This window comes from Tasmannia lanceolata, unplaced genomic scaffold (assembly GCF_043159265.1).
Source record: "Tasmannia lanceolata isolate RefF3 unplaced genomic scaffold, GAP_Taslan_0.1 ptg000006l, whole genome shotgun sequence".
Lineage (NCBI taxonomy): Eukaryota > Viridiplantae > Streptophyta > Magnoliopsida > Canellales > Winteraceae > Tasmannia > Tasmannia lanceolata.
In genome coordinates this window covers 10,881,121-10,952,585 of record NW_027518683.1, presented here as the reverse complement: position 1 = coordinate 10,952,585, position 71,465 = coordinate 10,881,121, and the positions used below count along the sequence as shown (strand labels likewise).

Here is a 71,465-nt window from a genome sequence, read left to right as displayed (position 1 = left end):
CATAGCAAATCTTGCTCTATCTCAAATTTTATAGTGGCCAGATTATGACCTGGCCATGATAGAAAGTGGCACAGACTTTGGATATTGTAGAGCTCAAATATCACACCAATCATATAACTTTAGATATTGCAATTCTACCATCAAATAATGTGCATTTTTTTTTTTTAAGTTGCGGTTCCATTTCTTTTGACATAAAATTTACGTAGTACAAAATTTACGCCCATTTTCCACTTAAATATGGGTCTAAAATTTGCTTTACCTCAGTCAAAATAAGCAAGGCTTGAATGTAAATTGTTGATTGACCATTCTCGTTGGCCAAAAAATACACATTATGGGCGTTTGGTGTGATTTTGGGGTCAAGAGATGCAAATCAAGGCCTATCCGATGGGTGGCTCAGATCAATCATATGTGGGACCCTCTAAACCGTAGCTTCACAAGCTCCTTGTATAACAATGTGGTCGTGACCAAGGTTTTAAATTTCGACCGAAATCCGAAATTTAGAAAATTTGGGTAATTTCACCGAAATTTGAGAAAAAAATTAATTTTTTAAACCTTTACCGAAATTTCGGCCCAAATTTTTGAAATTTCGACCCTCTTTACGAAATTTCGGCTGAAATTTCGGTTTCGGTGGGGTCCGAAATTAACCCCAAAACCGAAATTTAAAACCTCGGTCGTGACTCGTGCCCCCTAGAAAGGCATTCCTCCTGCTAACAGTTTTCAGAAAGCTGAAATCTAGATATAATGGGAAAAACTTTGGGTGTCCCCATGGTTATTTAAAACCTTATAAATATGAAGTTTCTGTTAAAGTTAAAAAACCTCATTAACGTAAATATCTAATTAGCCCATAAATACATAGGTTTCTTTATAGCTGTTAAATACCTTGCATTTCTAAGTTCTACCTCTATTTTTACCTCATAAAATTTAAGTCAATAGGATTGCATTTTTCGTATGAGTAGCGTTCGTGCATATCGCATGCTCTTGGCTGTGATCTAATATTTTGCAGAAACCAAAAACAAAATAGTAAGACTGAAAATGAGAAGAAAATAAAAACTCGCGTCTTTACAAGCATCTTTGCAAGTAGAAAATAAAAATTGAAAGAAAAAATAGCAGAAGATCGAGGAAATTAGATGCTAATCTTAGTTGAATCGACAGAGAGAATGAGTTTCTGGGTTTGATTTAGATTGCAATAAAATCTGCTGCAGTTATACTTTTTGTTTTCAGTTTAGATTGATTTTTTAGTATTTGTACATTCCTGTTTATTGGGGTTGTAAATCGCTTCTATTGCAACATCACAAGTCTATATGGCTGATATTGAACTTTGTCATTGTGGCCTAGTTTGTTTTTTTTTCTCCTGTTGTGTGTTGCTTTTGGGGCATGCTAGAAAATTATTTTAGATGCATTCCTCTGGTTGTCGGGCAACTTTTCTCTCTGCTACAAATGTCTTTCAAGGCCACCATAGAAGGGCTCTCTAAGTGTACGAATATAAGAAGTGGGCGTCTCTTTCCAAATCTCTCTGACGATACATTGGAAGGGGCTCTCTTGGTGTTTGAATATAAGAAGTGGGTGTCTTTTTTCAAATCTCTCTGTGACGAAACATTGGAAGAGGAAGGATTTTTCGATGTTGACCTAGTGCTGGACGTATTCCCACTGCTGACCTAGTGCTGGAAGTATTCCCACAGCTCTATCTCATGATTTAAGAAAAAGAAAAGGCTTTTAAGATTAACCACGAGAAAGAGAATGATTTCTCCTGTTTTGGTGTTTGTGTATGAAAGGTCATCGTCAACACTCAACACTCGCGTTTGACGTGAGAATGCATTTCGTTTTTTTCAAACAGTATATACTAGGAAAGGAAACAAATGGACCAGTCCAAAACAGGAGATATGCAAGATCTATAACTACACTGATGTGCCTTAAACTGATATGCACACCCACCGCATACATCTATGATCAAATCAACAACCAACGATCTCATCCATCTAAATATATTGGACCCCACATTGAATGTGCGCTAGAACAATTGTCTCTAGGGGAATGAGGTGAACGGATCCAGTTTGGATCGAATCCACCTTATGTTTTAGTCACTTACTCACTATCCATTCAAATCCCTTATCAGTTGGATCAAATTTGGAGTATTCTCGAATCTTACTTCCCATGTGTCAAGTTCCATTTCAAATCGAACCATCCATCGGAGTGTCCTAGTAGATCCTACTTGCGTTGTATAACAGTTAAAATTCTCAAAAGAGGGTGAGGGCAAGTGCAAGCACAAGCCCGAATGGCGGTGACAAGGGCATGTGGGCTAAGTACGAGGTTACATTGGCTAGGTACTTAGGGTCAATGGTTAGAGAAGGAAGACATAAGGGTACCTCGAGACTTTAGATGGACGACTCACAAAATACTAATATTAGGAATATATGGTTCAATAGAAGTGCTTATGACTTATTTTTTTATTGAAATATCTCTGAAATAATATTTAAAGTTATAAAAGAATTGTGAGGTATTTTTGTAAAATAGTGTAATAAAATTAAAATTATCTTTTTGTGTTTTAAAAAACATAAAATTACAAAAGCTTCTATGAAATGATGCCAGATCGATGATCAAAGCATTGCAAATCTATATAAAAATCAATAAATCCGTTGGTAGGCTCAAAAGTTAGAGCCACGTTAGCATCTGACAACGAGTCACACAATATCCTTAAAACGTTGCGGATAGTATGCTAAAACCATGGTTTTAAATCTGAAATTTTGGATTTCGGTCGGGACCGAAACCGAAATTGGGGGAATTTCAATAATTTCAGTTTTAAATCTGAAATTTTGGATTTCGGTCGGGGCCGAAACCGAAATTGGGGGAATTTCAATAATTTCAGCTGAAATTTCGAGAAATAAAAAAAAAGAAATATTATGAAATTTTGGAATTTCAGTCCGAAATTAATTAAATAATAGTTTTAAATTATTACCGAATTTCGGCCCAGACCGAAATTGATTCCGAAACCGAAATTTAAAACCTTGGCTAAAACTAAGGGAAATGATATATCCGCCCCTTTTGATCACCAAGAGCACCCCCTGTCAGTATATCAATGACTAAAGAGGGATTGTTGTACTTATGTTAGAAGAATTTAATGCCCTGATCGCCACAAACACTGACAGGAGGTGTTCTTGGTGATCAAAAGGGGCGGATATATCACTTTCCTAAAACTAAACAATGCACATGTTATTCTAAACCAAGGTTTTAAATTTCAGTTTCGGAACCTATTTCGACCTGAAATTTGGTATTTAGCTTCGAAATTTAGGACCGAAATTCTGAAACTTCGGCCAAAATTTTGTAACATTTTTTTGTTTTTTAAATGCCATTTTCTCAAAATTTCAGCCTAAATTTGGTATTTCGCGAAATATCAAATTTCAGGAAATTTTGGTTTCGGTCAATTTCAGTCCTAAACTAGATTACTTGGCAGCTTGCTACTTTGCCTCATTAGGTAAAAAATTATGGCCCTGAGGCCAGACTTACTATGAGTCTATGATGTAGGGACCCAGATACAACTCAACCTTAAAAGCTAGCCGTTAAGGGAGGGTGCCCATTCCTTTTTAAGCCCATCCGCATCCATTCATTCCTCCGGGATCTTTTCTTTCACGTGGAACCCCACCATATAATAACAAAAAAATTAGGGGGATTTGCTAGGCAATTATGCAGAAAGACATTTCTCCGTTCCCTTTTGCAGGAAATAACTGCCACTTAGATGAATTAAAGTAATGAGACAAAATCTGCTAGAAAGTAGCCCGTGCAGCTGTTCTCTCCTGCAAAAGTAAGCCCCAAAATGGCTTTCTGAGAAATTGGTTAGCAAATCCAATTTTAAGGAGTCCCTTCCAAAACCCCGCTTGAAGTTCGCCCTTCAGTTTAGCATTTAATTACTACTGAAAATATATAAACATCCCCCCCCCCCCCCCCCCCCCCCCAGGCCGCTTTTTCAGTGTTTATACACAAATACAACATTCCGTTTGGGTGACGATATTTTCACCCTCGCCTGCAGTACTTGCACACGCCCCCTTGTAAAGTGATTTTCACGTCAAATCATGTTATCAGGCGGGTGTGCACGTAATTGAGGGGGGGCGGGGGGGTGGTGAAAATATCATCTCCCTACCGTTTTCTTATAAAACGCTCACCTGTCACCATTTAATATCCGTAAGAGCACTTCAAATAGCCCGCAAACATGGCCATAAATAACAAATTTGCCCAAAATTTGCTTTCGATTTCTTTACTTTGCCAAAAAGGCCCGCAGAAATTCTCCGAAATAACAAATTTACCCACAAATTTCTTCTGATTTCTAGAGCTTTGCCAAAAAAAGACTCGAGTATGTTTGGAACTTGAGCAATCTATACAGATGCCACGAATACGGTAAAGTGAATTAAAAGCGGTTCTAAAGAAAAGACCTATAGATTAAGTGATAATTACGGTATTACTCAGCTACGCGCTCCCGCGCCGCCGCATACCGTGCTAAGGAAGCTACAATGTACACCTGTCTTTCCGACTCATTTTGTCAAATAGATATCCGACGCGTGGCACTCATTTTAATTCCTTACTGGCTCTCTTCTCTTGCTTTCACCCCAAGAAAAAAACATAGGACTTTCTCTTTCCTTCCTTCTCTGGTTTTTCACTGCAGTGAAGTAAGTAAAATTATACAGAAAACAAAGGCTGCTACTTTCTTAGTTTTCAAGAGAAAACTGAGGGGAAAAAAAGGGTTGGGTTTCCCATGAATTAGTTGCAGACATGAAACTAGAAAAGAAGAGAAAGAACTTCGTGCTTCACGAAAGCTGAAAAAATCATGATTAAAGTTGTTAAAGAAAACCATTCAAAAAAAAAAAGTGGTTAAAGAAAAAGAGAAATCTCTAATTTTTCATGTCACCCTTCTCTAACCCTCTCATCAAGAACACAGCTCAAGTTCGTTAAAAATATAAGAAAGTAAATTAGAACATCTCAAGTGCATAAAGATAAGAAAATAAATTAAAAAAAGGTCACTTCCATTACATCTCAACAAAAATTTACATCTCTCGACACAAGAAAAAAAACAAAGAAAAAATAATAGAAAAAGAGAAACCCATTTCATCAGTGCAAACAGACCTCGTATATCCAGACACCAAAGCCAAAACCTGAAATACGAGCTCTGAAAAGCAAAAGAGAAAAACACCCTCAAAACCCAAAAACAAATAAACAAACAGGCTCACTGATCCTGACTTGGATTTTGAACTTGAGTCTCCTGATTTTCCACTTCTTTTTCCTTTCTTTCTCCCTTGTCTTTATCTTTGTTATCTCCAAATGAAGAGTTCCTGCTAGAAATTGGGGTGGCAAGGTACGTGGGTTTCTCATCACCGGCCATAATTACAACTACTTTGGCTTCTAAAATAGGAGAGATTTTGAGAGAGTCTATAGGCTTTTCATCACTGTTTTCAAGATCTCTACTTGAATCCTCACCGTTGTCCCAATACCCAGAAAGCTTCCAATAAGAACAAGCGAGAATTAGAAGAGCAAAAGCTATAAGCCCGAGCATGGCAGCCAAACCCCCGAACAGGTAAGGAACCGGCGAATGCCACGGTGAGTGTTGCCCAACTCCTGGCAACGGTCCGGCTGCTGCCGGTTCATTCAAGTTACCACTGAACCCGGTTCTCATTTTCCTTAAATTAAAGAGAGAGAGAGAGGGGAGGTAAGAGAGTTATGTATTAGGAAGAGGAGAGTTTGAAAGATGGAGAAGTAAGAAATGTGGAGATGGGTATTTATAGGGAGAAAGAAGACAAAGAGGTGGTTTTTGTTATCACTATTTGAAGGTGATTTTTTATTCGGTGATAAATGTCACCATTTGGAGAAGATTTCTTTTTGAGAGATGGGTTTTCTGCTTTAAAAAAAAAAGTTCTTTTTTCCACTATGGTTTTTTTTTTGGTTTGTTAATACAAGCTGATATTAGTGTGGGTTGAGTAATTTGATCCTAGTTGGATGTGAAACTTATCAGAAATGGGGCCCACTCTTCTCCCTTCTCATCTAATTGTACAGTGAAACGCACTGAGAGAAGTGTTTGATTGTACTGCAATGATTTGGGAATGGAATTTTGAGTGGAAAGAGAGGGATTTAATTTATTTTTTTCATCATTTGGCTTCTTATTTGTTTGTAGTGATGTAAGCACCAAAGATACCCCTCTCATAATCATTCCTACATTAAAAACCGACAAAACTAGAAGTAATCCTTTACAACTTATCTTCATTGATCAAGCAAAAATGGCAGTGGGTCCTAAGCTCCTAGCCACATACATTGGCATGTACATGCATTTGTAAGTTGTAAGCTCCCACTTAGAGTTAGAAGCTTTGCCCATTACAATTCTTTGATTTTATCTCTGATTTGATGACCTACTTAGTGGAGGATAAGCTAATCTGTTCACTTCTTTCAAACAAAGTTCTCCCAATGGGTAAAGCTTTGCCCATTATATTGCCTGATAACATAATTCTGGCCAATGTATGCCTTCGCTAGCAAGGGTATTTGCTAGCCTCGTGCAATAGATACGACTACATGATTTGTTTTAACAATCCAAGATCTCTTCAAATGGTGTTGGTTGAACCTGGTTATTTTTCTGTCCAGGTTCTATATTAAAAAAGAAAAGCAATCCAATGTTCTAATCGATAATTAGCCATTTACACTGGTGATTATTCCTATATAAAGATTCTCTCGTACATTATTGAAGAAAGCAAAGCATTACTTGATAAAGTGGCAAGGTATAATAAAGCAAAGCATTTAAAACTAGAATTTGTTAAGCATCTCGCTTTTATGGGTGAATTAGGCCTTGGAATTTTTATATCGTGCAAGTGGTACGCCTGGATACTTGATCCACCAGCAGCCCACTTTTTAAGAGGCTGCTATTGGATCAAATATCAAGGGTGGTACTTTGGACGTACCTCATGCATAGGACTCCATGATTGGGCCCCGTATAATTTCTATAGACAATGTTATAAGCTTTTGATGCATGAGAACTGAACCAAACCTATCCGAAACGTGTTTGGGTTGCTTTTGCTAAATCCATCATAATTTTAATATGCTCGAGACATTTTCTACTTTTTAATGTGAGACTAAACTTTTAAAGAGGAAGGTGGAAAATATAAAATTTTAAATTGGTGACATAATACTTACTAAAAAAATTAAAAATAAATTTTATATTTACATTTGTATTAAAATATTAATATTTTCAGAATGATTGAAAGAAAATTGCTATGCTAGAATTTATTGCAAATCATTGCTAAATTAGGATCGAGTCCGAAATTTCAAAAAATAAGTGAATTAGTGTTGAAGAACACCATTTCTCATTTTTTTTTTTCATTTTTCGCAACATAAGAAACATGAATGATTTCAGCACAAACATGTTTTGATACATGCGCTCACCTAACTTGTCGTTTAGTATTTAAAGAGATGTAAAAAGGTTATTACGATTTCCAAAAAGCACTTACCAGCAAATTAAATACTAAACGACAAGCTAGGAGCGCGCATGTATCAAAACATGTTTCTGCGGAAATAATTTTCCAATAAAAAAACATAGAAGTGCTGCCAAGAAATGGGTGTAATTTCTGCTGGGTCAGATTGAGCTTTTTTTTTAAATAAATAAAGGAAAACTCTTCGAAAACGGGATTCCGTTCGGAAATTAAAAAGGGACTAAAATGACCCTTGATTCAACCATTTTAAATGTGTATTTATTGCTTTTAATGGGATTTGAGCTCCCTCCACTTGTCTTTTAGTGGACGTTGCTCAAATGATTGTGAACAGGGGTGCAAGTTTGGCCCTGTCAGCCCTAATCCGCCCTGAGCCCGAACAGGGTCAGGGCTGGATTTTCCAACCTTGAGGGCGGGTTAGGGTTCATTTTTTAGACCCTGACCCAGGTCGGGTCGGGTTCTGGGTTAATGCCTCGGGTCACCCTGACCCGGCCCGGCCCGACCCTATGTTTCTTTTGCTAATGTTTTTATTATCTTGGATTGATGTTTCTTTAGATTATTATTATTAATTGTCTCTGCTGCCTATCATGTTGTTAAATTCATATTGTCTTGGGCCGAGATAATAGGATCCAGGGTTGGGCTAGGATTTTGAAAAACCAGACCCAACCCGACCCTGTTGCAGCCCTAATTGTGAAGCCCCTTTTTTTCCCAAAACGGAATCCCGTTTTCCTAGCAATGCTAAAAAATAAAATAGAGTCATCCGAAACCCAAACCCGACCCAATTTAATAGTAAAATCTCGACCTAATTTCCCAAAAATCGACCCCACCAATGGTCGAAGGGTAGATGGGGTGTTTGTAGTTAAATGCTAGGGGTATTCTGGGAATAGAATGTGAGCCACTTTTTAGCAGTGAGTGGGGCAGTTTTGGCGAGGTGGGTCCCAGTGAGTTGGACGTGGCACGTAGCTTAGAGTGGGAGCGGTTTTCCTGACGTGTTCTTTGGTTGCCTCCACGCAGTTCGCATTTCTCTTACTCTATCATGAAATCTGAGCTGTCTCCCCTTTGCTCCGCTCCAAAACTTACGTCTATTCCGGCTTTCACATTTTTAAATAAATTCCATAACACTGGCTTCCTTCTGTAATTCACAGCGTAATGCGTACGCCCAGTGGGAAATTGGGTTTCTTTTGTTTCCCACTCAAAACCTTTTTCTTTACTACTTATAATATAAAATGATAGTGTATCCAACTTTAGGGCTAAGATTGCGAAGTTTCCCAAAAGTATGTTGATATAAAGTTCAATAGATAGGGGTGCCAATATCACTTTTTATGGGGCCGTTTTTTGATACGCGAATTTTAGAATCTTGGATTTCCTAAAAATCATAGATGATAGACAAGAGAAGAAGTAGACGGTTCATTTCGCTTCTCTTTAGGATCCTAGATTTTAAGTAAGAAATACAGGTTTTAGAAATATCTCCCCATCATGAAATTTCTAAAACTTGGAAACATGAGATGATCTCCTACTCTCTTGCTGACAGAAAGAAGAGCGAGAAATCAGAAAACGATGGCAGGTCTCCATCTTCTCAGATCTGCCATCTACAATTTTGAGAAAATCCAAGATTCTAAAATCCGTGTATCAAGGGCCCCCTACTAGAAGAATTTAACTAGCGTGATTGGAGAGTTAAGATGGTCTAAAAGGTGGGCCATGGCCTATCCCTCCACAGATGAACTGTTCCGATTAGCACAGCGGTACGGTGAAGATTTATGAATGACAGCACTGTAAAGTGCTGACTTTGTGAGAGCAGTTTCGCAAGAGGAGGTTTTTTCACGTGAAACAACCGCTCTCCAGTAACACAACCAACCAACTTCTAGCCCCTCGGATGTATTGTAGTGCACGTGATCATCCTCAATCCCTCATACGAAAACAAAGAGAAAAAGGACAAGAGGGAGTGGCTCGGCTCAGCTGGTTCAATCATGACTCAGCGGCGGGACCCGCGAAAACGGACATTCCGTTGGACCCTCTACTTTATTCTTTGCCTGCCATGCTCAAGGGATTTCAGATGGGTAGGGCCCATCTCTAACGTACACCTTCAGGACAACTATATACGTCCCCACCAAACACATCTCAAACCAAATGGGCCTAGGACTACATGATGACACTGAAAAGGGGACTCATATCCACACCACCCGATTCTGATAATGGCACTACTCACTTTGTTTAACGCTTTTCAAAGGGGAGCTATATTCACATTATTTTCTTCCCCAGGCCAGGTGGCCCAGGAAAGAAAGGCGGCAAAAATAGCATTTCTTCTTTTCAAATTAACTTTTCATTCCTGTTACAATAATCTAGATCAATCACATGTGTAAAAATAAAGTGAGTAGTGTATACCATTATCAGAATATGATAGTGCAGACATCACTTCCATATAAAAACTCTCTACATAAAATGCTTCCCTAGCCCATACTTTATTTAACTTTTTCTCTTCACCACCTTTTGCTCACAATGGTTTCGGTTCCAAAATGCTAATTTGCTTTTCCGCGTGCACCGTTTGGATGCCAGAATAATTTTGGTTCTTGGGACTTTTGTGGAACAAAAAACTTCCTGGGAGATTGGTGGGAAAAAAAACTCCCTGGAAGTATCCCGGTAAAATAAAAAATCCTATGTTTGGTTGACCGGACTATGGTGGGAAAAAAAATCCCGGTAAAATAAAAATCCTATGCTTTGTTTGGTTGCTTGAACTGTTGGGAAGAAAAAAGTTATTCTTTTGGTTATTTTGGTTCCTCGGATTTCGTGCGGGATTATTTTGGTTCGTGGGATTTTTTTTTTCTAGCTTTGGGTTTCGTGCGGGGTTATTTTGGTTTGTGGGATTCTTTTTTTGCCCACTATATAACTAGCAACCAAACGTGCCGAAATTCCACAAAAGTCCCAAGAACCAAAATAATTCTGGCATTCCACAGAAGTTTCTACCCATAATGCGTTTGTGACGTGACCTTACTTTTTCATCAGTTAACGTCAACTGCATAAGAGATTTTTAATATTATCAACTTCAATTATTATTTTTAAAGTTTTTTGTTAATCAGTAGAAGCACGAGAACTGTGGATGCTGCTCCACCCACCTAACTCTCTCAAAAAATAAGATCGTTTTAAGAAGCATATCTGGAGTTATTTAATAAGAGTGCATCTGAAGAAAAATGATCCTGCTGATGGAATGTGCCAAACACACTCATTTATTTAATCACGATTAGGTCTGCTAATATACCAAAAAGGAGAGCCATATCGAGATAAGTTAGAATCTTTCATCACATAAACAAGAGGTTGGAGCACTTGTTCCCCTCACGGGTGGACATGCTATTGGTTTGCTTTGATTAAGCAAGTAAGCACTTAGCTATCGTGCGTATCGATTGGGAAAAGCATTTCATTTTCCTTGAAAATATGGACAAAAGTGAAATATCATTGGGTCATTTCAAGTTTGTTCCTCTGGTAGTTAAGGATAAGTGCAATGAAAGTTGCACCCTGTCTGCTCTTGTTCGCATCTATTGTTTAGCATGAGGCCGCGATTCAATTGGTGCCCGTAAAAATCTCAGCTGTCACTGCGTATCTTATTATTGTGACAGTACTCCCAGAGCCAAGAATCTAGAAGCCACTAAAAGGCCATGTTTGGCAGCCATGAAAGTTTTTTCCATGGAATATCAGTTTTTCTAGTGGCTGGAGAGGGACAAGGAGGATGGGAGAGGGAGAGAATTCAGAGGGCATGACTGAAGAGAGGGTGACAAGTGGCTGACTGAAGAGGGTGACAAGTGGCTGAAAACAGGAGAAACAAAACAATATATTCATGTTGCTGCTAAAATCTGGCCCAGCGTACGAACGGGTCTTGGTCCCGTTCCGATTACAAGCTAAGAGGGGTGAGGGTGGCTTGTGATATGCACTCACAGATAAAAGGCTAAGCGAATCCGGAGTTGGAACTCCGGGAACCCTTCGACACTCAAGTCAGATGGAATGCGAACCAAACACGAAGAGAATGGTTCACAGGTGTGCGCACCTAGGTGTGTAGTGTTAGTTGAGCATTTGGGCATTCTAACCTTTGAAATGAAGTGGAAGGTTCCCTTTTATAGTTGGAGGTTCAGTGAGACAGTGACGTCACATCAACGCAATGTTAGTACGATCACTGGTCGGGATGTTGGAATTGGTGTGGCACTGCTTGGCAGATAATCTGTCTCATTGATCTGACACAGTATGGAACAGGCGCAGTTCTAGTATGACATTTTGGCAGTTGGCAGATGGGACATTACACTGCCCTCGATGGAGCCAATCCGGCGGTTGTTAGACAATGGGATCTGGTGCGGCCCCTGGTAGTAGTGAACCAGCAAGATGGGAGGTGACGTGGCACCATACGATCGTCGAGTGCTCTTACTTGGTCAGGGACGCTGAGGTCTTGGTTGGGTCCCGATTTTGTGGGCCACCGCATGGGGGTGCTCGGTTGTAAGCTGTTGAATGTAGGTCGGCCAAGGGCCTTAGTGGGCGATGACAGTGCCGTGAGGCGGCTCTCCGATAGGGCTCAGGCGGTCTTATGGTAGTCATTTCTTTGTTGAGATTGGATGAGCATGATAGGATTGTCCTGGACAAGACGTCCATCATTGGTCTTAAAGAAGCGGAGTACCATTTTGCTTAGCAGGTCACGCAGCCGAACAAGATTTTTGAGATTTTTTTGGCTTTCGTCATTCTCCACCCCTAGAAAAGGGGAAAATCCCGTAAAAGAATAGTTGCCAGCATAAAAAAGATTTTGGAGAAAAAGTTCAGATGGCTGCTTTTCCTGTGTTGGGATTTTTTTCTACCGAGCTAAAGAAAGACATATGGAGTCCGGCCACTAAAATATGATCACAAAACAACAAATAGTAGGCCCTGTACCAAAAGGGGAAATGTAATGAAGGCGTTCAGAGAACTAGGCATATAAAGTCATAGACGGGATCAATGGTAAAGATCAATTTATGAGTCCCAACAGGGGTGTAAGCGTAATCAATACCGCTGTCTTGTGGAAAATCATGAGGCGTCCTAGGTGGCTAGGTCTTGGGTCCATGCCGAAGGGATGACCCATACTAAAGATAGCCGACAACTAAAATGAACAGGTTAATCTTTTGTTCAATTAAAGCCAAACAAGGTTTGGTGGATCAAAGGTCTAAAAACATCCGATCATGTTGGTCTCAAAGGCAATTGGCCAAAATTGTGGTCACTGGCCAGATTAATGGATCGACATACATCCACTTGGCACATGTGGGGCCCAAACCCAGCTTGATACTGATCAGTGTTAAAAACTCAACACCAACAGAATACTGAACATGCCTTAACCCAGGTTAAAAGTCAGATCAAAGACAGCTCAGATTTCTCTTAAAACCAAAGGAACCATGATTGAGTACTAAGAGATCTTGATGGAGAAAATAATCACTGAACTCAGAAAGTCATTACAAGCCAATCAAAACCCACAAATAAACAGATTGCACAAGTTTAACAAAAAATAAAAAAATTCAAGTAAGTATTGAGGTTTCACGTAGAGAGATTTCACCTCCGTCGCGACTAAGTGTGTCGCCCAAAATCAGCCCATTCACTTTTCCATTGGCATTATGTTACATAATGGCCATTATTAAAATTGATTTTAAGGTTGTGTATGCATCATATATGTTTTCAGTCCACAACACTTTCAGAAGTCGTACTCGAAGAAATTGCTTGAATACAGGTGAATTGGTTCGATTTAGGTAGCATAACACAACTCATGATAGCAAAGTTGGAAACATTCAGAGAAATTATTCCTCTAACTAGAATTCATTGAGCTCTTTGAAATGAGTACTTTGTATGGTTAGAACAGACCCGAATGCATAGTTATGCCTTCTGGAAGTTAGAAGTTCTCTAGCTAGATTTAATTTACATAGCCCAAATAGATTATAGACATACAACTAAAGATGGCCTTCTACTGGAATGAAGCTGCCACATGAAACATATGTGAAAACAAGCAGATAGCCACTTTATGGATTCTAAGAAATCAGAATCCCTAACCCCCTGTTTGGATACGTGGATTTCAGAATCCAGGTTTTAGTTTGAAAGCAGTGTAAAATTCTGGATTCTACAATGGAAGTGTGGCAGATGTGGGGGAAGTCGGTTGCAGATGATGGGTTTAAGTAAGAAGTCCAGGTTTTAGAAATCTATCCCGCATCCTGAGATTAGATTTCTAAAACCTGGAAACAGGGGCGATCTCCTCTCTCGCTCGACGGAAAGAAGGGCGAGAAATCAGAAAATGACGGATGGTCTCCTTCTTCTCTCGTCTTCCATCCATGATTTTGATTAAATCCAAGATTCTAAAATCCACATATCCAAACTGTCCCTACAAGTGCATTTGTGGGGATCGAGAGGCATTCTAAGCATTCTCAGGTACATTACCAAGTGAAGATTCTAATTTGTCACACCATTCCTGATGTACACTAAGTCGCTAACACAAGTCTCTGGCTTGATCCTCTGATCCAAGAGATGAAACTAATTAGATCTAATGAAAGGGATGCATATGATTTGGGTGAAGATTAGGAACCCTGAAAGTGGCCCAATTCATCCAAGATATAAATTTGAATCTCTGCACATCTATTTTGTCAGATCTTATGTGCTCTCAGAAAAGTACTAACCTAAATGAAATGGAAAAACCTTCATCTCCCACAGAGGATATGGATAGGCGATTGGTTTGCTTCGGTTAAGCAAGGAAGCACTTAGCTATCGTGCGTATCCATCGGGAAAAGCATTTGCTAGAAAATATGAATAAAATGAAATACCGTTGGGGTCATTTCAAGTTTCTTCGTCGGCCAGTTACAGATAAGTGCAAAGAAACTTGCATGCCTATGGGGAAAGTGGAGATGCCTGCCTCCTCATTTTATGTTTAGCATGAGGCCTCAATACAATTGGTGCCCGTAAAAATCTCAGCTGTCAACTGCATATCTTATTATTGAGACAAAATTACCAGAGCCCTGAATTCAGAAGCCACTAAGTTTGTAGAAAAGGGTAGATATAAAGTTCAAATAGCTCTGCTCTTCCTGAGTTGGGATTTTTTTGTCCTGACGTAATGTAGAAAGACATATGGCGTCGGGCCACTCAAATATGATCACAAAACAACAAATAGAAGGCCCTGTTCCAAAAGGAAAAAAGTCAAGGAGGCCTTCAAGGACTAACTCTGGCAAGGATTTACATTAGGAATGGCTTGGTACTCTGCCATCCAATCAAAATGAGAACAACTAGCAGATGGTTACTGTGGGGATCACAACAGGGACATGCATGTGAAGAAAGACACCTGAAAGTGGCTCAATTCACCCAAGATATAAATTAGGAGATTTTATTATGCACATCTATTTTTTCAGATCTTATACGCTCTCAGAAAAGTAATAACCTAAAAGAAATAGCACAAGCTTCATCTCCCACAGAAGATTCTATTACATGGTTTTCAGACCCAAAATGATCAGATTCATCCATATCTGCATTACAATACCAACAGATAAAAAAAGGAAGGAAGGAATGGTTTTCTTTTAAATAGGTGAGCTGGGGTTAAACCTTGAACCTCAAGGTTGAAGAACAATTAAATCCTTAACCAATTGACCTAGAGGCTCTACCACCAAAGGAATGAATGGTTCAAGCTCATTGGCAAAAAGAAACTATCTCAACGCACAAGTTTAAAGTTTGGCAAACTTGGGACTGCCTACATAGGTGTCCTTACGGATGAGAGGGGTTTGACCAGGTGGGACTTCCCATACCCAATAGGGATCAAGGACTCCCTTAATGTGATCGGGTGTATAGATTGGAGGCACCGTCATCCTTGAAGATTTGCGCATATAATTGACGAGATTCAGAACCGAGTGATGGATTTTTCTCGATTTGTTCAAACATGCTAGGAGAAAGGAGAACAATGACGTAGATAAGTTGGCCCAGTTGAGTGTTGGAAGGGAGCCTTGGTATTTTTGACCCCTCCCTTGAGGGTCTTTGTTTTTTCTACTAATTTATTTTTCTCTCCATGTATTGACCATCTTGGTCGTGGGCTTCTCCCATCTTTCTTAATGAAATTATCTACCAGTCAAAATAAGGCTTAATTTTTTCTCTCCAACTGCTTATCTCCTTGTATTGACCATCTTGGTAGTGGGGTTCTCCCCTCTTTCTTAATGAAATTATCTGCCATTCAAAATAAGGTTTAAAGCTTGAGGGTCTTTGTTTTTTCAACTGTTTATTTTTCTCTCCAACTGCTTTTCTCCATGTATGGACCATCTTGGTCGTGGCTTCTCCCATCTTTATCTACCATTCAAAATAAGGTTTAATTTTTTCTCTCCAACTGCTTTTACAAGACCATCTTTCTTAATGAAATTATCTGCCATTCAAAATAAGGTTTAAAGCTTGAGGGTCTTTGTTTTTTCAACTGTTTATTTTTCTCTCCAACTGCTTTTCTCCATGTATGGACCATCTTGGTCGTGGCTTCTCCCATCTTTATCTACCATTCAAAATAAGGTTTAATTTTTTCTCTCCAACTGCTTTTACAAGACCATCTTGGTCGTGGGGTTCTCCCCTCTTTCTTAATGAAACTATCTACCATTCAAAATAAGGTTTAAAGCTTGGCAAGCTGGTTTGAGCTAAAGCTGATAAGGTGCTTCATATGAGAATCATTGATCGTCTCTTTCCAAATGCTCTTACTCCTCTTGGTGGAGATCCATCCATGGCTGATTCCTCATCAAAAGAAATCTAAAATGTACACTTGATGAAGAATTGGTGGAGATCCATCCATGGTCAATTCCTCATCAAAAGAAATCTAAAATGTACACTTGATGAAAACTCCCTTGAGGGTGTCTCCATAAATTTTCACTATGTCCTTCAGGGTGTCAAATTTATCACATATAGATAAAGGAATAGGGATTTGCTAGCATCCATCGCAAAAGGCATGGTATGTCGCATGTCAGAGCAGCCACAGAGGCTCACTTTTCAGCAGATTTTGTCATCAATCACGTGGTGGTTGCTATGACATGTGACAGACAATCTGCGAAATGCCTTTTGCAATGGACGCTACCAAATCCCAAAGGAATATTTGCATTTGCTAGAAAACACAGAGCATGAGGCCTTATTAATTTTGGGCAGTGTTTCAAAACTTGGACGAAAACTCGGCCAGGGTAAAATAGAGTCAACTTGGGGGAATCAATGATTGGTGAGGTCAATTTTTCATTAATGGCAAGTCAAAAGAGTTTTGATCGACTTGGTATGGCAAAACACGGACTCAGAGAAGAACTCGGCCAAGGTAAAACAGAGTCAACTTGGATGAGAGGACGATTGACACGGGGAGTTTTTAAAACAGTAATTTTGACTGACATTCTTCACAGCATCCAAGCCACCATTGCAATTTCAAGGAGCAAAATGACTATCTTCAAGCTCTAATTCACAACCCAAGATGTTACAAAGAAACTCAGCACATGGAAGAAGTCTGATCACAGTTCAGTTAAAGTGAACATTGATGCACCAGTCCTTTAGACATGGTAGAAATTGGTGTCAATTTAGAAAAGACTATGGCAACCAATTATAACCTTCTAGAGTTGTGTCACTTTAGAAAAGAATACGGCAACAAATTATAACCTTCTTGAGTTGCATGAAACAAGAACTCATTTAAGTGCTCAATCTCAGAGCTACCTGAAAAGCAATTCAGGTTGCAGCTGACATGAAAGTACTGATGCTATTCAATGAAATAAAGTCACTCCTTGCATCCCAAATAATGAAGAACTTGAATGTCCTTGGGAGGATTCCTCATCTTTTATGCGGGTTGGACAAGTCTACAAAATATGAAGCAAATATGGTATCTAAACTTAGAAGGAATTAGATCTAACTGACGAGGATTGTTTAGGAGAGGAATATGACAGGAATTGATTCCTTTATTAGAAGTAAATTAGTAGGGCACTCCCATTCCCACCAAACCAAAACTCATCTAAACCTCGCAGGCCCCAAAAGAGAGGCTAAAATGGGAACTCTACATAGTTACAACTTGTTATGGAGATTTAATTAAGTACAGCTAGTTATCTCTTTGTTTTTTTGAGGTGAATTCAAGGGTTCAGCTGTGTTGTTCATCAGGAAAAAGTGGGGAAAGAGAAACTAAGAGTTTCCTTTTATTTTCAATGACTTCATCCTTTTCTTTGACACATTAATGTTCGTTCCGGGTAACCTAAGATTTTTTTTTCCTACTAAATTGGAATTGTTCTTTTGGCTATTGTCACTGAAGTTTTAGATTTTGGCATTTCCTAATGGTTCATGGTATTGTTTCAAGTCAAAAAAAGCAAATAATAAAAAACATACGTTTTGCAAGTGCTAGAAAAATAATAATAAATTATGACAATTAGCCATGGTTTTACTGAAGTACTGATTTCCAACACCTGAATTAGCCATTTGAAAAGAGAAAAGGCCAACAAGTGTGCTAGGGAACCAATGAATCAATAAGGAAAAAAAAAGGTGCAAGGAGTACGAGACAGAAGCAAATTACTTGTTGGAGCACAAGTATATACCAGCACAACTGCCAGAATTACAATGTCTAGATTTGAGGTGTACAATTATCCTTTCACGAGGTGCAAACGATCGATTAAACAGACATTTTGATTACTTGTAAATCGGATATGTTGGCCTACATGAATACTGAGAAAAGCTAGAGTGCACACACCTCACAGTTTACCCAGACACTAGAGTGAAATAATCATTTCCCCCTGAAACAGCAAACCAAAATGGTGGACAAAATTAAACTAGGAAATATTAAAAACCATTAATATTCAGGGCCAAGGGAAATATTTTCAGCTCACTCACGTGTTCATCATTAGAGTGATGTTGTCTCCTTTCAAAAGAATCTTACCTGAAAAAATTGCAAGAAGCATTTCAGGACAAAAACAAAACAAGAGAAATGGAAAACTAAAAAGGGCAACATATGTTATCTTGCAAAAAATAAAATAAAAAATAAGGGCAACATATGTTATGACCTACCCAATGGCTTTCTGGTTTTTTTCTTGACGTTAACCTCATCAGCATCGTCCAGAACCAGATTCATGTATTCATCGAACCCCTAAGATCCACAAGAAATTGATAAATTAAGATTTTGAGCTAAAAAAAGAACATAGCTAGATTTAAAATACATGAAATAGTTTGATAAAATTTAAAATACATCATTTTTAAATGGATTATACAATGGTGCATGACGCAACCTTGAAAGTATGGATATACATAACAATATAGGCTATATAGCTGAGATTTTATTAAAATCTAACAATGTAACTGGGATTTTATAATACTATGACAATATTGAAAATAAATTATGCCATGGCAAACAACAAGGTCTCCAAACTACATAGGGAAATGAGATTTACACCCCCTTTCTATCATTTCCACCTCCAATTTCAATTAAAACCGATTAAAACAGTTATTGTTTTCAACTAAATTATTATTCAAATTAACAACCCCCCCTTTCCACCATTTTTTCTGATTATCCTAGTTATTTATTTTTTCCGATTCTCTTATCTTATCAAGTGCTTGAACCCGCCCGTCACCCTTACTCCAAATTCGTCTCTTGAAAATCGTATCTTAAAAATTTCTCGGCAAGAAAACTGCAATTTGATGCGCCAGAAACTCCAATAAAACCTTTAATAAATACGTTCAAGAACTGCAAAACATGATACCTGAATTTTTTATTCTAGAAATTATGGCCGCGCATAGCACCTACTTCCCTTCTCAAGTGCTGGAACCCGCCCAAGCCACACATACTCCAAATAAATACGATTGTATCTTCAAAATTTCTCGGCCCCAATTTGATGCGCTGAAAACTTCAATAAAGCTGCAAAACATGATACCTGAAATATACTTTTTTATTTTCAGAAATCATGGTCGTGCCTAACACCGGCTTCCCTTCTCAAGTGCTTGAAGCCGTCCAAGTCACCCATACACCAAATTCATCCATGAAAAACGATTGTAGGTTCAAAATTTATCAGCAAGAAAACCCCAATTTGATGCGCTGAAAACATCAATAAAGCCTCATAAATACGTGCAAGAACGGCAAAACATGATACCTGAAAAGTATTTTTTTCAGGAATCATGTGCGCCTGCTGTTTCGTGGTACATATGCTGCACCTTTACTCAGGTTTTTTTAATAAATCACTGGTTATAGCCAGCCAGTTGGTTATCATTCTTTCTCTTTGAAAGAATACATTTTCGTAATGAAGGTATCTCTATAAATATCATAACTCGGAGCCCATCTAAAAAAACGAAGGAAAAATCCCAAGTCTAAAGCTGTCTTCTTCCTCCAATGGCCTCGCAAACCTTTGGAAATCTCAACGCCGTAGCCTTTCACTGTTATTTGAGGCTCAATGACTAGAAAACCTACAAGACTATCGTTCTACTCATTGTAGGTTTCCTCGTGTTTTTGTCAGCCAATAATGTAATAAACAATGAGATTTTTACCACTGTAAGAAAGAGAATTTCAAATCGTTAACAGATTTCGTATTTTTTTTAACGGTAACTATGAATTCATTCAAAGAGGACAAGTTACCGAGTCAAAACAAACAAGCAAACAAAAAGAAGACGGGCAAAATAAAAACATATACAACCCGAAGACATTCAAGGGGGAAAGAAGTCGAATGTTTCCAAGGCATGGCTATTGGTTTAGGTGAGCCCGTGGAAGGATCATTGTGGAGAACTGAACTGCAAAGCAGCAATGATAAAAAAAAAAAAACATGCCTATTGGTTCCCAACCAAGCCAACCAATCAGCTTCGTTATTAGCTGACCTCCGAACATGCCAAAATTTGACTGCATGGCCATCGATTCTGTCAAGTACTTTTTGAATATAATCTGCGCATCTCCATGGGTAGTCCTTACCTTGATTTAGCCAGTTAATAACGTTCTTGGAGTCTCCTTCAGGCTTCAACAATGAGATGGCCTTAATCACTAGCTTCTAGCAAATAGATGCCTACTGGAAGGGGTTGTACCTTCACCATAGTCACGTCAATTTACCCCATTGGCCCCGAGCAGTGTTTAAAAACGCGGATGCAAGTCAAAATGTGGCCATGAAAAATCCTTGTCAACTCAGCACGGATGCAGCCAAGAACGGAGTTGACATGGTTATAAATCGGAACAGTCAAAGGAGTTTTTATTGACTCTGTAGGGCAAAATGCGGAACATGGTGGCAAAATGTGGAACGTGGCCAAGGGAGTCAACTTGGGGGACTCCACGATGACGTGGGCGAGTTTTAAAACTATGGTCCCGAGTAAGCCCATCTTGTAATCCCGTTGTGCTCTCAAAGGAGACCTTCAACACCTGTCGGCCCAAGATTCTCCAAGCTAGATCCATCAAAATTCAAGTTTAGGAAACATGGTGGAGGCACCATCCATGTGGGAGTCAACTTGCTATGAGAGATTCTGCAATCTGCAAAATCAAACCTCGGCCCACGATCATAGGTTAGTGCTTTCCGTGACTCCTCTAAAATGGCTCATCACACCATCATAGAGAGAATGCATTGATGACTAATCTGGATGCTTCTGCAGATTACTTTTTTTTTTGAAAGATGACATATTTTATTGATACTATGATAATTACAAAGGGGACTAGAAGTCCCACTTAACATTACATAGTATCGGAAGGACTGACAAGGGTATACCCTGAGTCAGACCAGTGTAGCTTCACGCCTCAATCGAACAGGAACTTTCCCTGACCATTTCAAACCCAAAAACCCTGTAGTACAATGAATTCAATCTACATCCCTCATTTTCCTCCACCACCAGGAAAAATCGGGGGATCCAAAAAACCTGATTACCGAAGGGATCCCAATTCCTTTGGGGACCTTTCTATAACCCTCCTCAAGATGGCCCCCACCCTATTGTCTAACCCAAAACGTCCAAACGGTGATCAAAACAAAAGCAACCTCCTAGAAAGGGGAGCATTTACCAAGTTCATCAAGAAGACTTTGTAGAAAGGAGGTCGGTAAGGTCGCCGTTTCCGGATTCCTATCCAGAAATCCCGGGTTTCTTCGAATTCCAATCTCATCCTCCATATAGGAAATAGCCATCTCCTTCGAGAAGTCCAATGCTCTCTTCCGATTTCTACTATTCTCTAGAAATCCGTTAATTGAGGCTAATCTTTCATCATAGGACATCCTTCTTATCTAGGGCCATAAGTTCCATGAATAATTTCCTCTTACGCCTCCCGGGCATGACGATGATTCCTGCTGCCCAGGAACCTGATCTTCCATCGTTACTTACAAGAGTATGATGGATACACTTAAAACGTTGCAAAATCCAGTCAATTCATAGATGTTATAATCCATCTTCGCCTCAGGATCCTTTACTTCAATAGAGAGGACCAAACCTGCCCGACTTGAGAATTTTTTGGAATTTCCACAGACTACTGTTTAGCCTTCTAGCTCCAGCCTTTAACACCAAAGAGTTTCCAAACAAATTCATAAGGAGACCTTCCTGAAATCTTGACCCCATGATTCGAGGGTTGAATCCAGGGTACGAGGTTTCCTACCTCTAGAGTGAAGACGAAACGAATTGGCATTGGTAATAGGTGCAGCCAACGAAGTAGAATTCTGTCTTTCATACTGAAAGCTCTTGGGGCCCAACAACAACTCAGGAGCGTCTGCACACCTATCTTTAGGTCCCATCACACCATTGTCAGAACAGATTAATGGCATACTCTTGGACGTCCCGCCTCTGTAGATTACTTTGAACACGCAGTTACTCCTTTCTTTCCATAAACACCATAGCACCGCCAGTCAAGACGTCCTGCCTCTGTAGATTACTTTGAACACGCAGTTACTCCTTTCTTTCCATAAACACCATAGCACCGCCAGTCGGGCTAGGTTCGAAATCACCCACCCCCCTCTGGGCTAGGGATTAAGGACTAGCTCCTAAATAATGCCTCAATATTAGTGAGACCAAGCAATTTCGAACATCTGAAATATATCAAATCGCTCAAGCATACATACAATGAATACACATGATATACCGACTCTCCTGCCACGAGGCAGAGAGCACAATGATCAACAATGATCACCTTCCAGCTTTTCAAATGGTTTACTGTAAGAATTTTGTTGAGGCACATAGTCTAAGCCAAAAGCGCACACTCTAGGAAGAGCGGGGTATCTCCATGCTCTACGCGCTAGTAGGGCAGTCGACACTGGCTTCATGAATTGGTAGAAGGGTCGAACCGAAAAAAACTCTTGCTGGTTCCCGTATCCAAACCCTCCTATCCTCTCCAATCCTCTTGATAAAGAAAGAATCTAGTACTTCCATGAACTGGACTCTCCAGTTGATGTCGTGATCCTGCATTCGGAGCACATCTATGACCAAGCAACCAGAACCTGAAGCCCGACAAGGAATTTCGCTACCTTAGGACCGTTATAGTTACGGCCGCCGTTCACCGGGGCTTCGGTCGCCGGCTCCCCTCCACTCGAAAAGGATCTGGAAATTTAGCTTTGAGAGGCATATCTCTACACTGCAAAATCACGCCAAAATCTAATCCTTTTGCCTTTAACCACCCTGAAATTGATCCCTCTTTAGAAAAGCGGTAGCCCTGACATAATGGTTCTCCAAAGAGTCAATCTTTGTACCTATAGTCGTCCAATGACAAGCATCCTAAGTCTTAATCATATTTTCCTACCATCATAGATCTCCAAAGAAGACTGTGGTCTTCACCAAACCTCCAAATCCATTTTCCTAGAAGGGCCGCGTTCATTAGCTTAAGGCTTCTAATACTCAATCCCCGGAAACTTTTGGATTGCAAACCTCTTTCCAGTCCACCAAGTGAAACCTTCTTTAAGATTCTGAATCATCCCATAAGATATTTCCCTGAAGCTGCTCAATGCACTCGATCACATTGAACGGACATTTGAACAAGGACATGTAATATGGAGGCAAATTAGAAAGAGCAAATTTAACTAGAGAAATTCCATCTCTCAAGGATACTGTATACCTACCACACATGGGAAGGCCATAATAGATGTTGGGGATGGATCTCATTCTACATCCAAGAATTTTGGCTCACTGGTCCTCGTATATCTCAGTCAAATGAATTTCCATGATCATAAGTTGATTAAAATTCGACCGGTAGCTTCAAAACAGTGAATGGCTGCCTCGAGGTTCTCTATCTCCTCCTCCTCAACATAGCTGAATAGCAGAGTGTCAACCACGTATCGAATATGAGATACCTCGACTACCCTAGGATCATCCTAAAGCTTTCAATCAAGCTGCTATTACTGCCCTAATCCAATTTTTTACTCAAAGCTTCAGGCATGATGTTAAACAAGAAAGAGGGCAGAGGGGTTTCCTTACATAAGACCTTGAGTCACCTAAAAGACGCCATGTGGAAAAACATTAATTAAAATGGAGAACCAAGGAGAGGATATGAAATTATACATCCATAACCGCCACTTAGCACCAAGTCCATCCGCACTATAATATAGCCCAAGCAGTCCAATTCAACTATTGTAGGCCTTTTCCATGCCCAATTTGCACAAAATTCCTTTGGTCTGGCTGTGAAAATAGTGATCCACTAGCTCGTTAACAATGAGAGCTCCATCCTCTATTGTAGGACTTTTCCATGTCCAATTGACCTCCAGGTGGTAAAATCACAGCCTGGGAACAATTTTCTAGTGAGGTGTGCACCTTTCATTGGGGCGTGTATGCCTTAAGTGAACCCTAAAAACCTTATGCCTTACTGGAGTTTTGCCATTTTCTTTGCACCTCGAGGCATTGTGGGTGAGCCTCACCTCGAGGCGTACACCTCACACCCTTGAAAACACTGCCATAAAGGTGTGAATGCATCCTAAGTCATTAGCAAGCCTATTGCATGGATTAAACAGTACTAAGGTTAGCTCCCCTTAGACTTGTGGCTATTTAGTGCTAATTTGAGCATCATTTTCCATAACTCATATAGGCATGAATATATCCCCAGTCATCATCAAGCCCTTTGCACAGGCAACAAACAGAGCTTAGCTCCGCTTTGACTTGTGGCTACTGAGAGACGTTCGGTTTGGTCATATTTTCCTCCTTAAGAGACAACTTCCACCTCTTTTGTCAATGGAAAACACTTTGAAAACGGGATTCCGTTTGGAAAATAAAAAGGGGACTGAAATGACCATTGATTTGACCCTTTTAAATATGTATTTATTGCTTTTATGGGGATTTGAGCCCCCTTCCATTTGTCTTTTAGTGGACATGGCTCAAATAGTAGAAGCCCGTTTTTTCCCCCAAAAGAGAACCCCGTTTTCCTAGCAGTGCTCTTTGTCAATAGTCATAATCATGCATCCCTTTATTTATCTTCCATCTTCATCAAAGTGTCCTTGAAAAAGTGTATATTTTCATGACATTAAAGGGCAGTGATCCCCCCCCCCTAACAGCTTTCGTTAACTTTTATGAAGGGGTGGAGAAGCAACCGTTAACTCCGAAAGCATAAAAGTTAACGATTTCTGTTAAGGGGGGGAGGAGATGTCACTCCCCAGTGATTTTTATGGCACAAATAGGAGACTAAAATGCTGCCAACCAAATCAAGTTGAAGGATAAAACACTGATGATTGTCGAACCATAAACAACAGTATACAAAAGGAAAGGGCAATAGCCACTGGATGCATAGCAAAAAGAAAAAGTTAATCCATAACCATAACCTACCAGGGCAGAATTCTAAAACCCACAAACTCAGAAATATTCTAAACACAGGCAGAGAGAGAGAGAGAGAGAGAGAGAGAGAGAGAGACAGACAGACAGACCAAATCCTAATCTCATAAGCGAGCTGAAACAGAAACCTTGATAACAGAAAAGGAAAGGGGAACAAAAAATCAAAATGCTTGCTTACTATTATACGACCCTCAATCCTCAAATCCTTCTGCTCAAAAAGCCAAATCTGAATGCGAGCTTTCTGCAGCAATTCAAAGCAGAAACCGAAAACAATACAATAAAAACATAATTTTACAATCAATGAGAGATGAGACAGTGAACAGAATCCGACTTACACTCTGAAGAAACCGAAAAATGAGATTCTGTCCCCGAAACCATCCCGACCAAACCAGACATGAAAGACAAAGCAAGAAAAAATGGCGTAAATAAAAGATCAAAGAGATGATAATATATAGATAGAGAGAGAGAGAGTATATGTACGATCGGCTGGGTCATGATCCTTTGAACTCTGGTGGTCGCCATGGCTGCAAAATTCCTTCTCGCTTCTTCGAATGCAAAACCCTAACTCGGGAACAGAATGCAAAACCCTAGATAACTCTCTTTCTCTTTATCAGCTTAGAATGTAACCTTAGAACTACTAATGTCTTCTCGTCACGTGTCCCATTTCTGTAAAGTTTAGGAGACGTGTGACAAATATCATTGGCCGTCTCAACTGTGCGTCTAATTTTGCGTCTTCCTTTCATTTTTCTTTGCCATCTTAGGGCCTGTTTGGACTGCAGGAATTTAGGCCCGGGTTGGATTGAAGGAGTGAAAACATCTCCAATATTTCATTATTTTTTCACACGGGAAAAAAAAAAACTTGACCAGCCCTGTTCAATTTTTATTTAGAGGGACGTTTAATTTATGATGATATCCCTCTAACTTAACCATAATCACATTATTTCATTCGGATTTGATAAAACTTTTCCAAGAAAGCAATCCAAACAGGGTAAAGGAAAAGTTTGGAAAGGAAAAATCCATCTAAAAGCTACAAAAGTAACTTAACCAATCCTACTTTTTAAATGGTAGCCAAATTTATTGAATGAAAGATCGACTGAGATGGTCAAGCGCATAGAAAACAAAAACAAAGCAATAATACTCAACAATACAGAAAGAGCAAGTCAAGGAAGGAGGGAGTCGAATAGCGCCAATGATTCCTTGGCCAATCCCTCTTGAGCTAGGCTATCCGCCACCTTATTAGCTGATTGATGAGCATGAAGAAACTCTATAGTATAGGTCCAATCCAATCAAACATCTTATCAAAGAACATATCAAATCTCAAAGCCGGCTTATGAGATCTCTTTGAAGAGAAATTATATGGTGGCCGACTGGTATGATGGAAGTTCCATCCTTGATATTTGATCCAACAGCAGCCTCTTAAAAAGTGCGCTGTTGTTGGATAAAAGAGTGAAACAAAACAGGCACAAAGTCTGGCTGGCTGAGCAAGTCAAAGAAAAAGTAAATTGCTCAATAAGTAGATGATTCCTTATAGATCTTACGTTCATGAGTCAGTTTTCAAAAGAGAGGGGGCCTATGTTGTAAAGGGGGCATCCTTGCCTGAGTCCACAACTTGCCTTGAAGAAATCTGCCTAAGAGTCAATAAGTACCGTTGATGGGGCAATCCAAGGCCAGGCTTCTGGAGAAGCAGATCGAGGCAGCTCCCTGCTGGTAACGGATTGATCGATGGATCCATGGCTAGTGTGATCACAAGCTTAACATCAACTAAATCATGGATGCACGGGCAACCACTTCATTCTTATTGATCCTGCAATGTTGTAATCACGTTGTTCCTTTATCCCGCGCTCTGCGTCTGCTGGGGATAAGGGTGTCAATTTTGGCTCGGGCTCGGAAGCTCGCTTGAGCTCGGCTCGAATCCTTAACGAGCCGAGCCCGAGTTAGGCCAGGCTCGGCTCGACTCGTTAAGGGTTGTTAAGAATTTAATATATTTAAATATATATATTATATATTAATATATACATTAAAAGGGTTGTCTATGGAGTGAAAGGGGGGGGGTGGGGGCAAAATATGTCACTTCATTTTTGGAACCCCATTTGTTACTAAGACCACCCCCCATAGTGTAAAAAAAGTAGTCAAATTACACTAGTAGGGTTGTCCAGGGAAGATGAGGGGTGTGAACATAACATAACCCAAGCTCGGTAAGGCTCGCGAGCCTGGCTGAGCCTGCCCGAGCCTGGTTCGAGCCCGAGCCCGAGCCGAGCCTCACTTGTGAGCTTAACGAGCCGAGCCGAGCCTGGCCAAGCTCGGCTCGTTTACACCCCTAGCTGGGGAGCATCATACCCTAGCTTACTTGTTTCGCCCGGACTTGCTCGACTTATCATTTGCTAGTCATCCAGTCCACTAGTAGAATATAACCTCCTTTCTGGTCCGGCCGCAGTACGGTACGTGAACCCGAAGCTTCACATTATTTCATTCGGAGAATCATAATTGTGAAATGATAAAACTTTTCCAATAAAGCAATCCAACCCAGGGTTAAGGAAAAGTTTGGAAAGGAAAAATGTTTCTAAAACTTAAAAAAGTAAGTTAATCGATCCCTTTTTTAGGAAAATGATAAATGTGCCCCTTTTCATCACACGGGACACCCAACTGCAGTGTATGTGACAATCAAATCCGTTGAATCCTTCTGATGTAAAGTACATTGGCCCCTTTGCAGTCATTAATACATTGTTGCTGGGTGTCCCTAGTGATGGAAAGGGGCGCATTTATCATTTCCCCTATTTTAAATAGTAGGCAAATTCATTGAATGAAAGAACGACATAAACGGTCGAGTACATAGAAAACAAAAACATAGAAAAAAAAAACTCAACAATATAGAAAGAACAAGTGGAGGGGGAGAGTCAAATAGCGCCGATGATTTATAGGACAATCCCTCTCGAGCTAAGCTATTCGCCGCCTTATTAGCTGATCGGCGAACATGATGAAACTAGCTTATGAGATCTCTCTTACTTAATCAATCTTTTCCAAATTTCATTGGAGATTTTATATGATGAATGGGTGTGCATCATGATTTTAAATTTATGCCAAAATCCGAAATTTCGGATTGCAGTTGAGAACAAAACCAAAACATACCGAAACCGAAATGTACAAAACTTAGGCCGAAATTTCGATAAAATAATATTTTATAATGTTTTACAAAATTTCAGCCCAAAAAACCGACATTTCAAGACTTTTTTTTATTGAAATCTTGAGATTTTGGCTGAAATTTCGGTTTTAGCAAGGTCCAAAATTTAGTCCAAAACTGAAATTTAAAACCTTGGTTTGCCTATTTGATATTTGATCCAACAGCATTACAATAGCCCACTTTTTACACTTTTGAAGAGGCTGCTGTTGGATCAAATATCAAGGGCTGCTAGGGACCACAAAGGCATTTCGCATACGGGCTGTTGCATGCGAGAGCAGCCACCTCAAATAAATTAAATGAATAAGACAAAAATCCGAGCCCGTGGCGGCTCTCACATGCAACATCCCATCAGTGAAATGCCTTATGCGCTGGTCACTAGCAAATCCCTAATTTCCCTTTAAATCATGGAGAGGAAATGTTTTTCTTGCAATAAAAACAGGGCGCGGCTCCGTTTGGTTGCTGGGTTTTTTTTTTCCTAGGATTTATGTGGGAGAATATTTAGTGGTCACATCAGCCTTTTCTTGCCGACATTAGTAAAATCTTGTCTTGAAAATGGTGGTCTCTCTTTCTCTCTCTACCCTCTCTCTCCACTCATCATAATATCTTTCTCTAATTAATGCTTGTCCCCTCTTTTGTCTCCTACTGTTACCCACATAAATCACAGGAAAAGAAAAAAACCCGGCAACCAAACAGAATGCTCTGTTTGGTTGATTGTTTTGGGGGGATTGTAGGAGTTTCAAATGCATGAGATCTCCCAGAGATCTCCTCAAAGCATGTTTGGTTGTCATTTACACCTTTGACCACTAGACAACTTCTAGACATCATTATTGGTTTTTATCCTAGGTGGCGCCTACGTGACGGAGATGTTCCCCCCATAATCTTCTCCCATTTTTTCACCAAAATGGAGAAATTTGTTGGGGGAATTAGGAGAAATTCTTGTCTTATTCTTTTTATCTCTTTATCTCTCTTACTTTTCTCTCTCTTCCACTAGATTTTGATAATAGCACCCTACATCTTCCGCTAATTTCCTCGCGCAACCAAACACTACTCGCAAATCTCACTCCTAATATTCTCCCCATCTTCCATTTTCTTCCATTCTTGTCTGATTCTCTTCGACTTATTTTTCTCTTATTCTCCCAGCCATTTATAAGCAACCAAGTCATCAAATTATAAAAGTAGGGGGCTATCTTAGTCATTATAAAGTTGAGGGGTATTTTGGTCATTAACTCACTTCACATCGCCTTTATACGAAGGACACAAGACATCTCTCTACCTTTCTCTCTGCGCGATAAATCTTTCCCCATCCCTAGCCTCATCGGAAAACTCGGTACCCCTAAAAACAAGATACAGATCTGCAACCATGGCCGGTCCTGGCATACTTCCATACCATCAACAATGGGCCCCTCCTCCTCCTGTTCCATCGTCCGCTCCTCCCATCCCCCTTGAAAACCCTAACCGCACCTCCACAGATGAAGTAATCCCCAATCTCTTCTTATTCTTATTTTTCTTTTTGTTTCTTTGCATTGAAAACCCTAACCTTTCGTGGATTTTATTTCAAGGTCCGAACCATATTCATCTCGGGCCTACCAGAGGACGTGAAGGATAGAGAACTCCAAAACCTACTTAGATGGTTGCCAGGTTACGAGGCTTCTCAGATCAACTTCAAAGTAGAGCAAAAGCCCACCGGTTTCGCTCTCTTCTCTACCGCTCAGCTTGCCATGGCTGCTGGTGACGCCCTTCAGGTCACCCACTTTCTCATTCTGATTCTTATTTTTTTTTCTTTTTTCCTGTTGTGTTTCTATGAATCACGGAATGATTTTTTCGGTATTCAGAATATGGTTTTTGATCCGGAATCAAATTCGGTGTTGCGTACCGAGATGGCGAAGAAGAATCTTTTCGTCAAGAGAGGTAATTATTATTTTTATTATTTTGATACCTGTTGTGGTCAAAAACAGTTATTGTGATGTGGCATTTTAGGAAAGACGAACCTGGTCGGGTTTGTGAGATGGGCGCTGATCTGATCGTTCAATAGTGGGGATTCTGCACTTAGATGTGTCCTGCACAAGGTAGCACTCGGTTAGAAGGCCAACCCGGGGATAGTCCCTGGACTGGCCCTCCGATGCTTAAGTCAGCATATAACCTCATGTATAGGCCGTACAGAATAAAACTAGTAATGAACAGTGAATTCATGGGTTTCAGACCCTTACCTTTGAGCCTTTAATGACTATTTATAGTAGGTGGGTGCAGTTGTTGATTTAGTCTTCTGCCCCTTTGACAGGTGTCTCTCCATGATTGTGTGTAATTTAGATTTTTCCCTTGCCCTCTAGGGTCAAACCCTTAATTACCCTTAGTTGGGAAGTGTAATCAGGGGAATTTGCTTTGAGACAGGTGTCGTGCTGCGGTTGGACCATTGATTTTAGGCCACATCAGTTGCCTCCCAGTTCCTTAGGCCGTGCTTACGGCCTGGGGAAGTTGAAAGGTGAAGTCAGCCGGAGGTTACGCTCGGCAGGGGGTTCGGATCTGCTTTGGACGATCGCGATTCTGCGCGTTACGATCGCCATCAGACGGTCCCAACTTGATGTCTTGCTTTTACGAAATTGTTGTATGTTGAGATCGGCACTGGATGATCGAGATCCTATTTTTTGGATGTTGCGCTATATTGGGATCGGCATTAGACGATCCAAATTTTTTGTCTTTGATGGCGTGGTGCCATATTTGGATTGGTTTTATACGATCTCAAATTCCAATTTTTTAGATATTGCACTATATTGGGATCGGCATTAGACGATCCAGTTTTTTTGTCTTTTATGGCGTGGTGCCATATTTGGATCGGCTTGAGATGATCTCAAATTCCAATTTTTTAGGCGCACAATATTTTGGATATGATTCCAACTTTTTTAGACGCACAATATTTGGCTATGATTCCCAATTTTTTAGGCGCACAATATTTTGGATATGATTCCAACTTTTTTAGGCGCACACTATTCGTGTATGATTCCCAATTTTTTACGGTCATCCATTCTGGATCGTTTTGGGATGATCCCAAATTCCAAATTTTGCAGGCATTCAAGCCATGTTAAGATCGGCTTTTTCTGATCCCAATATTTTGTCTTTTATGGCATGACGCCATATTCATGGTTTAAAATTTCAGCTTCGGTAACCGTTTCGAACCCCACCAAAAACCGAAATTTCGGATTTCGCCGAAATGTGGTAATTTGGTTCCAAATTCCAGACCGAAATTCTGAAATTTTGTAACACTTTAAAAATAAATAAATAAATAATGTCATTAAACCGAAATTACCGAAATTTCGGACCGAAATCCGAAATTACCGAAATTTCGGACCGAAATCCGAAATTATCGAAATTTCGGTCGAAATATATAACCATGGCCATATTGGGATCGGGTAAACACGATCCGACATCTTCTTTTATAAGGCATTGTGCTATATATTAGGATTGGATTTGGGCAATCCCAAAATTTTGTACTTTTCAAACTGTGATTGGATCGGTTGGGACAATCCCAAAATTTTGTATCTCTTGGAAAACTTCAGTTAGGATCGGATTTAGATGATCCACTTTTTAATTTTGAACATTGTAATGCGCCATATCAGGATCGGATTTAGACGATCCAAATCTCAATCTTTTACGGCTTTGTGCAATATTAGGACCGGCTAGCGACGATCCTAAATCTTGTTTTTAACGGCGAAATGCCATATTAGGCTCCGATTTGAACGATCCAAATTTCAATCTTTAGCGGCGTTGCGCCATATTCGGATCGGCCTTGGACGATCCTGGGTTTTGTCTTTTCTGGCTTTGCGCCGTATCCGGATCGGCTCTGGATGATCCTGGATTTTGTCTTTTTTGGCTTTGCGCCATATCTGGATCGGCTCTGGACAATCCTGAATTTTGTCTTTTCTGAGATTTCTGAAGTGAGGGAGGCGATAAGATGCGATTCTTTGTGAACCATGCCAGCCATTAATGGCCTCTTGGAGTGATGAGACACGTGGCATTGCGGTATTCGGGGATGTGAAGGTTGTCATGATTGTTTTTGGCTATAAAAGGAGACGATCCTTAGCCTCACTTTTTCATTCTTTCATTTCGCCTTTTCTCCTTGCTATGGTGGTTAGATCGGCTTTGTTTGTTCTTCTTGAGTTCGGGGTTCCAAGTTTCTGATCGGTAACCTCTCCTTTGCCTTGTTTGATTATTCTATTTTTTCATTTTTTATTCATGTCTAGTAGTTATAGTACAAGTTCTCGCGTCGCGCCCGGATCTGGTTCGTCTTCGGAGGAATCTTCTTCCTCTGGTAGATCTATCTCGCGTCGCGCCCGGATCCAGCTCTTCTGAGAGGACTAGATCTATCTCTGAGAGTCATAGCGGTCAAAACATGGCCGATCAGAGTCGTAAGAGCAAGATTCTAGGTCCTTATGTTGTAGATAGTGACTAGGAGGTAGACATCATAGGTGATGATCCTATCTTGGATATGGGGGTAATCCTTGGTACAGTTATGTCTCCTCTAGATGAGGGAGCGGACCATGATTCAGATATTGAGTTGGGAGGTCGCGTGCGGGGGGCCTCTAGTTCGGCTGCTGTGGATAGGATTGTTGAGGTCATTGCTGAGGCACAGATGGATGTCGAGACTAGGAGGTAGACATCACATGTGATGATCCTATCTTGGATCTGGGGGTAATCCTTGGTACAGTTATGTCTCCTCTAGATGAGGGTGCGGACCATGATTCAGATATTGAGTTGGGAGGTCTCGTGCGGGGGGCCTCTAGTTCGGCCGCTGTGGATAGGATTGTTGAGGTCATTGCTGAGGCATAGATGGGTGCCGAGATTAAACACCACAAGGCGGCCATTAAGGAGTCCAGTACACTGGCAGGGTCTAGGCTGGACTTCATTAGAGACATGTTCTGCATTCTTGAGCGGTTCGGCTTGCGACCGGCGGAAGCAGGCGACCGCGCTCCCAACGAAAATGCAGACGTGTGCGTCTATGAGGATTCTCTTAAAGCTGGGTTTAGGTTTCCCATACATCCTTTCGTGGCGGAGGTGTTGCGCTTCTATGGATTAGTTCCATCTCAAGTAGCCCCGAACTCATGGAGGATTATAGTTGGCTTCATGTACGTAATGAAGAAGAAGCTAGAAAGAGATCCTTCATTGGATGTGTTTCGCAGGTGTTGTCACCTCACCCCACCTCACCAGGAATCGTTCTGATAGCTGGGTTTACATTGGCCAGCGTGTCGATATGAAGTTCATAGTTGGTTTGCCATCCTCGATCCACGGTTGGAGCAATAGGTTTTTTTATGTGAGTTTGGACAATCCTGGCCTAGACGAGAGATGGGAAGTTCCCTTAGTGTGGTTGCCTGTAGATACGAAGGTGATGAGCGAGAAGCCCGAATTGTCGAGGGATGACGAGGCAATCTTCAGAGCTCTCGGGACGTTTCTTCAGAAGGATGGGCTGATCTATTATAAAGACTTCGATAATGAAGAAGTTCTATCGGCGCTTGGAGTCAATTCTCCGACTCAAGCCAGTAGGTGTCTTAGGCTTGTTAGAGATTAGTAGTTATCTTGCCTGCGTCTTTTGCTTTCTCTGGTTATGCTCTATCTTCTGACCATTTGTTGCTCTTTCTGTTTTCAGTGATGGATGCTGCCAAAAAGGCCGAGATGGTGAAGCGAGTGATGGCGAGTAAAGCAGGCTCTCCAGTTTCTTTGGTCGAGGATAGGGGCCAAAGACAGTGCATGTTGGATTGGGTTCCCACATGCATTGCGCGTACGGACCGGTGCAGGGGGCTACCTATACTGTTTGCCCTTCAGCACCGCGGTACGTCTGGTGGGTAGGCCATTCTCTAGGTCTTCCATGGGTTCGTGCCGGGGGCGACTTCGGTTGCCCTCGTGAGGTGTACACCTTGCGGATCAGTCCATGGGGCATCTTGCTCCTTGAATGACCAAGCCCCAGCGCTTGGCGGATTGGTGCGTGGCATCGTCATGCCTCGTACTCGATGAGCTTTGCATTAGGCCCCAAGGCCTACTGTTCGATGTACTCGTGATGTAGGCTGATCATGAGTGTGGGTATCTAGAAGCGCATGTCAAGATCTGAGCCAAGTAGCCTGTTGAATAGCTTAGAGTTGGCGTGCACATTCGAAGCATCAAGGGGTGTTGGCGTGTAGGGCCTTTAAAGCCTTGCACGATTGAAGGCTTGCCCTAGCATTTGTGCAATGTTGGGGCGCCGTACGAGTTATTCCGTTGCTCAAATATTTGGCCCGTGACAGTTGGTATCAAAGCTCCTTGAAAAGCTCAGAAGAGGAAGGAGCCAGAGGGATCTTCTGATCGTCCTGCCCAGGACAAGGTGAAGGCGATTAGATCGACCACGGGCGGTAAGTCTCTTTCTGCCTCAGCGCAACTTTATAAGGATACTCATCCTGAAAAGGTTAAGGCATCAGGTGGAACAACTGGGACTGCAGCGAAGCGTCCTGCTCCGGTCGTACAGTCAGTGGAGAAGGAGAGAGATAAGGTGTTCCGTCCGGACTGGTCCGTCCTTCGTACTGATACCGGGATCAGTAATCCAGAGGTTGCGCGCGAGCTTATTAGGAAGGTCGCATTGGAGAAGGATGTTAAGCGCGTTGAGAAGGAGGTTCCTGAGACAGCCTTCAGAGCCAGTTTTTCATCCATTTACCAGGTAACTGTTATGATTTCTTCCTTTATTCGTTGCGCTTGTGCTCGTGGTTCTGATCGTCTTTATGCTCGCTGTTTGTGTTTGCAGTGGGGTTGCTATTGGGCTGATATGGAGAATAAGTCCATGTTATTCTCTGAGACTCTGACATAGGTCCAGAGCGAGTTGGGCCAAGCTAACAAAGATAACGAGGAGCTGCTCAAGTGCCTGCGCGTCGAGGGACGCGAGGAAAAACTTGACTGAGGAGGTGGCTCGTCTGAAGAATGCTCAGGAGGAGAAGACTCGGCGAGCGCTGGACGATCAGGCCCTTGAGCATCTCGCAGATAAGAAGAAGGCTGTGGAGGAGGCCGTAGAGGCGAAGCAGACTGAGCTTGAAGATCTCATCTCTACTGCGTATGCGGAGGCCTTCAGCTCCTGTAAGGACCTTATTCTGAAGAAGTATTCCGATGCCGGCTTGGACCTTGATGACATCTCTTGGGAGAGTTTGTACTCCAACTCTGCTGCTGATCCGATTGCTAGTTCCGTTGCTGAGGACGTTGGCCATGGGGACGACGACCACGCTCCTGCCTTGATCCTCAACGACTAGGAGGCCCCTACCTCTTAGATTTTCGTATCTTCATTTTCTTTGCTGGTGTTTGTGTATTTTGTACTTCGGCCTTGTAGGCCATTCATGGGTCGTATAAGTACTTTTGGATGGAATTCTAACTGTTTTATTTTCGAGTGATTTTGCTGCCCTTTTCATGGTGGATGTTTCATTACTCTGTACTTAATGAATTTAGAGCTTTCTCAAGCCTTGTGATCCCATTGTTTTGTCGATGCATGCTTGATCGTTACTTAAGCAATTTTATTTGATCATGGGGGTGGTTCTAATCGGATCGACTATGCTTTGATAGGATGTGGTCGATCAGATTAAGATTTGTGCCCCCCGTTCTGATGTGATAGTTTTTAAGGGTTAACAGCTGTTGGATTTCCCCTGCCTCTTTTCGGGGCTTCCAACTTTTCTATTCCGCTCGACTTGGTCTTGGCATTCTTCCCAGGTCGTTCCTAGAATTTGAATGCGTGACCAAGTTAGATGTTTTGGTTTGACCTGACAGTAGGAACTCGGGTTTACTATTTGCCTAACCTATCATCATGCCTTTATCTCTCCCAACCTGAGGTTGTCCTCTGGTTTTCGAGAGGGTTAGCAAGTGACTGGTTTTTTGGTTACCCGGAATGGAATTTCCAGATTTATCGTTTTGGAAGTCTGCAATGGTCAAAAATCTCATTTCATTTCATTGACATCATGGATGTTTACATTTTCTTCCTCAATTACACCCTTGTTTACAAAATGCTGGGTAGAGGATAGGAGCTTCTCTATTGGTAATACTTCTTCAGGTTCCTGGAGTTCCATGCGTGTCGGAGTAAGTGCCCTTCTAGGGTTTCCAGCCGATAACTGCTTGGTCGGATGACCTGGGTTACTTTGTATGGCCCCTCCCAAGTTGGGGAGTGTTTGCCGATTTTTCGAGGTTGGGAAAATGGCTGCTTTCCTCAGCACTAAGTCTCCGACCTTATGGTCCCTTGGTCGAAGCTTCGAATTGTACTACCGCGCGATCCTTTGCTGATAGGCTGCCGCCCGAAGCTGAGAATCTTCTCTTACTTCATCAAGGAGGTCAAGGTTCATCCTTAGGCCTTCATGGTTCCGTTCCTCGTTGAAGTGTTGTACGCGGAAGGACGAAACACCAATCTCCACGGGGATAACAGCTCCAGTCCCAAACGTTAGGTTGAATAGGGACTCCCCTGTCGGGCCCTTAGGAGTGGTTCGATAAGCCCAAAGGATGTGGTAGAGTTCGTCGGCCCATAGGCCTAACTTTTCGTCGAGCTTCTTGTTGATCTCTTGGAGAAGGGTCCGGTTGGTGACTTCCGTTTGGCCGTTAGTTTGAGGATGCGCTAAGGACGTGAACCGCTGTTCGATCTGAAGATCTGCGCAGAACTTTCTGAATTTTCTGCTGTCAAATTGGGTCACGTTGTCTGTCAAAGTACCCTTGGGATGCCGAACCGGCAAACTATGGACTTCCAAAAGAATGATTGAATGTTTTTCTCTGTGATCTCCACTATGGGTTCCGCTTCTACCCACTTGGTGAAGTAATCTACTGCCACAACTACAAACTTTCGCCCTCCGGGTGCCCTGGGAAAGGGTCCTAAGATGTCCATGCCCCATGTTATAAATGGTATTGGACTGGTGATGTGCGCTAGAGGTGCCGCTGGTTGGTCAGGCGTAGGAGCGAATTTTTGGCATCTGTCACACCTTTTGACAAGATCCATGGCGTCCTTCCTGAGGGTGGGCCAATATAGTCCCCTCAGAAGGATCTTTCGAATCAGTGCTTTTCCTCTGAGGTGTTCGCCACAGACTCCCTCATGTATTTCTCGCAGAGAGTATGCCGCGTCTACTGGGTGGAGGCATTTCAGACAGGGCCATGTGTAGGATCTCTTGTACAGGTTCTTGCCGTCAAAGGTGAAATGAGATGCTCTCTGCATAACTGTTCGCGCTTGTTTCTTGTCTTCCGGGAGTTTCCCGTCCTAGAGATATCGGATGATCTCATCCATCCAGCATGGTTCCCGTTCAATCTGCATTAACTCTTCGACCTCTGTTTCAATGGCGGCCTTCTTTAGGTGTTCAACACATATGCGGCCCAATGCCAGGTATCCCAATGCTGCCAGTCGGGACATTGCGTCCGCCTTCGCATTCTCTTCTCGAGGGATGCATTCTATTTCAAAGCTCTGAAATCTTCTCGCAATGTGCTGGACTCTGGCTAGATACTTATCTATTCTTGAGTCCCTGGCTTCAAACTCGCCTTTTACCTGACTGACGGCTAACTTTGAGTCGCTGAAGGCCTTGAGTTGATCTGCATGGACCTGAACTGCTAGAGTCACTCCTGCTATCAGTGCTTCATATTCTGCTTCGTTGTTAGATTCATATTCTGCTTCATATTCCTGCCTGCCATGTGGGAGATTGGGGACTACTTTTTGTTCGGGTCCCACGGATGGTTCCAAACTGTTGTGGTAAAAAACAGTTATTGTGATGTGGCAGTTTAGGAAAGGCGAACCTGGTCGGGTTTGTGAGATGGGCGCTGATTTGATCGTCCAATAGAGGGGATTCTGCACTTAGATGTGTCCTGCACATGGTAGCACCCGGTCAGAAGGCCAACCCGGGGGATAGTCCCCGGACGGGCCCTCAGATGCTTAAGTCAGCATATGACATCATCTATAGGCCTTACAAAATAAAACTAGTAATGAACAGTGAATTCTCGGGTTTCAGACCCTTAACTTTGAGCCTTTAATGGCTATTTATAGTAGGTGGGTGCAGTTGATTTACTCTTCTGCCCCTTTGACATGTGTCTCCCCATGATTGGGTGGAATTTGGATTTTTCCCTTGCCCTCTAGGGTCAGACCCTTAATTACCCTTAGTTGGGAAGGGTAATCAGGGGAGTTTGCTTTGAGACAGGTGTCGTGCTGCGGTTGGACCGTCGATTTTGGGCCCCATCAATACCTAATAGCAAAATAATAGTGCAATGTAATCTTCTAGAGAAGAAGATGCAATGGTGTTTCCTGATTATATCAAAACGGTAAGGTTACAAGCTTTTTTAAAGAAGAATAAATCAAGATCCACCAAGACTAGCCTACTAACACTCATCATATGACATGGATACTCTTTTTATTAAGATCGTCCTACACATTTCCTAACCAACTCAAATTCTACATGACACAAGAGCAAAAAATTAGAGCACGTATCATTATTTAGGTTTCATTTTTTTTTATTGTAGGCTTTTGGGTCTTTGTTGTGCCAATGAAATGACATCAATTTCGTTGTCTAGATCCATGCATTCTATCACTATCTCAACTACTTTAGTGTAGCAATTGATGGAAGGAAAAATCTGTTCATATCTAATTTGCATTCTCCTAGGCCCACTACAAACAAGAAATTTACTGGTGGGAATTTCAACGATTAATTAGTGTAATGCATCTGCCTTCTGGGAGATGGTTCTCGAATTAACTTGTATACAAATGACTGAAATTGTTGAGATTTATTACACCATGTTGATGATTTTGTGGAATTCCACTTACGGATTGCACGTCTATGAGTCCTTATGTTGGGTCATGCTCACACCTACATTATATAAATCAGTATAATAATCTTTACTAGTTTGAGGCTATATTCACTGCCTAAGTGGGTCATTGGGAGTCTAATGGTTATACAATTATGGAGAGGCTGAGAGGCATAGTGAGGTTATTTAAAATTGTCATTTCAAATCTTTCACATGAGAACTACTGACCCAAGATTCATAAATTAATCTATTACTGAATAGACCGTTCTCAATCTACATTTTTCATTGGAGAATACCCTTTATGGAATTCGTTCTCCTGCATGTAGTTAGTCTTTGGTCTTCCATAAATGCCTTAATGTACCTCTTATTTTTTGGTAGATCATGAGTATTTGCTATATTGGGGCATGTTGGTTGATTTGAGAATTAATTGCCTTCCATTATTGAACACCTTGTTTTGGTTTTATATTTCACATTTTATCTATATGATGACTTCCATTTTGATTGCCATACTGGATTGTCTCATCTGAAAATCAGGATAGGTTTTTCCGGGTTGCATGTTTTTTTTTTTTTTTTTTTGAAATATTAAAAGAATGAATTAATAAAGAGAACCAAGGAGGTCCTCAAAGGAACAAACAGAGAAGAAAAGATACAAAACAGACCAAGAAATCAGGAGGGAAGGAAATCAAACCATTCCAACCCCACTCTAACCACACCATCCCTAGCTAGAGAGTTTGCTTCAGAATTAGCAGATCTCCTTACATGATTAAATACAATAGAGGATCCTTGAGTTAAATCCGCAATTTCCTCAAAAAAAGATGAAAATCTCCAAGGGGGAGCCGCCGAACCCGAAAGTCACCGCACCACATTTTTAGAATTACCCTCTACAATTGTCTTACTATAAAGAGCCTTGTCAATTTTTATAATTCCGGGTTGCATGTTTCTTATGATTAATTGGTGTGGCCCTTTGGCTTAAAGTCTTGGGTATGCTCCCCAGAGACGAGAGTTTGAATCCCCCTGGTTTACCCGATGCACGTGGTTTACGGGTTATTGCGCGCATCCGGAGGGAAATAGTCCCACTCTACAAAGTGGGGTGGGGACACCCTACGTCATCAAAAAAAATAAAAAAATTGGCTGTGTCTCTTCCTACTATGCCATAGTCCTCTAACCTGGAGTCTGAACTTCAACACCCTGTCTGAATGCAGTCTAGCCCTGCTTGCCTTGAGACTATGACCAAGCTGAAAAGACTAGCCTAGAGTCTAGGTCCATCACACATCAAAATTTTGGGCCCAGAAATGACATAATTACGGCCGTGACCTTAGATTTATGAAAGCCTTAAAAAAGATGATTCATTATGATTTCCATCTGTTCAAGTCACTTGATCCCTAAAGTTGTGCTCTATTGTTTCACTTCCAATAAATAAATGGTGTGGCTAAACTCTAGACTAATTAATATGGGCTATAGCACTTGAAGCTGCATGTGCTCCATACAAACTAGGAGGGTGAAACCTTCATGAAGATCAATACTCAATGGTTAACCTTGATTACATGCTTTATTGAGCTTCACTTTACATGTTCATAATCAAGTTTTAAAATTTCGGTTTCGGACATAGTCGAAACCGAAAATTTGGTAAAAATTAGGTAAACAAAACAAATTTCAAACTCGTGCCCAAATTTCGGCCGAAATTTGGGAAAAAAACTAAATTTCATAAAAATATTTAAAAAATTACATTTTCCCGAAATTTTGGCCTAAATTACCGAAATTTCAGAAATTTCGGCCACAATTTCGGAGTCTGGCCGAAATTTAAAACCATGTTCGTGATTACTCATGCTGCATCTAATTGTGTTAGTTAATGATTTCCAAATTCAAGAATATCCTAGGCTTCCGAAAATTGATATTTGCATGTGGTTTCATTTCTGTGATATTAGCTGCTACAATACTGTTTGTCCAATTTCATTATGTTACTTCATTCTATGTATAGGTGTTGTGGCTGATCCGAACTCCTTTGATCAAAGTAAACGCTTGCGAACTGGTGGTGACTATACACACTCAGGTTATCCTAGTCCTGCAACTCAGGTTATCCAAACTCCGTTTCACCCTGCACCTACACCTGTTTGGGCACCTCAAGTGTAAGTATCTTTTTTGGGGCTTCATATCAAACAAAGTAGTCAGAAAAAATATGTATCTATATTGGTTGGATTAGGCTATCATGCAACTGATTTCAGGTTTTAGAAAGCTCCTGACTTGATAACTTTTCCTGTGGTAACAATTTTGTTTAATGTGGATGCTTTACAGATATTCAGTTGGACCCGTTCCACCTCCTCCGCAATATGATCCGTATGGAGGCTATCTAGTTCCTCAAGTAGCCTTGCCTCCGCCTCCGCCTCCTGCTCCTGTGCCTGCACCTCCACCTGTCGGTTATGCACCTGTTCAGGTAAATAACCAGATTCATATTGTCAATTCTGTTGTATGTGGCCTATCTTTACTTCTTCTGTCTTTTTTTGGTAGATGAGCTAGTTCAGGCCGTGGTTTTAAATTTCGCCAGAAATCCGAAATTTCGGATTTCGGTTGGGACCAAATCGAAATTTCGTGAAATCCGAAAAAATTTCTGATTTCCCCAATTTCGGCCAGAGTTTCCGAAATTTCTGCCGAAATTTGGTAAATAATAAATTTTTTTGTTTTATCGGTTTTTAACTGAAATTTTGGGATTTCGCTTGAAATTTCGGTTTCGGCCAAGGCCGAGGCTGAAATTCAAACCGAAACGAAAATTTAAAATCATGGTTCAACTTCAGGCAGACAGATACCTGACAAAAGTGGGACTAGAGCCAATAACCTCCCTCATGGACACCACACCATCTACTACTTGAACACTGAGGGTCTTAATTTGCATACTGGTTTCTTCTTCCGCTATCCATTCATTTCTTATGTGTTTTGTATGCTTGCATGTGTGCATGCGTGCACCCGCGTGAAGCATTTTCATCATTTCAATCTCTAATAAGATTTTTTGGGATTTTGGGTTTTTTACGATTTGCTTGAGATCAATTTTCTCGTCTTGAGTCTATGTTTTTCCCTACACATTCAATCGAAAGTTCAAAACTCCTTTGACTAGCCCAAGTCAACTCCACTTTACCTTGGCTGAGTTCTCATCTGAGCTCGAGTTTCTAATTGTGGTGTGGATTTTTTTCCTCATTATATTCTCATAAAAACGGTAGAAGCTTTCAAATCTCCCTATAGCTGTCTCTTTTACCTATAGTCGTCAAGTAATAATTAAGATTCATGTGTAAAAAATGTAAAGTTTGGGTATTTGGTAATTTTACAGCCATCCTAGTTTATTTTAACTTAACCAGTTGTTTAAATAACTATGTTTCTTGTGAGTCTGTGACCGGTAATATAGATTATGGTGTTCAACTTATCTTAGTACAATTATGGTAAAGTAAAATTAGTTATGTGTAAAAAATGTAAAGTTTGGGTATTTGGTAATTTTACAGTCATCCTAGTTTATTTTAACTTAACCAGTTGTTTAAATAACTATGTTTCTTGTGAGTCTGTGACCGGTAATATAGATTATGGTGTTCAAATTATCTTAGTACAATTATGGTAAAGTAAAATTTGCCATGGAAATTAAATCCGTATAACATGGATAATATATATATGAGAAAAGGGTTGCTGCGCTCGAGCGCAGCTAGGCTTAGCTGCGCTTGAGCACAGAAACAGGGGGGTGGGGCCATTTGGGGGGTGATCCTAACCATTCATTTGGAAGGCCCCATCATGGATGGGGGGCCTACCAAAAATCAGCTCCATTGGATCACCAATGGGTGTCCATTTATGGGGCCAAAAATGGACAGATACTGTTTGTCCACAAATCTGTCCATTTTTGGCCCCACAAATGGACACCCTACGCATGAAAGGGCCCATCAAATGAATGCTTTGGATCCCACCCAAAATGTGGCCCCACCCTGTTTCTGTGCTCGAGCGTAGCAACTCTATCCTCTATATTTATATGTATGTATGTATGTATGAGTGTGCGTGTGTCTATATATACATAAGTATGTGTCTATGCATGCATGTGTGTGTGTGTGTGTGTGTGTGTGTGTGTGTGTGTGTGTGTGTATATATATATATATATATATATAGAGAGAGAGAGAGAGAGAGAGAGAGAGAGAGAGAGAGAGAGAGTTGAACCGATAGCACGTGTCTTACCGGGCGCGGTTCTTCTAAGATCTCCCCATGTTATATGTTTTCCAAGCACTAGCCTTTCGCTATGTCGGTTCGTTGGGTTAGTTTGCTCTCTCGGCCTTTTCCTTCTACCAAAAGTCTTGGAAGCTTGAATGGTAGGGTCTGGACTTAAGTGCTGCGATCCATGTTTGCCCCTCGCAGCTCAACCGTCTATTATCGGCTTTATTGAGAGAATAGGGGCGGTGGGACAGAGCCTAGCTTTGCGTTCACAAAGCGCCAAAGTACCTTCACCTGAAGGTCAAGCCTGGCTGTCTGCCAGCTATTGGATTGGAATAGGCCACCCGTATATTTCCTTTTGAATAGGAGCAGGGCTTGCAACTGTCAATTAATACGTAATACTCAATGGAGCCATTCAATTTTAGACCTCTAGTCGCGCCTTAGGTGAGTAATAATTCTGAGAGGGAACAAGGCAGTATGTGCAAAACCATGCTTTGATAATGGGGCGAACTCATTTTGTTTTACACTTTTTGATTGGCTGCTGGCAGCGTTTTTGGAATTTTAATAGCCTTTGATAGCGGTTTAAACAATGTGAACCACGTGAGTCCACCCCACTATCAAAACATGCTAGTGCAGATATCACTCTCCTATATAAAGAGCCCCCCTATCCTAGTCTCTTTTATTAATAAATTTGTTGCTATTCAATATATCTATATATTTTATATGAGAAAAATGTTTCTACTCGATCGAGTAGATACGCTATCTACTCCGTCGGCCAAAAATACAGTGGGTGATGCAGGACGATCAAAGGTTGAACTGATATTTCTCTCTGATACCAAGTCTGATGCATGATGAATCTATAAAAGGGATGCTAGGGGTGGAAAGGATGGGTGAAAATTAGGTTTTGGTTCCTAAAATAAGTTATTGGATTGAAACAAAAATTCTACTAGGTTTAGGATAGGTTTATAGTGGCGCAGACATATGCCAGAAGGTTTTCGAAGGATGAGGGAAGCTTTCGAAGGATGTCGGGAAGGTTTAAAATTAGATGAGTTTGAATGGTGTTTCTAAGATTGGAGAATTTTTTTTATGGGTATTCTAGGGGTTTCGGGGTAGAAAATATGTGAAAAAGAAAAATAGAAGATAGGTTTAGGGTTTCCGAGAAGTTGATTTATGAGAGGGAAACTAAAAAAAGGAAAAGAAACATGAAAGAGATAGAAAGAGAGATTGGAATCTCACCAACCAAAACACATGGCATCGCACTAAGGGGTTCCTAGGCATCACACCTTGGGGAAGATCAAGGCATCGCCATGGTGTAGACACCCCCATTTTGCTTCACTTTAACATACAGTATTCCACAAGTGATATGTGGAATTTCGCTAATTTTCGCACTCCCAGAGTCCAAAATGTCCAAAACGGGTGACAGAGTTTACCCGGTAAGTTAGTTTGACCCGAAAAATGGTAAAAGGCCTATTCATATACAAAATCATGTAAGAGACCTATTACCATATACTTATTACTTATATACTTTGGGTCATCTAAACCATGATCCAACCATACCAATCGCTAATCGGATCAAAATTAGTTAGGGTCACTTCACTGCCCGAGCCCTAATTTCATTCTAAGGCCCGATTTTCATCAAATTACCGAATCGAGAGTTGAGATTAATTTAAGTATTTTTACCCACTAATTTAGGGTCATTTGGTCAGAATTAAATTAATCGGGGTCGATTCCAATCCCTATTAAACATTAGAACACTTAATTGAGCGAAAACTCTGCGAAAACCCACAGATCAATGCAGATAAATGTGGGCCGTCGAAAGTATTAAATCTAATAATTAACCACAGAGATTTTAATACTTTAATGTGTGTCAAATTCACGATTTAATAGCTGGAACTGCCAATCCAAAGTTGATTAAGTTGGTTGGTCCAATCGGATCACCAATTTGATCGACAATTGGAAAGATGAGCTACCGTTAAAAATCGACGGCTCTCATTAATCGAAAAAATTAAATTTGGCATTTTATGGCAATATTGGGCTTAAAAGAACGAGAAAAAAAATCAGGAATCAAGAATTGGAAAAGATCAGTAAAAACTAGCAACAAAATCTCATTAAAATATCGAATTTTCAATTTTCCCTTACTTTCTCTCAACAATTTCTCTCTTCTCATGCACGTTTTTCCAAGAATGGGAAAACGTTCTCTTGCTGTCCTTAGTCATATTTTTTAGGATTTTGGTCAATATTTGAAGATTTTTAGCAAATCTTTTCAAATTTGGGAGAAAAACATATGAGGTGATTTCATTGGTTCAAAACATTGCTTAAATTTAAAAATGACACTTGTTTTCATTCTTTGGAAAGAAATGTTGCTAAAATTTCAGCAAAGAAGACCAAGTTGGACATTTCTATGTGTCCTCTAATTGTTTCCAATTTACAAAATTCATTTGGGACACCTGGCATCATGTGGTTTCCTAACTTTTGCAAACAATTCATATCATCCAGACTCTTTCTATTTTTCATAATGCTACGTCAATATGGACGTTTCTTATTGTCTTTATGATGCTTTTAAGTTAAAAAAAGAATATTCTCTAGATTATATCAATTCCCTTCATCCAATTGTTTCCTTCAAATATCTACTTAATCTCCACCGTACACCATGCAAGTCAACAAAATTAGCAATCTTTGCTCACCCAACCCTGTAAATACCCATTTATTCCCTCCTTCAAGAGAGAAAAAAAAAATAAAAAATCTCTTCCCTTCCCCCTCCAAAGAAATTCATCCCCTTTGCCCTCTCTCCCCTCTTAATCTTCTTCTCTCTATTATTTCGTTCAAGCTTCCCCTTTGTCACAAAACTACTGTCTCGTTACTGTCTTCATCTCGTATTAAATTATTTGTGAAACACAAAACCATTGTTTTCATTTCCATTTGATACAAAGTTACAACATATTTCCATTTGATTAATGCAAATAAAGCTATAACTTCATTATTTCCCATTTGATCAATGCAGACACAAAGTTACTGTCTTGTTACTTTCCATTTGATTCATGAAAAACCAACAAAGCTGCTATTTTCATTATCTCCATTCGATTAAAAAACAAACAAAGCTGTAGTTTCATTGTTCGATTAAAAAAAAGCAACAAAGCTGCCGTTGTGGCTTTATTGAATATGGAAAATAACACATTTAAGCAACATGAATGGACTAAAGATGATCTAGAATATGATAGACACTAAGTAGAATATGCAAAATAAAAAAAACTCCATAGAACATGCGGGCTAGATTACTTAGAACAGCTAAGAAATTAGAACGCGATGAAATGATAAACACGACTTACTTGAAAAAGGGGAAGCTTGAACGCAATAATAGAGAGGAGAAGACTAAGAGGGGGAGAGAGGGCAAAGGGGATGAATTTCTTTGGAGGGGGAAGAGAAGAGATTTTTTTTGTCTCTTGATGGAGGGAATGAATGGGTATTTATAGGGTTGGGTGAGCAAAGATTGCTAATTTGGTTGACTTGCATGGTGTACGGTGGAGATTGAATAGAGATTTGAAGGAAACAATTGGATGAAGGGGATTGAAAGCATCTAGAATATATATATATATATATATATATATATATATATATATATATATATATATATATATTAACTTAGAAGCATCATGGAGATAAATAAGAAACGTCCATATTGAGGTAGCTTTGTGAAAAATAAAAAGAGTTTGGACAGTATGGATTGTTGCAAAAGTTGGGAAATCAATTAACGCTTGAGATGATGCCAAGTGTCCCAAAGGAATTTTGCAAATTGGAAACAATTAGAGGACACATAGAAATGTCCAACTTGATCGTCTTTGCTGAAAGTTTAGCAACATTTATTTCCAATAGAATGAAGACAAGTGTCCTTTTTAAATTTAAGCAATGTTTTGAACCCAATGAGATCACATCAATTGTCTCTCCGAAATTTGAAAAGATTTGCTTAAAATCTTCATAATATTCACCAAAATCCTAAAAAATAGGACTAAGGACACCAAGAACACGTTTTCCCATGCTTGGAAAAATGTGCATGAGAAGAGAGATTGTAGAGAGAGAAAGTAAGGGAAAATTGGAAATTCGAGATTTTAATGAGATTTTGTTGCTAGTTTTTATTGATATTTTCTAATTCTTGTTTCCTGATTTTTTCTCGTTCTTTTAAGCTCAATATACCAAATTTAATTTTTTCGATTAATGAGAGCCGTCAATTTTTAACGGTGGCCCATCTTTCCAACTGTCGATCAAATTGGTGATCCGATTGGACCAACCAACTCAATCAATTTTGGACCGGCGGTTCCATTCATTAAATCTTGAATTTGACGCCCATTAAAGCATTAAAATCTCTGTGGTTAATTATTAGATTTAATAATTTTGACTACCCACATTTATCCGCATTGATCCGTGGGTTTTCGCAGAGTTTTCGTTCAATTAAGTGTTCTAATGTGTAATCAGGATTGGGATCGACCCTGATTAATTTAATTCTGACCAAATGACTCTAAATTAGTGCTAAAAATACACAAATTAATCTCAACCCTCGATTCGGTGATTTGATGAAAATCGGGTCTTGGAATGAAATTAGGGCTCAGATTGTGGACCCTAGCTAATTTTGATCTGATTAGCGATTGGTATGGTTGGTTGTATCGTGGTTTAGATGAACCAAAGTATATAAGTATATGGCCTTTTACTCTCACATGACTTTGTATAATGAATAGGGCCTTTTACCAATTTTTCGGGTTAAACTATCTTACCGAGTAAATTTCGTAGCCCGTTTCGGGCATTTTGGACTTTGAGAGTGCGAAAATTAGTGAAATTCCACGGATCATTTGTGGAATATTGTAACTTAAAGTGAAGCAAAATGGGGGTGTCTACACTTGGCAAGAAGTATAGATGACATCCACATAAGAGAAAAAACTTCAAATCTTTTTCATTCATCATCACATAGCATAGCATTCTTCAAAAGGGACCCTAAGGCTTACAATATATAAGAAGAAAGAAGAGCACTAGAAATTTCTAAAACCCTAAAGAAAAAAACCAACACTTTTAGACCAAAATACCCTCTTGCTTGCTTCCTACTTAAAAATCATGTAATACTCATGTGGGACATCTTTAAAACATACATAACTCAAAGAACTTAAATTATTTTGATGTAAAAAGACTAATACCCCTACTATAACTTAAAGGACTTAAAAGACACCTAAAACACACTTAAAAATTAAAATATGGCTGTGTGATGGTCCCCATCATTATACCCCGCTTGAAAAGAATCCACCTCGTTGAATATATTGATTGGCATGATTAGTGAGAGTTCTTCAACTTGAATCTTCGCACATGTCTCATACGGTTATAATCATAAGGTGTGGGCAATCATTTCGTTGATTCGAGGTAATATAATCATAAGGTGTGCCTTCGATGTACTCCATGTACCGTGACAACTTAGGTGAAAGAAACTTGGGTCCTTTGCTACCTTACTCCTGTAGAGTTTTGCTTGTGCAACTCCGAGTAGGTTGAAAAAAAAATCGGCAGTGGTCCAAACATTACCATCGGTGACTTTGTTGGTGCGACCTGAAGTTCTTGATTACTATGTCGAACAACTTTCCTTTTCCAGGCATATTGTATAACATTTGTTGCTCTCTTGATCTTCATATAATGTTCACGAACTAACTTCTGTCGATACCAACTTTGAAGGATGACAGCCGCTTTTTGAATCCTTGTGTAATACTTATGAGCTAAGTATTGTCTAGACCAACTTTGTATCATGATAGCGGCTCCGGCCCGTTGCTTTAATGGAACACTATCCATATAAGGTATCAACAATGATTGTTTCTGCACGAATTCCTAACTCTGTACAACATGTGTAATCTTGGCTAGAAGAGGTGCATAAAAATCTTGGTGAGTACGATCCAAGTGACATAGAAACCCATCAAGTTTGACATTTAAGTTTTCCAATCTCTCAACTATTTGATCCACCTTGAGTGATGCAAACCATTCATTTGATGGGCCCTGACATAGATAGGGTGTACCCAAAAAATCAGATGCACAGGATCATCCCAACCCCTCGATTTGTGGAGGTTAAAATGGACGGGTATACACCTCCACAAATCTGTCCATTTTAAACCTCCACAGTTGATCCTTTGCATCTGATTTTTTGGGCACACCCTATCTAAGTCACGGCCCATAAATGAATGGTTTGGATCATCCAAACAATGTGGGGCCACTGTGTTTCTGCGAGTAGATCCTGCATCTAACCGACCCTTTGACCAGGTAACAGGAGAATTCCCACTACCGCTGGTAGGCCGGCCGGGCCCGTGAACGCGGTGGGAACGGGCTTCCCAAAAGGCCAGCCTGTGCCGGGGTTAGCATAGAATGAAGGGGACGACCCTAATGTTGTGTTGGTAGAGCCAGCGGGCATCACTTACTAATAGGTTATCTATTTAAGTTTTCTGGCTTTTCATGGAAGCTGATAATCTTACATGGGTCCCTATTAGTGGTTTTAAGCAATTTAAGTTGAATATTTTTTTAAATGATGAAAATGCCCCCTTTTTCAAGAGATGAGGAGAGAAGATGGGAAGAATAGAGGAGGCAGAAGAAAAAACCAAAAGAAGAATGGGAGAAGCAAATGGGAGACCAAGAAAAAGAGCGAGGCAATGGAAAGAAACCTATGTTCTTTATTGTAACAAAATGGATTGGGATTCTTTATTCCGATAAACCATCTTTTATCCCATCTAATTTTTCGCCCCTGGTCTAGGAGTTGTTGGAAGGAAGAAAATCAGAAATTTTCATGTTGGTGGGAAGAAAAACTCTTTCAACAGCAACCCAGATTAATAGATTTGTAGGTGTTGGGAGAAGATTTTTTTTTTTAGAAGGTAAGAAACTTCAAATTTCCATATCATTGTGGAGGAGGAAATCCTTTTTTCTAGAGGACATGGGATAATAGAACTTCTCAGTAACAATGTAGTGGCCCAACGGTTGCATGGTGGGGGGAGGAAAATAGTCGCGGTGGGTGAAGGAATTGAATGGGAAGAAAAAGCCGTTGTCCTTTGAATTGTGCAAAAATTGAAAGACAAGATTTCTGTTATTCTCCTTTCTTTGATGACTTGAACTTTGAGAATCGGAATCTAGAGTAGCTTTCCTCTGATTGCTTTCTCGCTCCTCATACGCATCTCTCAAGCTTATGCTGTCAACCTATATTCATTTGAGCATGAAGCCAGGGTTCCTTTTCTCTTCTGTTTTCCTCTTCTCCTTTTCCCTCATCTCTTCTCCCTTTTGTCTTCTTTTCTATTTTCCTCCCCTCGTCTCTTTTTATTCCCTTATTCTCTCCATCATAATTCATCTCTTGCAGACTGGTGCACTTTTTCATTTGAAAAAGGAATCGGCATTAAATGCTTAAAACCACGAATGGGGTGAAACGCCCTAAAAAAATGTGCACACTGATGACCGATATCAGCCCCTTTTTTCTGTTTATATATGTCTAATCTCTTATTTCATGTATTGGCCAATTGGGTACCCACATCCATCTCTTATTTCATGTATTGGCCTATTGGTTACCCACATCAGTATCCATTTCCGTGACTTTTAAAAATGTCTAGCTGTATCTCCACTCTCATATTGTATCATAGATTCAAATGTAACAAAGATAAGCAGATCTGGGGTTGGGCCTCTAGCTCATTTGGTCAAAGTCTCTGTGTTCTTTGACCTTGAGGTCGGAGGTTCAATCTCATCTTACCTGCCAAAAGAAGGATAAGCAGAACTAGATTTTAGTGTTGCAAACGAAATAATCAGGGATCTCCCTGCCAAAGCAATTTCCATGTCATAGGATCTGTATATTAAGACTACACTATTAAAATACAATTGCAAATGTAGTTCATTTCATGATGCATACTTGTAATCTAATAATCTAAATTTTCATGTCAGTTATATACCATATAGTGCACAAATAATGCTTTTTCTGTAAGGTTCAGCATTTTCATGCCAATGGTTCCTAACCAAAACTTGAGTTGAAGTTTGGGATCACAGACCCATCTAATAGGTCAACATTGGTGCTCAACCATTTATGTTTAGTTTAGCCATGTTGTGTGCAGTTATAACTTATCTACAGACAGATTGCAATAAATGAAGACATGATATACCAACATTTTCTGTATCCAATATATGTTGGGTTTGGAAGACTGGCCGGACATTTCTGTTACTTGAAAGACTTTATTGGCGCCAATGCGCCATCATGGTCACTGATAGTAGCATGGATTTAAATTTCCGTTTCGGCCAAAGTACCAAAAATCTGACCGAAATCCGGTAAACAAAGTATTGTTTTAATATTTTGGTAATTTCGGCCGCAATTCCGGAAAAATTATAATCTTTTGAAAAAAAATCAATTTAATGTCGGAAATTTCGGCCAAAATCCGGGAAATGTCGTATTTCGTAAAATTTTGGTTTTGGTCCCGACCAAAATCCGAAATTTAAAACCATGATAATAGGTGCTTGTCGTTGTTTGTTGTTACTATGACGCCTGCCGCAGATTTATGTTGATTATGATTTATGTGCCCATGTTATCCACTCAGTAATCTCTTACTGTCTTTTCATTCTTGTGGTCCTGTTATAATCATTATTTCTTCCTTACATGAATCCCCAATTTTTACTTAGTTGGTTTATTGAAATTTTCTATAAACTTGTGCTTGTTGATGAATATGACTCATCATGTTGGACAAACAAAATAAATGGTATTGGTGTTGTTTAATGCAGAACATGAAAGATAATCCTCCTTGTAATACGCTCTTCATTGGTAATCTTGGGGAAAACATAATCGAAGAAGAACTGAGGGGCCTCTTTAGTGTGTATGAATCTTTAACCTGTAGACTTAAAATAATTGAATGGTTGTTGCTTCACATTTTGACTCCACGCACTGAATGATTTACATATTGATATCAATTCATTTTTTATTATGCTTGTTGACTCGACCTTATATTTCTATCATCCGATCTTACAGGCAACCTGGTTATAAGCAAATGAAGGTTTTGAGGCATGAAAGGAATACAGTTTGCTTCATTGAATTTGATGTAAGTAATCAAAATAAAGTTCTTTCATATCTGATACATATTTCTTTTATTTTAATTTTTTTATTATAAGAGAAGTCCTTTCTTGTTTGATATTTTATTTTGCATAATTGGGCCATCTGCGCAGGATGTGAACAGTGCTATTACTGTGCACCACACTTTGCAGGGTGCTGTTCTCCCTAGTTCTGGGCGTGGTGGCGTGCGAATACAATATCCTTTTACTATTTATGATTGCTATGGGGTTATTTTTGTGGTGAAAGCTTTAAAAATAGACTGTTCCTTTGATTTCTAATTAGCAAAGAGTTTTTCTTTGATTTTGAAAAATATAGAGGGATGCTTTTAGTTCAAAATATGAAAGTGCTAGTTATTTTAAACTAACCCTTGCTTGTCAAGTGTTATTTTGAATTCTAATTAGTTCTTAGGAATTGGTGGCGGGACAACCTATTAATTGCTAATTTAACGCATCAACCCTTTATCTAAGTGAAGGGGTTTTCACCACTTATGGTGGTATTTTATGAATAGAAACCCAAAAAAGATTTGTATGTATTAAAGAGGATTCAACTTCTTCTATATTGACTAATTGTTTTTTTGGGATTTGCCAGGGACAATCGCAAAAGGCATTTTGCAGGCCAGTTATTGCATGAGCGAGCAGCCGCATAGGCTTACTTTTCAATAGATTTTGTCTTATTAATTTAATTCATCCGATGTGGCTGCTCTCTCATGCAACAACCTGCCTGCGAAATGCCTTCCGTGATGGCCCCTAGCAAATCCCTAGTTTTTTTACTACCCATTGGTCTTCTGTGGAACTGGATAAGAATATTCATATTTTGATGTGGTTTTCCTTCACTTTGAGAACATTTTCGAAAAACCCGTTTGGGAGAAGGAAGGATTCAAGCAATGGTATAGCACCAGCTGCTGTCAGTGGAGTTCCTACCTACCTGTAGCGAGAAGGGATGTATTCTGCTCTTTATGCTCCTACGAAGAATAGAGATAAGAATGGACATCATGATGGGCATCATGCCATTGCATATCACTACATCCGCATCATCAGCATTTCCGCATAATCTCACTACATGGTGATCATTAATGTCATTGCCATGTATCATGGGGTGTTAATTTAATTGGGGCATTATCTATTATTGAGATGTGCATTGGCATCCAGAAAGATTGATAAATTGTCACATTTTGTTCTGACTCTATGGAGGTAGGTGCATGGGTGCATAGCTCTGGATTTATATGCTACTATATTTTGCATTGTGGCATTAGCGATGATACTTCTAAGGACATCTTACCTTATCGTACTTTTGTTTGATCTCATTCCACGTCATGTTACATGATTACTGATCTCATGTCATTTCAAAACATGCATGTCGCTGGAGAGCCCGTAACATCATCATCGTCTGTTCATCACCATCACCTTCATCACAAAAATGCTCTCTCAACAATTATCCATTCTCCCATCCATACATTCATCCATTCTCCCATCCATACATTCCATCTTTTCTGCAGGAAACTGATCACAATCTTTTTAACCTCCAGGCTCTCCTCATCTACGTAAGCAGAATGATAGATAGGGAATTTGTTTTACAGGTGTGATGAAGTCCTCCGTTACAGGAGTTGGATCTCGGGAGACAGCCCGATGCTCTAAATTTCAGTAGTTCCAGGTAATTTCTTCTACGCCATGGTCTAAATTTCATCCCGATATCAGTCCTCTTTCACGAACCCACGCCGGCCCAAAATCAGTTTGTGGCTTGAACCATATCAATTTCATTATTTTAGTGGATTGCTGCGCTGTTAATGACACCTCTACTGCCCCTTATTTTTAGTAATGACACTACTCACCAGGAGACATTTTCATTTGACAACCAAACTCTTCTTGCTACTACCCAAGGGGGAAACTACTTCACTGTTATTACACTTGTTGACTACTTAAGTTCAAATTCACCATTACTCTACAAAGTAACTACATACAGCAAAACGGACCCGTATAGTTATACCTCTACCTCTGTAGCTACTTTCTGTTTGAGTTTTCATACATGTTATAGCAATACTGTATTAAAATATGGTCAAAGAGTTTCTTTATAATGCAATAGATCAAGTCATTTTGGATCTGAATGGCATAAATATGTATAGATTTACAATCTACATAGATGCGGGCAAAAGTACAGGTGGGGTCGACTTGTTCAATGATCTAAACCATCCATTTGTTCTCTCAAGCATGGGTAGGTCTTGCCACAAATCATCCTTATTGGACGATCCTTACCTTTGAACTGGGGTTTCTAAATTGGAATGTTAGGACTAACCAATGCTTGAGATTTTCTGTAGTGGTCCATCCATTGTAAGGCTGAGCAGACAATCATTTGGATCACTAAAAAATGTGTTCGGCAGCAACCCTACACGGAGGGGATTTTGCAGATTTTCGAGGGCAGGGAATGGAAAGAAAAATCAAATGAATCGGAGGAATCAATTTCAGCAAGCCCACACTATTCTCAAAAATATTGCAAAAAGGCAATGAAGAATTGGATTTTCCAAAGCCTTGTGAAAGAAACTTGTCCCTTTGCAGTATATCATGTATATTGTTTATGTGCATTCAGAGCAATGGCCATGTTCGTCTATTAGATATAGAAATTCATCATAAAATCCAACCATTCTCAGCGGAGTGAGAATCAAAGAACATGATGGTCGTTGTCAGTGGAGTGAGTAAATGTTGAACAAAGTTTCTTGGTCACCTGCTAAATGCGGGGAAGTGTTCACATTGTAAGTCTAGATGGGTTTTCCAAGCGTTCGGTTTTACTCGTTTTAACTTTTTGGATGATTGGTTGCAGTATAGATTGTCCTTGTTGTTCCTATTCTAGGATACGAGCTATTCATTAGTTTTTGCCCAAGTATCCATGATATAAGAAAGCACATTATTCTCAAAAGACAAGGATAAATATAATTCCAACCAAAATCTGGAATTGTTTTTACAAGAATACAAATCAAATATAAGGATAGTATTATCCATATAAAATATTTCTGCAACCAAACAGCTTTTGGAACGATCATGATTTTCTAGTGTTACCGCTGTGGACCCACCCTATGATCAGGTCTGGCGAATCTAGTCCGTCCATCTCAAGGCTGGCCCATTCTTCATGGTCTTACGTTCAAAAGGGGTCACTGTTTTGGTGTGGGAACACGATCTATTCGGCATTAGCTACGTGTTTGCTGAGGCATGATTAAAGGAGTTATTTCCTATTTGTAGCATCCCTCTTTAGTATCATTATTAAATCATTGTCAAAAGTCAAGACCCGTTCGTTTTGGATAATGACCTTCGCATTCACGAGTAATAAATTTCCCAACTGCTCTTGTCGCGAGTGATACTAGCAATTAGCAAATCGCTTTCTCCACGCACTTCACAAAAAGCGTCTTCCATTCATGCCCATTCACACTTCCAACTTCCGGATAATCTAAGCCATTCATCTTGTCCGCATTATCCCAAGATCGAGAAGCACGAGGCAACGGGTCCCACAACTGTCGTTTATACTCGTCCATCTACCTCCAATAAAGGCACTAATAACTGTCCTGGACAGGAAAAAAATAAAGAAAGCAGTGAGAAACGAAGACGAAGGAACAGACATGGTTGGAGACTGGAGTCTTTATGAGTCAAAAAGGAAGAGACCACAAGAAAATCTGAAACAATCATCTTCCAAAAGCATTCTTCATTTTCCCTCTCTCTATGGTTCAAAGCCAAGAGAAACTATAAAAAGAGAAGGTATCCAGGATCTTCTCTTCAAGATTCAGGCAGAAGAACTTGAGAAATCACTTTTAAAACTTCCAAAAGGTAAAAATCCTCTTTTTGTTTTTTTCCTTTATTTATTTGTCCCAAGATTTTCAAGCTTTCTAGTAGCTTTTGCTCATTTTCTTTTTTTCTTTTTTCTCTTGCAGAGTAGATGAGAATGAGAACTCTGTTGCTGTTTTTCCTGCTCTCCATTTCGATCCATCTTGTCTTTGGTCTGAGCTCTGATGGAGAAGCCCTAATTTTACTCGCGGAGAACCTGCAATTACCTCAATCGATCAAATCAAGCTGGAATTCATCTCATCCTACTCCGTGTCACTGGAAAGGGATCAGTTGCGACCGAGGGCGCAATGTAATTTCCATCATACTTGCAGAAAACCAACTTTCCGGCAGATTAGGTCTGGAGATTGGGCGTTTGAAGTATCTGAAAAAGATTGATATCGGTGTCAACAATCTTTCTGGGGAAATTCCGGCAGAGTTAGGTAATTGCAGTCTTCTCCAGTACTTAGATCTATCTGAAAACAATTTGACTGGAAAAATACCCCAAACCATGAAAAACTTGCACAAATTAAAGTATTTGTCACTTTTCACTAATTCCCTGAGCGGGGAGATTCCGGATTCGTTGTTTCAGATCTCACATTTAGAAAAAGTTTACCTTTGCAAGAATAATTTTTCTGGTTCGATTCCATCAAGCATAGGGAACATGAGTAGGGTTTCAGAGCTATTTTTGTATGATAATAGTTTGTCAGGAACCATACCGAATTCAATTGGAAACTGTAGTAATTTGGAACAAATATATCTCACTAATAATCAGTTGGTTGGGGTTTTGCCTGAGAGTTTAAACAAACTTGAAAAGCTCACTAACATTGATGTTAGTAGTAATTTTCTAGAGGGTGGGATTCCTTTTGGTTCAGATAGTTGCAAGAGTTTGAAACAGTTGGTTATTTCTTTTAACAATCTAGATAGAGAAATTCCACCGGGTTTGGGTAACTGCACTCATTTGACAACCTTTGCAGCTCTGAACAACAAGCTCACAGGTCATTTGCCGTCTTCGTTTGGTTTATTAAGTAGTCTTTCTGAACTTTACCTTTCTCAAAACCTTTTCTCAGGGCCTATACCACCCGAGCTTGGGAAATGTAGGTCCTTAACCCGTTTGGAGGTGGATCAAAACCAGCTGCAAGGAGTTATTCCTAGTGAATTGGGTATGCTGAGTAAATTAGAAAACCTTCAATTGTTTAACAATCAATTGAATGGGGAAGTTCCACTAGGAATTTGGAAAATCAAAACCCTTCAGAGTCTTCTTCTTTATAACAACAATCTTTCAGGGCAACTACCTATTGATATAATTGAGCTAAGGCAGTTGAGAAACTTCACTCTGTTCAATAACCATTTTTCAGGAGTCATACCCCAAGGCTTGGGCATTAATGGTAGTTTAGAGGTGATAGACTTCATTAATAATAGGTTCATCGGTGAGATCCCACCAAACCTCTGCTCCGGGAAACATTTAAGGATTTTGAATTTAGGTCTTAATCTCCTTCAAGGTAGCATACCTTTGGATATCGGAAACTGTTCGAGTCTGAAAAGGTTGATACTGAGTAATAACAACCTCACTGGTCTTCTCCCAGATTTTGTCGAAAAATCCAACCTTTTGTACATGGACATCAGTGGAAATAACATCAATGGGTCCATTCCATCTAGCTTGGGGAACTGTGCCAATGTCACTTCGATTAAATTGTCGAGGAACAAGTTCAGTGGTCTTATACCTCGAGAGATTGGAAACCTTGTTAATCTGCAGGTTTTGAATTTGTCTTTCAACAATTTATATGGTCAGTTGCCGTCACAGCTTTCCCATTGCAGTAGGTTATTCTCTCTGGATTTAGGTTTCAATTCGTTCAATGGTTCAATTCCTTCGAGTCTAACAAACTTAACATTCCTTTCTCAATTGATACTGAGAGACAATCAATTCAGTGGTGGAGTACCAGATTTCTTATCGGAATTCAGAAGTCTTTCAGAACTGCAACTAGGGGCAAATTTTCTTGGAGGCAATATCCCTCCTTCACTGGGACTGTTGCAAAATCTTGCCATAGCTCTAAACCTCAGTGGCAATGGACTTACAGGCCCTGTTCCACAAGAGTTAGGAAAGCTAGATATGCTACAGAGTTTGGACTTATCTATCAACAATTTGACGGGAATTCTAACTCCGTTGGGTGAGCTCATTTCATTACTCAAAGTGAACGTTTCATATAATCAGTTCACAGGCCCCATACCTGATCCATGGCTAAAGTTTCTGAAGTCTTCTCCAAGTTCATTTATGGGTAATTCTGGCCTATGTATCCATTGTCAGCCGGGTGACCTGTTATGTTTGGGAAACAGTACGGTCAGTACATGTGATCGATTGTGCAATCGAGGCCTAAGTACCATTAAAATTGTGCTGATTGCTCTCGGATCATCGCTCTTTTGTGTTCTAGTGCTTGTCTTGTTGGCCTTCACATTTCACAGGCGCCAAGGAACAACAAAGGATGAATTTTTTTCACAACAAGGGTCGTCTGTCCTGCTGAACAAATTATTGGAAGCCACTGATAATATGAATGATAGGTACATTATAGGAAGAGGGGCCCATGGAACAGTTTACAAGGTTTCGTTGACTAATGAAAACGTCTATGCTGTAAAGAAGCTTGTTTTTGTAGGCCAGAAGAGAGTGCACGCAAGTATGGTAAGAGAAATCCAAACGGTTGGAAAGATCAGGCACAGAAATCTAGTGAAATTGGAGGACTTCTGGTTGAGAAAGGAATATGGGTTGATTTTGTACAATTATATGGAAAATGGAAGCCTTCATGATGTTCTGCATGAGATCAGTCCATCACCAGTTCTGGAGTGGGAGAAGCGCTATAGAATAGCTCTTGGAACTGCTCAAGGATTATCATACCTTCACCATGACTGCAATCCAGCTATCGTGCACCGTGATATCAAACCAAAGAACATACTTTTGGACTCGGAGATGGAGCCTCATATCTCAGATTTCGGCATCGCCAAACTTATGGATCAGTCCTCTTCCACTCAGTCCCATTCTATCGTAGGCACCATTGGATATATGTCACCAGGTAAGGGCTCACTACTTCTAAATATTTGTATTTATGATAAGTTTGTATTAGCATCTTTAAATAAAACTTTTCGGATTACTGATGAAAATCTGTTCTGTGTCATCAACATCATAATCATTATGATCACGTTCAAAGGGCTTATACTTAACCTTTTGCTCATTGAGTTTGTCATCTGATGATGATGTGATAATATCATTGAAAGTTATTGTATATTCCCAACTAATCAAGTGGAGAGATGAACAAGTTAGATGCTCTAAAGCATCTGGCCTTGCTTTAAAACATTGCAGGCCACTTTGAAATTAGATTGGGATAAGATTGTTTTATAGACTTTTTTCTTTCCTATGATATGGATAATTCTCTAATATGAACAATCTTTCATATTCATCAAATCGCTGCTGTTTCATGAGAAGCCAATCAATAGCCACCAGTACATTCACTCGCATAGCTAGTATTCAATCTTCAATTGCCAAAGTAAAACCTGCTCTGATCTGAACCTATAACTTGAAGTTCTCATGGCTTGCAACAGAGACTGCATTTACAACCAGGAAGAGCAACGAATCAGACGTCTATAGCTACGGGGTAGTCCTACTCGAACTGATAACACGAAAGAAGGCTTTGGATCCTTCATTCCCGGAGGCTACAGACATAGTGACCTGGGTAAAATCTGCCATGAAAGATGGTAAAAATGTCGACAGGATCACAGATTCCAGCCTCAGGAATGAATTCATAGACTCCATGGTCATGGCAGAAATAAGCAGTGTCCTCCTCATGGCCTTGAGATGCACTGAAAAGAAGGCAAGTGATAGACCCTCAATGAGAGATGTGGTGAAGCAGCTAATCGATGTCAAGGCCAAATTCTCTAGGTGATTGAGGGTTAACATTGACCTTCCGTTTTGGCAATGACAACTTACTTGTCCATTTATCAATGTCACTGGTTTGTGTCATTTTGCGGAAGGGACATGTTAATGTTTAGGTTTTGTGCCTGTTCTGAGATCAGCTAATGGAGAGGCAGATTGCCTCATTCGGCCTGATAGTTGTAGGACGAGATGGGAGATTATAGATTCTTTCCCTCTGATTTCTGTTGTTTGTATCTTTTCTTTTTCTTCCGCGGTTTGTCGCTTCCATTTTGTATTTCTGACCATCTGAGGTCGCGGGGTTTCTCCTTTGCTTTATGCATAATATGCCTATCATTCAAAAGAAATGCTAAGGTTTTGTATCCTTACCTAAACTGTTAAAACTGCTAGAATGTACTTGAAAGTTTAGTTTAACATCTGTTAATAATATGTCATGTTTTGCCATCTTTGAAATGTGAGCAGAGCTGTGTAATCTCTATTACAAGGTTGATGAGAGAGTTCACTTGAAAGGCCAAGCAGTTCCATGCCTTGTGGTATCTATTTGTATCCTTGACCCCAAGTACTTTTTGGAAAGATTTGATTTACTGGTCATTTGACACGATTTGGCTTTCATATGAGCTTATCATTTTCCACTCACTATCTTATCTAGGTTTATTCTGAGATCTTAATGGTAATTAGGGGATTCCTGGCAAGGCCCTGTTTGTTTGGCGCATTGCCATGGAAATGTGGGTATTTTTCTGTCAAATACACCTTGATTGCTTGTTTTGTTGTCATCCAGGGTGGATTCAACCTACATTCTCTACTTTTTTTTTTTTTTTTTGGGTTCTTTCTCACGCTCGTTTCCTCTTCCACCAGCGGAAAATTGATGGAACCCCTCTCTCTCTCTCTCTCTCTCTCTCTCTCTCTCTCTCTCTCTCTCGTTCTGCTGGCTTCTGCATTGCAGCATGTTTTGGCCGAAGGAAGAGGAAGAAGAGGAGTTGTTGTGGCGAAAAGGACAGAAGAGAAGAAGAAGAAGAAAATAAGATATACCTCCATGGATGCTGATGAGATTTTCAGATCATCGAAAAATAAGTGTTCATGTTACGCCTCGGGTCTAATGAGAGTAAGAGAGAGAAAGGGAGAGAGCTCTATGGGGAGATGACAAGTTGTGCATACGATCATCTTTTAAAAGAAAATGTGGAAATATTAAGGGAGAGATGTTAAAATGATTTAGCTAATAACTTCCAAAGAGACTACTTACAATGTCTCATTACCAAATAAGATGTAACTAAAAAAAATATTAATCGAATACATGAGTAAAGTTTACATTCTAAAAACCTGTCATATTACAGGGAATTAGTGTATTGACACACGAATACATGCATTTTCCACTATTTCAATTGAACCTATTTGATTTACTTTAGCATTACGAAGACAAATTCAAGTAGGTGACATGCCTAATTTCAATCTGGCTTACAGAACCCTTATCTGTCCAAGGCATGTTCGTCTCGATTGGGTGTTGAAAAACAAGAAAAAGAGGGTGCTTTTTCTTCTGAAATCGAGTCTACATCATACCCGTTAATGGAAGGCAAAGTTTCTTCACCTTTAAATTCTGGTTTGTCACTCTCTGAAGCACGAGAGGGGAGCTCTTTCTGGTCGAAGTGTTTGAAAATTGCAACCAACTTTTGCCAGATGGAGTGATTGTTATCAGGGTTCATGAAAACATCCTTACTCTTATAAAGGAAGAGAGCCAAATATACGAAGAGAGCAGAGGTTGAAGCAACTCCAGTTATTATGAAGAGGCCTCCGAAGCTATTAAGGGTTAAGCTGTTTGAATTCCCAGTGGCGCTTTTGTCTGGACAAGTGGATTCAGGTCCGAACCATTTCTCCTTGATTTGCACCATTTTGTCCCCCTCTGTAATCTCTAAGATTGCCTTGGAAACATCAGGGACTAGAGAGGAACCTTTTGGGAAGACCTGTGAGATTGTAAACATTGACTTAGCAAAACGTGATACGTAAAAAAAAACCCACCGGAACTGGAAAATTCGGGTTTAATACGGCATTGGTTAAAAAAATGTAGTCAATAAAACCATCAAATAAAGAAATATCTAGCCAAACTATTAATATAAAAAATTCTGTTTGAATGTGTGATGGAAATTAATAAGATCATTTTTCTATAGCAATTCTTGAATTTATTTTGCAGTGCTCCCAAAACAAATATTAATCAAATCCAGCAAACCCACAAATTCTGAAATTTCTTCATCCATTTTTTAGAAGATATAGGTATACCTCGGCAGCTAAGAGTAGAAGAGCAAAAAAAAAAAAAAACTACTAACCAAAATCTAAAATAAGGAAGAACTCAAATATCGCATAGAACCCTAAATCCTAATCTCAAACCCTGCCAATATGTGATGTCGTCTCCTCCCTCGGGTAATATTGTGAAGCTCTTTAACACAGTCGGTAATCCCTCTGCTGGAATAAGCTTTAATCATGGTACTTTTAAAATTTTCCATGGTTGTGAAGCTCTTTAACGTAGTTGGTATCCCCTCTACTAGAATAAGCTTTAATCAGGGTACTATTGGTTTTAAATTTTGGCCAATTTCGGTTGAGACCGAAACTGAAATTTGGCGAGATCTGAAGTATGGGGTTTTACCAAATTCAGCCTGGAATTTCAGAATTTCGGACACTTAGGCCGAAATTTCAAGAAATTGATTTTTTTTTAAAATATAGAAATATTCCGAAATCTCGTACATAATTAAATAATAGTTCTTTTATGATTACCGGGATTTCGGCCTAGAACGAAATGGGTACCGAAACCGAAATTTAAACCGTGGGTACTATTAAGTTTTTCCATCGCCATGGAATTCCAATGGAGCCTCAAAACCCTAACTACTGCAGGGAGAGATAATCTTGAAGTGGAAGGAGAAAAACGAGACTTACAAAGCCATATCCGGCCGTCTGATAAGTGGGTCCCGCTAGAGTGTACTTAGTACAGTACTTAGCTAGAAAGATATTTATGTCAGGGATCTCATCGAAGATAGCTGCAACACCACCATTCCCACTTCCTTTGGATAAGGCCTCGTCATACTCTTCCGGACTTTTAAAAGACCTAAGATTTGATTCCTTGAAATTCATCTTCGTCAAGAGTCCTTTCACAAAAGATCCCTCATGGTACCCCACATAGTCCCCGTTCCTTTGCAGCTCTGCAACATTGGTCACCCTCTCAAGCCTTTGAACCGTTAGCATTGACGTGAAGCTCGCCGTGTAACTTGATGTCAGTATCAAAACCACGAACAACCATATGATCAGCACAAACCTAGAATAGTTGCTCACGATTTTCTCCTCTGAAACAATCACAGTAATGTATGTCTAACTCAATAAATTGCTTAATAAAGTGAGGAGTGCTATTATCATATGAAGTGGGTGCAGCTATCATTTCATTTTTACAGGGGAGCAAGAACAATCTTGGCTCTATTTGGTTGCACGTAGTTGCTTTGTTTTAGAGTAGTGGTGAATTAGACTTGAAGTAGTAAATATGTGTAATAGCATTGAAGTAGCCTACTCGTAGAGTTGTGGTAATTAGTGTTTGGTTTCCTGGTGCAGAGGGTCATTAAGAGTGTCATTCCCAATAGATATATGGGGTTTGCTAGGCAGTGGGCACCCACTTCTTTAATGTTATAACAACTCTACACCAAGAAACCAAATACTACTTACCAATTTGAAATGGGTCCATTATCAAAATAAGAGGGCATTATGATTGTTTAAGATTATGATTGGAAGATTGTTAACTCTAAGAGCAAAACACTTAGGCCCTCTTCGTTTAAGATTATGACAACCGATCGATTGTGAGTCCAAAACCAATTATTCAATTGTGTGATAATCTTAAACGAACAGGGCCTTAGTAAAACCAAGTAATTAAACATAGATGAGTTTAGAAGGAGAGATGCGTAACTGTGTGCGAAGACGAGCGTGGAGAAGGAGAACCATAAGACTAGGCTAACTTGTTCGCTATATGAGGCCCCCCTGAACTCATCGTTTATCCTGTGTTCGAGAACCCACACCACGAAGCCTATGAAGATGAAGGCGAACCCAGTCGCCAACCAAAGATTCATAGTTAGAGGTCTCAAGAAAATCCATGCATTTTTTGTGTCGTCATCTATGATTGGCACTACCATCGACACCCCCGACTCCGAATAAGGCAATGTAAAGTCCACGTACTGCAATCGGTCGGCTCTGATTGTTATATCGCCCACCACCGCGTCATACTTCCGTGTTTCCCCGTCATACTTCTGTGTTTCCCCAAAGAAGCAAAAGAAAACAGATCCATGATTCCATGTTTTTAATGACAATACAATGATAGAATTCTGAGCAAATGCATTGGTTAGTTAAATATATAATTTCCAGTTGCAAATTTCTGTAGTTACAAGAATTAAATTCATAGACATCTTTGTCATTCAAAAATAAATTCTTAGACATCTTTATTAAGCATGAATTGATTTAGAATTTAATTTTTGGTCTACAACTAGAAATGGTGTGTGAAACAACCAATTAGGCCTCACTGCAGTTCTTCTTCCCCTGGTTAATTTGAAACCCCACAACTCCTTGATATTCAGGACACGTTTGGCTACCATGGATTTTTTTTTCATGATAAACAACGGTCTTCAAGTGCTGAAGTGGCAAAAAATCAGGAAACTAGTGTCTCTAGGAGTGAGAAGTAGTTTATCACTCCTAGACGTGTGGGGGAGTGTTGAAGTATAAATGTGAACAAAAAACACCTACTTCAACAGCTTAAGCTTATGGAGTAATTGGTTGTTTCAGATGCTAGTAAATGGTTTGTAGTTTAACTGACCTGAAGAGAGACGTTGTATACGAGATCATCGTAAGTTCCGGCACTCTGTCCAGTTTCATTTTCGAAGGGAGAAAAATAGAAAGGGATGCCTAATGCCTCCATGGCAGCTGTGAAGACATCTATGGAGTAGCCAGTGACAATCGACTTATTTTTGTTGGGATCACGTTCTACCTTCACAAATTCTTGGAAGCCCTCTTTCACTGGAACACCGACCTTCAACTTTGCCCAACCCTTGGGCACCACCTTCGCTTCTCCAGGCCAGATTATAGTTCCGAGATTATCCCTAGAGGTAAAGTACATTTTCTTACCAATTGGGGTCGATACTTGCGAAATTCTTCCAATCTCTCTTTCACCTTTTCCAATCACATTCACTATTTGGAAGGCCGGTGATTCCAACTGCCCTTCCACAAGACGAAATTTTCCATTCAAGCCTTTAAATTGGGTTTTAAGTATCTCTTCGCGAAGTCTTGGGCCTGTCCTAGAGATTCCAACTCTCTCTGCTGCCATTGCTAATGCTTGAACTGTATCATAAGCCCATAGACCAAAAACACTTAGCTCAACTCTTTCAATGTCGGGATTCTCCTTACGGAATTTCCTCTTCCATCGCACCGTGAAATCCTCAAGAATTTTCGATTGAGGAACGTAAGGTTTAACACCCAACACACCTTGCATCGAATGAATGACGGAAGAATCCATGGAGTCCAAGAGATTCATTATACCATCTGTAACAATCCAAGCGCACCCTTCGCTCATTAGGGCAGCCTCTTTCGCCTTTGGAAAGAAGCGAGAACCAAGAGAAGCTGATAAGTGAACAACAAAAACTCTTGTCTGCATGGTGGCCAACTTTTTGAGCTCTCCAAGGATCTGTTCATCTGTGGCCAAAGTAGAAATCACGCTTCGAAATGCGATACGAGTGTCAACCTCTTGTAGGGCATCTGTTAAATAAGGTATGATTCCGGTTCCATATTCGGTGTCTTCATGGATGAGGATGACTTGTCTCCATTCAAACGCTCGAAGGATTGAGGCAATGGCTTTCGCTTGAATGGAGTCGTTAAGTGCAGTCCGAATGAAGTAAGGAGTTCGGATGGGGTTGAGAGCTGGGCTCGTGGCTGAGGAAGAAATGATGGGCACTTGAGCTTTTTGTCCGAGATCCACCACGAATGTGGCTTGTGCTGAGTATTGTGGCCCTATGATTGCTTGCACTTTTACATTGTTCAATAAGTCTTGAGCTGCATGCATTTAGTGAAGAGGATACAAGTCAGTATAAATAAAGATTTAATTTTGATAAAGAAATTTGTCATAAACCTAGATCAAACCATGAACATGCAAAGGACATTAAGCAAAAGCATAGAACATAGCAAGATTTATGTGGTTGGACACCAAATCAACCAAGAAATGAAAAGATTTGTATTATCTTTGACAATTAGTTTACAAACTTTATCTTTGTAGCTGTTTTAATTTCTTGTTTTTTTTACTATGAACGAACTGAGAAACTGTGCAATGCTACTACGAAATGAATGAAACCCTTCCTGAGTAGAGATGGATCTTTTGATAGGGTGGAACCGGTGCCTCACTCTTTCCGATTTCGTTATTAGGTCACTATCCCTGATCGGTTGCGTACGACTGATCAGTGATGACAAGGGCCTAGAACCCATATTTCTTGGTTAGGATTAGCCTTTTGCGAGTATTTTCTAGTTTCACTCTATACGACGGGAACAAAGTAAATATCATCCCCTTCTATGATTATTGAAGGGCACATTTTCTTCATCTTTTTATCTCTGTTAGAAATTTTGAAGTCAAAATGGTGAAATTTTTAGCTCAAACTTCTGAGAGAAGATTCAAAATAGAGAATTTTCTTTTGTTTTCAAAAGGTATTGACTTTTGTGGTGCTTTGAGACTTGAACCCAGGACCTAGAGTTGTATGTGAATGGGTTTCAACTCCAATGGAAGATTTTTAGCCCCACAAAGTTAAGGGAACATTCACCTTCAAATAAGAGGTACAGTGGAGGAACGGCTTGGGCCTTTCAGGGGGCATCGAAATTTGCTGGGTGGCATTCCATTGATCCACGAAAAGGCTCGTCGATCCAAATGAATCATTCTTCTGGTCTCTCTCCACCCCCCGTCCCAAAACTGACCCACGGCACAACGCCCATTCGCTTCGCGCGTGGGAAGGCAACGAAGTACGAAGCTGCGCTATTCAAAGCATCGAGCGAGTTTTACATGAACCAAAGTTCATATAAACATACACACAAGCGCGTGTCGGGCTGGGCCGTGGTCCGGGCCCGGGTTAAATAGAAAAAAAATTTTGGTAAAATTTTGGGTTTCCCTTAATTAACAGTTACTAATTATAATATAAATCTTTGAGGTTTTAAATCCTAAACAGATTCAATTAAGGCCTTTAATTTTTCTTACTATTTTTGAACCGTTTCATCTCTAATAGAAACACATTGTTTTACAGAAAAGCATACTGATTTCTCTCCTTCGGTTTTGCTCCTTCTTCTCCTCCGTTCCGTTCCATGTCTAAGCATAGTTCTAAGGTTATTTGAAGTGGATCAGTATGCGAATGCACATCTACTGGAAGCTGTTAGAGCTATTTTATCTTGGAGCATCGATTCACCGATCCCGGTTGCACTGTAGGGGGCGGATACAATTCTTAAGGATGACCATGTGGCACGACTCAACCATTCTTCCTTCTTCATTAACAATCTAAAGTTTGTAAAGGGTTTTTTATGAAAACGATAAGTGCGATCTGATTTTTTACAGTTTCAGTTTACTTCTGAATTTTGAAACAGTACACAAATTTTGGGTTCGAGTAACTAATTTTGGTTCGAGCAAGCCAGAGCTCAGTCCCTTCATCTATATCCAACAGTCTATTTTACCTCCTCTGCTAGGCAACAAGGAACTTCCGGATTTTGTCTATTATATCCCCTACTTATTGTAAATGCATGTGGCTTGCCCTCTTTGAATGTCACCCAAATCGGTTCGTGAAAAAAAAAGTTTTTAATTTAATTTTAAGAAATCCTTACAAGCCAGGAGCTTTCCTGCACTTAAGTGGCTTAAAAAGCCACCGATTGGTTCGTATGGCGGGTCCACCTTTGCTGGGTTCACAAAAAGCAACCAATCGGTGGCTTTTTAAGCCACTTAAGCGCAACCAATTGGTGGCTTTTTAAGCCACTTAAGCGCAGGGAGCTCCTTGCGCAGCTGCGCATGAACACTTTTCTTTATAGGAAATTATTTACAAGAAAGATACTCTTAAGCTCCTTGCCTAACAGAAACTTATTACGCCCCACTTCAGTCTCGTTTACACTATTAATCTGCTGATCTAAACAGCAACCATAAGGCCAGCCTGAAGGCATTGAGAACATTTTGACCACACGATCCTAGTCCCTTAATCCATCAATATTTGATCAAGAGAAGCTAGACCTTTGATATTTTTAGTCCTCTATACTACGCATGGGATTTCGTATCTTTTAGGAAGGAGGATATGAGTTACTTTCTTCTGGCATTTTCCATAAGATTATTATAAGAAAACCACAACGAAAGTCACTTTTACGATCTAATGTGGAGGGCAATCTTTCAGTTCTAATGATGTATATGGGGCATGTATGTGACATCAAGACCGTTGACCTTGTAGGACATCAAAAGATGAGCCTATGTTCTTGGTCTAAGCCCAAACAGACATCTCAAACATAAGATAAATGACTGCAAAAATCAATGGTTTAGCTTTTCTTGAAGGAACCCTAAACGAGGCTAGATATGGATCAAAGTCGTAGGATCATCTGATGAAGGTGTTCTTAGCGGCATTTGGATGATCCTATGCTTGTGGTTGCCGTGGAACCCAAGTGGGGCCAAAGAAATGTCTTTTTAGAAGATCAAAGGTTTGTCGTTTGAATTTCACATGTGAATATGCCCCTATGTCTCCTGTAGGATCCAAAATTGAATTACGGCAAACATTAACGCCTTTTGAGGCCAAATCACGTTAAAAGTGGTGCGAATTATCCTACAGGGGTTGATCAAGCATCAGAACAACTTAATTGGATGATCCAACTATCCTAGGCCCTCGACCAATCAAGCCTCATTTAGGATTCTGCCAAGAAAATTTAAACCATTGATTTTTGTATTTTATCTTATGCCTGGAATGACCATTCATGATGGGATCAAGTTCGTGTGGCTCACGTTGTGATATTCTACAAGATTAAGGCCATGTTTGGCAGTCATGATTTTTTTCCTCGGAAAAGTAATGAGAGAGGGCAAAGTTCCGTGTGGCTCACGTCTTATTTCACACACACGGCCCCCATCCCCTTCGTTCTGAAGTTTAGATAGTAAAAAAGATTACTTATAATCTGCTGGGGTAGTATAGAATGTCAAGAGCAAGAGATTTTTTGTCCATGATCCATTCAATAAAGAGAAATAGAACCTAGTTAAGAGTAGAAGAGGTGAATGAACGAGAAAAAAATACCTTCAGATGCAGCATCTACAACATCTCCTTTGGCATCTCTTGTGTGGAGAACTAACCTTGTGCTATAATTATGGGTGGCATAGAAATCAGAGAGCGCCATTGAAATACAGCTCATGCTCATCTTCCCAACCCAAGTTTCCAAATTTAGAATCACTCCAACATCAAAAGACGTGTTTTGAGCCATTGCTGAATAACTGAAGAAGCTCAAAGAGGTACATAACAGAAAGAAGAAAGTGGAAACAAGGTGGGTTTGGTGCTTCATCAAAAAATCCCCAAACTTGCTGCTTAACTAATGAAAACTGCTCAGATTGCTTCCCACAACCGTATTTAAAATTAGTGGGAGAAGATTTGCATTGGCAGTAGTTGAAAAAACCGTGTCAGCTGGACAATCTAGACTATTCATGGAAGGTGGGGCCCAGTAAATGAGTGATTTGGATCATTGAAAAAGCGGCCACCATTCTAATGGTTAGGAATGTCAAACGAAGAGAATTGTTAGGCTAGGAACAGTGTTTTTTAAAATGCGGATGGATGTGAAAACCTACGTACGCTATATGATGTCATTAATTGACTCTTAGAGACAATATTATCAATAACACGTACAAATCGTATTTTAAACATCAATTGATTTAGAGGGTCTGACTTTTCCCATTGTTCTTCGTCTAAACTTCCGGTCTACAGCATTTTCTTGACCTGCCTTCCCAATCTTTCTCTCAATTTCCATCCACCGTTACCGTGTCCATTGTCCAAGGTTATGACTTTGGACTTTGGACCTCTCTCTCTCTCTCTCTGTCTCTCTCTCACCCAATTTTTTATTGTAGGAAAAATATTTCTTGAGCAAAAATTTTCCTAGGATCTTTCCCTACTTGGACACATTCATTAACAAAGATTCTACAGTTTATATATTATCATAGCCCTTAGTTTATAGTAAAAAAAGGACTCGATCGAACACATTCACTAACAAAGATTCTACAGTTCTAAAGTTCCAAGCACAAGGAGCAACAGCTTAACAAGGACTAGCTTGGAAGTACCAGCTGAAGCAATGAAATAATGAATTCTGGCAAACCTAGTAGACTCTATAGCTTGCCTATAATTGAGGGTGGTTTTTATATGAAAAATTAGAATAGGTAGAGAAGACTAGATTTATCAATTGAGGATTCCGACTCCCAACCCTCAACGTCTATCGGAGAATCATGGAGAACAGCAACATTTGGTCTAATTAAGGTTTGATTGCTGCTCCAATGTATGGTGAATGTATTGCTGAAAATTAATGTAAGATTATTGGGTAAAAATCCCTAGAGGGTTTGTGAAGTTTTACTTTGCAGGCTCGCAACACCTCTCGCACCTTCGGTTTGGGGGCGTGAATTTTTTATACTTCTCATCACACATTTAAAGAAACGAACCATTTTGAAGCCAACAAGTTTCTTTGTTTTGTATTTGTTTCTTTGGTGTTATGTTTCTTTCGATGTAAAATGGGTGTAAAACAAATTTTATGCTTATTTTTAAGTCTAAAAGTGTGCATAAAATTTGTCTTTACTCCCATTTTACGTCGAGCGTTATCGTAAAATGAGGGTAAAACAAATTTTACAACCATTGAAAGAATGGCCGTAAAATTTGTTTTAGGCCCACATTACATCGATCGAAAGAAACAAATGTGCTTAATTTGCAGATGAAAAAGACTACGAGTCACCTCATATGCACTTTGTACCCCTTCGTGATTCCATGAAAACTTCTTCTAATAAACTTATACTAATTGAAAGATGGAAAGACTGCAAAGTCACCTCTCATCCATCTTCTGCCCATCAAGATTCTATGAAAACGCCTCCTATTAAGCTTAAACTTGTGACTCAAATAGGCCATTAGGAGGGCCAATGTGTAACGAGAGCTCTCTCTTTTGTCCATATCCCTAGGAGTTCCAATGATCTAGTTAGCAGATCAGGTGGCTAAATCTGGGTCTTTAAGGGATACGATTTATTTCGGGCCCTCTCTCCTCATTGATGTGAATCTGGAATCTCTTTTTATCTCTAAATATAGTTATCATTTTAAAAAAAATCTCTCTTCAAAAAAATACAAATTGAAGATTTGGCGCGTTCAAAAAAAAAAAAAAAGAAAAAAAAGAAAGAAAGAAAGAAATATAGGGCCTTTTGTTTGGTCATTCAACT

At 39.9% G+C, this 71,465-nt stretch overlaps 4 protein-coding genes across 4 annotated transcripts; 2 read left to right on the top strand and 2 right to left on the bottom strand.

Moving 5' to 3' along the window:
- Positions 1 to 17,950: 17,950 nt before the first annotated feature.
- LOC143879660 (uncharacterized) lies at positions 17,951 to 25,767 on the bottom strand. The gene is made up of 6 exons (XM_077382155.1): positions 25,611 to 25,767; positions 25,466 to 25,492; positions 25,309 to 25,371; positions 18,456 to 18,534; positions 18,282 to 18,327; positions 17,951 to 18,184 (listed from the first exon to the last, which is right to left on the bottom strand). Exons 1-6 carry the CDS (start codon positions 25,650 to 25,652, stop codon positions 18,175 to 18,177), a joined length of 267 nt encoding a protein of 88 aa, XP_077238270.1. The 5' UTR covers positions 25,653 to 25,767; the 3' UTR covers positions 17,951 to 18,174.
- A 3,807-nt stretch (positions 25,768 to 29,574) lies between these two features.
- Positions 29,575 to 53,606, top strand: LOC143879659 (RNA-binding (RRM/RBD/RNP motifs) family protein). The gene is made up of 9 exons (XM_077382153.1): positions 29,575 to 29,782; positions 29,868 to 30,050; positions 30,141 to 30,216; positions 41,036 to 41,183; positions 41,350 to 41,488; positions 51,979 to 52,070; positions 52,223 to 52,292; positions 52,417 to 52,501; positions 53,148 to 53,606. Exons 1-9 carry the CDS (start codon positions 29,669 to 29,671, stop codon positions 53,231 to 53,233), a joined length of 993 nt encoding a protein of 330 aa, XP_077238268.1. The 5' UTR covers positions 29,575 to 29,668; the 3' UTR covers positions 53,234 to 53,606.
- Positions 53,607 to 53,828: 222 nt separating this feature from the next.
- On the top strand, positions 53,829 to 60,463 carry PEPR1 (PEP1 receptor 1). Its single transcript, XM_077382151.1, has 4 exons — positions 53,829 to 53,953; positions 55,859 to 56,109; positions 56,214 to 59,165; positions 59,692 to 60,463. Exons 3-4 carry the CDS (start codon positions 56,219 to 56,221, stop codon positions 60,030 to 60,032), a joined length of 3,288 nt encoding a protein of 1,095 aa, XP_077238266.1. The 5' UTR covers positions 53,829 to 53,953; positions 55,859 to 56,109; positions 56,214 to 56,218; the 3' UTR covers positions 60,033 to 60,463.
- Positions 60,464 to 61,288: 825 nt separating this feature from the next.
- Positions 61,289 to 69,664, bottom strand: LOC143879658 (glutamate receptor 2.8-like). Its single transcript, XM_077382152.1, has 5 exons — positions 69,307 to 69,664; positions 64,848 to 66,076; positions 63,951 to 64,287; positions 62,939 to 63,342; positions 61,289 to 61,974 (listed from the first exon to the last, which is right to left on the bottom strand). The coding sequence occupies exons 1-5, from the start codon at positions 69,566 to 69,568 to the stop codon at positions 61,483 to 61,485; spliced, it is 2,724 nt and encodes a 907-aa protein (XP_077238267.1). The 5' UTR covers positions 69,569 to 69,664; the 3' UTR covers positions 61,289 to 61,482.
- Between the last annotated feature and the right edge of the window lie 1,801 nt (positions 69,665 to 71,465).

Bases quoted from the DNA above. Each gene is read 5' to 3' on its own strand.
- LOC143879660 (XM_077382155.1), bottom strand. From the start codon at position 25,652: ATGGCGACCACCAGAGTTCAAAGGATCATGACCCAGCCGATC. The intron at 25,372-25,465 runs GTAAGTCGGATT...GAATTGCTGCAG, and splicing joins TTTTTCGGTTTCTTCAGAGT to AAAGCTCGCATTCAGATTTG. The intron at 18,328-18,455 runs GTAGGTCATAAC...CAATTTTTTCAG, and splicing joins AAAAACCAGAAAGCCATTGG to GTAAGATTCTTTTGAAAGGA.
- LOC143879659 (XM_077382153.1), top strand. From the start codon at position 29,669: ATGGCCGGTCCTGGCATACTTCCATACCATCAACAATGGGCCCCTCCT. The intron at 30,051-30,140 runs GTCACCCACTTT...TTCGGTATTCAG, and splicing joins CTGCTGGTGACGCCCTTCAG to AATATGGTTTTTGATCCGGA. The intron at 41,489-51,978 runs GTAAATAACCAG...TGTTTAATGCAG, and splicing joins TCGGTTATGCACCTGTTCAG to AACATGAAAGATAATCCTCC.
- PEPR1 (XM_077382151.1), top strand. From the start codon at position 56,219: ATGAGAATGAGAACTCTGTTGCTGTTTTTCCTGCTCTCCATTTCGATC. The intron at 59,166-59,691 runs GTAAGGGCTCAC...GGCTTGCAACAG, and splicing joins CATTGGATATATGTCACCAG to AGACTGCATTTACAACCAGG.
- LOC143879658 (XM_077382152.1), bottom strand. From the start codon at position 69,568: ATGAAGCACCAAACCCACCTTGTTTCCACTTTCTTCTTTCTGTTATGT. The intron at 63,343-63,950 runs GTTACGCATCTC...TGATTGTTTCAG, and splicing joins CACGCTCGTCTTCGCACACA to AGGAGAAAATCGTGAGCAAC. The intron at 61,975-62,938 runs GTAAGTCTCGTT...ACAATCTCACAG, and splicing joins AGACGGCCGGATATGGCTTT to GTCTTCCCAAAAGGTTCCTC.